Genomic DNA, 72,089 nt, shown 5'->3' on the forward strand with positions numbered 1-72,089 from the left:
CAAGAGTACTGGAGTGAGGTGCCATTGCCTTCTCCTATTGAAACTGACCTCCCGCCAAAAAAAAAAAAAAAAGAGTTCTTCTGCTGAGTTTATGCTTAATCTCTCTATGCAAAACTTTATTCCCTTTCTTGTCCCACATGTGTTCCCTTCAGGATTGAGGATTATCAAAGAAAAAAGTGAATTGAAACCTAGCAGGGGTCTCCCAACTACAAAAAGCCTTTCCATTTGTTTGCAGGAAAAGGCCTTAGTCTTCTAGGCCTGAGTAGATTCAAGCAGTTACTGACTAGGGAAGTGAGGGAATGCTGAAATAAAGGAGAAGCAGCCAAGAGACAATAGTTGAGTGATAAATCAGAGTCCTGATATATAGCAATCTGACATATATCTTTGAGTTGTTCTGCAGGAACTGAGACCCCTACTCAGGTGGAGGTCAAGCTGAGCACAAGCACACAGATCCAGAGGTAGGAACCAGAAGGCTGGTGATTAAGATTCCTGAATTATCACCCAGTTACCTCACCACCAGCCAGTCAGAAGAAAGTCACGCACCCTGCAGCCCTTCACCCCAAACGTTGCCTTTAAAAACACTGCCGTGAAAGCCAGCTGGGAGTTTGGATCTTTCGAGGGTTCAAGCCGCCTCTCCGCCTTGCTGGGCCCTGCAGTAAATGCTGTACCTGCCTTCATCACAACTTGGAGTTAGTAAGTTGGCTTTGCTATGCCATGAGCAAGCAGACCCAAGTTCAGCTCGGTAACACTGCCATTATTTTCCAATGCCCAGACCCACATAGGATGGATGGCTCCAGGCCTCTCTCCTAGGCTCTGACCAAAGCCAGCCTGTAATTTGCCTGCACTACCCTACTGTGACAGTGAATCGCTAAGAAGATGCTATGTTATGACAGGGGTGGATTCATGTCTCTCTGTTGAAAAGAGCCTCTGGGGGGATTCATGTCTCTTTGCTGAAAAGAGCCTCTGGGGAAATGCCTTGATTCCAAAGGCTGAGTCTGTTGGACGGTGGGCCTGTCCTTTCATCAAGAATCTCACAGCAGAAGGAACATAGAGCTTTCAGAGAAGGAGACCGGGGGTGGCGTCTGTCTCCAATGCCTGCCCCAGTACAAGCTGGGAGCCCAGGAGCTCTGTGTAAGGCTGTGCTGATGTCCCTTGTAACTTTCCTATCATGAGGGTCAGAGGTCAGGGGTCAAGACCCTTTGGCTGGAGGAGGAAGAGAAAATGGCCTGAACTTAGGCTTTGCTAAATTGTAACTTGTATGTATAGCTTTCCCCTTCTCTCTGCTCTGGAGTCTCTCAGACATCCAGTTAAAACTCCCTTAGGTGAGGTAGGGCGATGACTCCCTGGTTCATAGCGCATAGTTGGTTAATAAATGTTGCTGGAACTGAATTGCATACAGCCACTAAGGTTGATGGGAGGGAAGGGGCTTTATGTGAGTTCAGTCTACAGGCAGGAGCCTGTAGGTGGGCACCACCCAGGATCAAGTGCCAGGAGTTGATGGGGGCCCCGCCCTTCCAGGTGTGCCTGCTGCTGAAACCTGGCAGCCACCCTGGGTTTCTCCCTGTTCCCACTCCCACCTTACTCTGTCTACTCTGCCTTGTAAACTCAATTGAATCTGCTCAGCCTTTTCTGTTGTCCTCTTCTTGGCAACCCTATTTCCAGCCCAGACTACTGTAACACCATACCTGAAACCCCCGCTTCCAACTGATAGCACAAAATGCATCAAAGTGATATTACTGAAACCAGAATGGGAGCTCCTCCTCCCTGCTTAAACTCTACTATGTGTACCCCCTGCGCTTCCTTGGTGGCTTGCCTGCCAATGCAGGAGATGTGGGTTTGATCCCCAGGTCAGGAAGATCCCCTGGAGAAGGAAATGACAACCCAGTCCAGTATTCTGGCCTGGGAAATGCCACGGACAGAGGAGCCTGGTGGGCTACAGTCTATGGGTCATGAAAGAGCTGGACACAGCAACTAAACAACAGCGGGCATCCCCATTGCCTACAAGATAAAGCTCAAATTCTTCCAAAAATGACATGTAATTCTTCAAAAATCTCCATGCTCCTGCTTTCTTCTTTCTTATACACGCCCCACCCCACCCCCACTCTGGGCACTGGGCAGACTTAACTGTCCACTAGTGGGGAATGCCAAGCACTCTTTCTTATCTTCCAGGGCTTTGTATATGTGTATGCTTCCTCAAGGTGGAAATTAGCATAGACACACACACATAGACACACACATACACACACACACACACACACACACACACACACCCTATTTCCTCCTGCTTAGTCTGGTTCATTTCTGGCTCTCCCTCAAGCCTCATATTAGACTCCGCTGCTACTGGGACCTGGCGCTTGCCTCTGTCCCCTCCCCGCCCCACCAGTGTGGGCCTGGGTGCCCGCTCTGTGCTCCCAGGCCTTCACAGAACACTCGCACGTCAACTCCTTGCCTTCGTGATCCCAGCGTTTGCTCCCCTGCACTCTCCTCGCTACTTCAGGATCTGGCCCTGCCTAGTTCACTGCTGTATCTCCAGGCCCTGGCCCAGCGCTTGCACGTGGCAGGCATGTAGCCATAACCACTGTAACATTTGAGGGTGCCTTCTGGCATAAATGCGGTTAATCCTCACATGGTTAAGTAGCACCCAGAATCCATCCCCACCTGTTTCCTGTCCTTAGAAGCGGAAAGCTAAAGCCTCACCTCCCAGACTCACTTCTCCAGGAGTGGTGGGTGCTCACTGGGAAACCCTCACATGGGATTTGGAGGGTGGAAGGGAACCAGAGACCGCCTTCCTGCTGCTTTGGCTGCTCCCTTCTGGCAAGGAGGGTCACACAGATGGGCATCATTTCTGGCAGCATGTCCAGTGTGCGGTCCCCACTCCTAGCGGCAGCAGTGGAGCTGCTGCCTGCTCCCGGGATCACAGCCAAGTCAGTGTATCCTGAACTGAGAACTCAGGTTGCCAGTGGCAACCTCCATTTGCCCACCTTCCTCTCCTGCCCGGGACTAGGGAGCAGATCTCCAGAGACTCAGCCTTACCTCCTCCCCTCCTCCATCCAACCATCCCATAAGCATCTAGCCCCGTCCGTCTCGTCACTCTGTTCAAAACACCTCGAGTGGTTCCTATTTCCTGCAGTGAACTCCGGCTGATATGACTGTTGTCATCCATATTTTACAGATGGGAAGACCGAGGCATGGGAAAGCAAAGTGGTCTTCCCAGAGCTACACAGCCAATGAGTAGTAGGGCCAAGCTCGAAACCGATATTCCTGAGCTCCGAGCTGTTAGCCCACCAGGCTCTTCTGCCCATGGTATTCTCCAGGCAAGAATACTGGAGTAGGTTGTCATTTCCTTCTCCATGGGAACTTCTTGACCCAGATGGAACCTGCGTCTACTGCTTTGGCAGGTGGATTCTTTACCACTGAGGCATCAGGAAAGCCCTCCTGCCAGCATACCCTCTCCTGTTAGGCAGCTAAGAGTATAGAGGAAGCCAAAGGATTGTCCTGTGAGGAGAAAAGTAAATCAAAGCAGTTGGTTGATACTTAAATACTAATTCCTTTAGTATTTAAAGGACACCAGTCTTGCTGACGACATGTGTGGGCAGCCAGTGGGCTAGCCCCTCTCCCTGGACAGATCTTCCTCTGGAGTCTTCACTCATTTATTCATTCATTCTTTTATAGATTCAACAAATAAGTGCTATCATAATCAGATCTCCCATGCCTCACAGAGATGCTCCAGGGGGAAACAAGTCTTCTATGTTTCGTTGTTGGCTAGTCCCCTTTCAACATCCCCTCTTTCCACAGGTGGACACCAATTTCTTAGCAATGACTCCAAGCGTGCTAGTTGCCTGTGAGACGTGGGGAGTGCTGCTGGATCACCTATGCCTGTAATGAGGACTTATTCCTAGAGATCTGAGATAACTCGGATGTTGATTCTCCACAGCCACAGGTCTGCCAGCAGAAGTTCAGCCAAAAGGTAGGAAGGGAGGGGAGGGAGCCTAACAATGGGTGTAGAACACAGATGGTTTTTCATTCACTTCTCTGAGGCTGTGAATAGGCTTCACAGGATCTCCTGTGTTTGTCCCTTTATCAGACCTGGGCTTGGAAAATGTTGCTGGTAATTCACTTGAGCTCCTGAAGGCCACCTTCTGGGTTTTTAGGGTCCTCATCACACTGTATTGTAAGCACTGGTTTTCTGTGGTTGCCCTCATCAGACAGAGACTGTGTTCCTAGTCTAACCCAGGGCCTTGTACATGGTCTGCGTCTCACACTTGCTTGCCAGTCGTTTCTACCTTGGTGCCAACACAGGTCTCTCTGGATGCTTTCCTCCAGGAGAAATGTTGCTTTCTCTTTCTCTACCCAGCTCAAATCGAAAGGGCTCAACAACTTTGCATGTTATCCCCTCTATCTCAAGGAGCTCACAGTCTGGTTCAGGTTTAGAAAAGCAAACTGACGTGTGCCATGCAGTGCAGTGCCAGGAAAAACTATGACAGACTTTGAAATGGGCACAGGCTCACTGGATGTTCTTTCAGTGGAACGCTCTGAGTTGTCTAGGATTCCAGGCTGTCTGATCCTCTAGGGGACTAACTGCACGTTTGATTGTCTTTTTGCTGGGCCGGCTTATAACTCTGCAGTGATGGAAATTAACTTGTAGAGGGCTGATGATGGTGCACATGCTTCCTGTCTGATGTGCGATACAAACTGTTTCTGTTCAAGGCAATGCAAATGAGTTTTGTCCAGTAGAGAGTTTGTTGTTGTTCAGTCAGAGTCATGTCTGTATCTTTGTGACCCCATGGACTGTAGCACGCCTCTTCCCTCCACTGTCTCCAAGAGTTTGCTCAAATTCCTGTCCGTTGAGTCAGTGATGCTATCCAACCACCTCATCCTCAGTCGCCCTCCCCTCCTTTTGCCTTCAGTCTTTCCCAACATCAGGGAGTTGGCTCTTTGCATCAGGTGGCCAAAGTATTGGAGTTTCAGCATCAGACCTTCTAGTGAATATTCAGGGTTGATTTCCTTGCAGTCCAAGGGACCCTCAGGAGAGATAAGTCTCTGTGAGTCCAGTTCTCATTTAAAAGTTGTAAGATCTTACTGATTCTTTCCTTAATTAATGAGTTATATAAACATGTTAATTTTATTATTTCTCTATGAGAGGCTTGATTTTACCACTTTGAAAATTATGTTTCAGTGGTCACTGTTTGTGACAGAGGCAGTGAAAATAGGTACTGAGTATTTATTCTGTGTCAGGTTTTATAGTTATTGTATTTAATTCTCATAGCAGCCCTATAAGGTAAGTTCTCTTTATTAGCTCCATTTTATAGATATAGAAACTGAAGCCTAGAGGTTAAGTAACTTGCTTAAAGACCAAGAGATAATCAGTGGTCTGTCTGTACTTTGAACCCAGAGACCTGGGATTTGACACTAAGATTCATGTTCTAACTGCACTGTAGACAGAAAGACACTCAAAAACAAATTGGGGCAGCCACTGTGGAAAGCAATATGGAGGTTTCTCAGAAAAACAAAAATAGAGCTACCATATGACCCAGCAATTCCACTCCTGGCTAGATGTCTGAAAAAAAAAAGTACTAATTTGAAAAGATACATGCATCCCAGGGTATATAATAATAGCATTATTTGCAATGTTAAGATATGGTAACTTCCCAGGCAGTCTAGTGGCTGAGACTTTGAGTTTCCACTGCAGGGGGTGAGATTTCGATCCCTAATCAGGGAACTAAGATCCTACATGCCATATGGAGTGGCCAAAAAACTAAAAAAAGAAAGGATACGGAAGCAACCTAAGTGTCTATCAACAGATGAACAGATAAAGAAGTGGGTATACATACGTATACACACACACACACACACACACACACACACACACACAGAGTGGAATACTCATGGGTGGTCCTGCTGTCAGTCACTAAGTCCTGTCTGGCTCTTTGCAACCCCACAGTCTATAGCCTGACAGGCTCCTCTGTCCATGGGATTATCCAAGCAAGAATACTGGAGTGGGTTGCCAATTCTTCCTCCAGGGGATCTTCTGGACCCAGGGATTGAACCTACATGTCTGGCATTGGCAGGTGGATTCTATACCACTGAGCCACCTGGGAAGCCCACAGGGGAACACTATTCAGTCATAAAAAAGGATGAAAACTTCCCATCTGCAGCAACATGGATGGACTTGGAGGGTGTTACACTAAGTGAATTAAGTCAAAGACACACTATATGTTACCATTTGTATGTGGAATCTTAAAATTACAGTAAACCTGTGATTAAAACAAAGAAGCAGACTCACAGACATAGAGAACAATCTAGTCCCGCTACCAGTGGGGAGGGAGGGGCAATATAGGGGCAGGAGGAAAAAATGTGTTATCAAGAAGGGATTCTATGAAATCACATGTGTGAAACTTTTGAAGATTGTAATGCATTCATCTCCTCCTGAGAGAGCACCGAAATCGCAACTAGCTGTTGAAGAACCATCAAAAGGAGGATGGCTGGAACCCACTCCCAAAGACAACGAAGAGACAGTAGGAGGGGTGCAGGCATGATAAAATCCAATCCTAGACCTGTCAGACGGGCGACCCACAAACTGGAGAACAGTAATACCGAAGTAAGTCTCCCACTGTTGTGACAGTTCCTAGCCTCATATCAGGCTTCCCAGCTTGGGGATCCAGCAAAGGGACTGGGAATCCCCCGGGAATCTGACTTTGAAGGCCAGTGAGATATGATTACAGAACTTCCACAGGACTAGGGGAAACAGAAGACTCTTGGGGGACACAGACACAGCCTTGCGGACACTGGGACCCAGGGGAAAGGAGCAGTGGCCCCACAGTAGACTAAGCCAGACCTGCCTGTGAATGTCTGAGGGTCTTCTGCAGAGGTGTTGGTCAAGAGTGGCCTGCCGCAGGGGCAGGGGTCCTAGCGGCATCTGTCCTGGGAGACACCAGTTGGCCTAAGTCCCCTTAGAGGTCGCCAGCAGCCCTGCAACAGAGCCTGCGGACTCCAGGACTGGGTTGCCTCAGGACAAGCAACGGGGAGGGAGCTCAGCCCCACTCTTCAGCAGACAATTGGATTAAAGACTTACTGAGCATGGCTCTGCCGACCCAGATTTCCCCATAGCAAGTCCCTCCCATCAGACACCTTGCACAAGCCTCTTATCCTCATCCATCAGAGGGCAGACAGAAGAAGCAAGAACTACAATGCCACAGCCTCCAGAACGAAAACCACAATCACACAAGGCTAACCAAAATGATCACATGGATGACTTGTCGTGGCAAAGGGGCCTGTGTAACTCAATGAAGCTATGACAAAACGTGGCCCACTGGAAAAGGGAATGACAGATCACTCTAGTATTCTTGCCTCAAGAATGCCATGAACAGTATGAAAAGGCAAAAAGATATGCCACTGGAAGTTGAGCCCCTCGCCCCCAGGTCAGTAGGCATCCAGTATGCTACTGGGCAAGAGCAGAGAAACAGCTCCAGAAATAGAGCTGTGCCAAAGTAGAGACAAGGCTCAGCTGTGGATGTGTCTGACAGTAAAGTCAAGTCTGATGTTATAAAGAACAATATTGCATAGAAACCTGAAATGTTAGGTCCATGAGTCACGGTAAATTGGAGGTGGTCAAGCAGAAGATGGCAAGAGTGAACATCAACATTTTAGGAATCAGTGAACTAACATGGATGGGAATGGGCAAATTTAATTCAGATGAGCATTATATCTACTACTGTGGGCAAGGATCCCTTAGAAGAAATGGAGTAACACTCATAGTCAACAAAAGAGTCCAAAATGCAGTACTTGGGTGCAGCCACAAAAACAACAGAATGATCTGTTCATTTCCAAGGCAAACCATTCAAAGTCACACTAATCCAAGTCTGTGCCCCAACCACTAATGCCAAAGAGTATGAAGACAAACTTCTAGACCGTCTAGAACTAACACTCAAAAGAGGTGTCCTTTTTAAAATAGGGAACTGGAATGCAAAAGTAGAAATGCAGGAGACACCTGGAGTAACAGGCAAGTTTTGCCTTGGAGTACAAAATGAAGCAGGGCAAAGGCTAACAGAGCTTTGTCAAGAGAACATGCTGGTCATAGCCAACACCCTCTTCCAGTAACACAAGAAACAACTCTGCACATGGACATCACCAGACGGTCAATAATGAAATCAGATTGTACAGAGTTTCTCCATCTTTTATATTCTTTGCAGCCAAAGACGGAGAAACTCTATACAGTCAGGAAAAATAAGACCTGGTGCTGACTGTGGCTCAGATTGGGAGCTTCCTTTGCAAAATTCAGGCTTAAATTGAAGAAAGTAGGGAAAACCACTAGGCCATTCAGGTTTGGCCTAAATCAAATCCCTTATGATTATACACTGGAGGAGGTGAATAAATTCGAGGGGCTAGATCTGGTAGACAGAGTGCCTGAAGAACTATGGATGAAGGTTCATAGCATTGTAGAGGAGGCAGTGACCAAAACTATCCCAAAGAAAAAGAAATGCAAGAAGGCAAAGTGGTTGTCTGAGGAGGCCTTAAGGATAGTTAAGAAGACACGTGAAAGGCAAAGGAGAAAGGGGGAAATATACCCAAATGAATGCAGAGTTCCAGAGTATAGCAATGAGAGATAAAAAAGCATTCTTGTGTGAACAATGCAAAAAAATAGAGGAAAACAATTGAATGGGAAAGACTAGAGATCTCTTCAAGAAAATTGGGGACACCAAGGGAATATTTCATACAAGGATGGGCACAATAAAGGAGAGAGACAGCAAGGACCTAACAGAAGTAGAAGAGATTAAGAAAAGGTGGCAAGAATACACAGAAGAACTATACATAAAAGGTCATAATGACTTGGATAACCATGATGGTGAGGTCACACACCTAGAGCCAGACATCCTGGAGTGTGAAGTCAAGTGGGCCTTAGGAAGCATTACTACAAACAAAGCTAATGGAGGTGATGGAATTCCCGCTCAGCTATTTCAAATCCTAAACGATGATGCTATTAAAATGCTGCACTGAATACTTCAGCAAATTTGGAAAACTCAGCAGTGGCCACAGGACTGGAAAAGGTCAGTTTTCATTCCAGACCCAAAAAGGGGCAATGCCAAAGAATGTTCTAACTACTGTAAATTGTGTTCATTTCACATGCTCACAAGGTAATAGTCAAAATCCTTCAAGCTAGGCTTCAACAGGAACTGAGAACTTACAGATGTACCAGTTGGATTTAGAAAAGGCAGAGGAACCAGAGATCAAACTGCCAATATCCACTGGATCATAGAGAAAGCAAGGAATTCCAGAAAAATGTCTACTTCTGCTTCATTGACTATGCTAAGGCCTTTGACTGTGTGGATCACAACAAACTGTGGAAAATTCTTAAAGGAATGGAAATACCAGACCACCTTACCTGCCTCCTGAGAAACCCCTATGCAGGTCAAGAAGCAACAGTCAGAACCAGACATGGAACAACAGAATGGTTCAAAATTGAGACAGGAGTTTGCCAACTTTGTCACCCTACTTATTTAACTTCTATGCAAAGTATATCATGCAAAATGCTGGGCTGGATGAATCACAAGCTGAAATCAAGACTGCCGGGAAAAACGGCAACAACCTCAGATATACAGATGACATACCACTATAATGGCAGAAAGCAAAGAGGAACTGAAGAGCCTCTTGATGAGGGTGAAAGAGGAGAGTGAAAAAGCTGACTTAAAACTCAACATTCAAAAAACTCCGGTCCCATTACTTCATGGCGAATAGATGGGGAAAAAGTGGAAACAGTGACAAATTTTATTTTCCTGGGCTCCAGAATCACTGTGAATGCTGACTGTAGCCATGAAATTAAGACACTTGCTTCTTTGAAGGAAAGCTGTGACAAACCTAGACAGCATATTAAAAATCAGAGACATTACTTTGCCAACAAAGGTCCGTCTAGTCAAAGCTATGGTTTTTCCAGTGTCATGTATGGATGTGAGAGTTGGACACATCTGAGCACTGAAGGAAGCTAAGCACTGAAGAACTGATGCTTTTTAATTGTGGCGCTGAAGACTCTTTAGAGTTCCTTGGACTGCAAGGAGATCAAATCAGTCCATCCTAAAGGAAATCAACCCTGAATATTCATTGAAAGGACTGATGCTGAAGCTTCAGCTTTGGCCACCTGATGCAAAGAGCTGACTCACTGGAAAAGACCCTGATGCTGGGAAAGATTGAAGACAGGAGAAGCGGTTGACAGGAGGATGAGACTGTTGGATGGCATTATTGACACAATGAATTTGAGCAAACTCTAGGAGATAGTGAAGGACAGGGAAGCCTGGCATGCAGCAGTCTGTGGGGTCGCTAGTAGATACATGCCTTTGCAACTGAACAACAACACACTACAGAATTTAAAGAATCCTTCATTCAGTTAAAAAAAAAAAAAAACAGATCAGCAGGACAACAAAAAACGATCTGGGGACTCAGATAAGGCCCCCTGTAAAAGCAGGGATCAACCAAGTTTCAAAAGTCAGATAGGAGTCGGTGCTGAGGAGAAAGGAGGGAGGGGCTTCTGCTGTTGCTGCTAAGTCGCTTCAGTCGTGCCCGACTCTGCGTGACCCCGTAGACGGCAGCCCACCAGGCTCCCCCATCCCTGGGATTCTCCAGGCAAGAACACCGGAGTGGGTTGCCATTTCCCTCTCCAATGCATGAAAGTGAAAAGTGAAAGTGAAGTCGCTCAGTCGTGCCTGACTCTTAGCGACCCCATGGACTGCAGCCCACCAGGCTCCTCCATCCATGGGATTTTCCAGGCAAGAGTGCTGGACTGGGGTGCCATTGCCTTCTCCGGAGGGGCTTCTAGGCATTAGCATTTAGGAAGGCAGGGGTCTGAAACAAGGTCTTAGTTAAAGAACTAAGTAATTCAGTTGGGCTGGGGAGCAGGGTGTGGGCTGAGGACTGATCTGATGCAGAAGCTAATTAAGAAGGGCCCTATGGGTCCTGCTAAGGACTTTGGACTTTATTCTCAAATTACAGGATTTAAAGCAGAGTGAGTGATCAATGAGTTTTATCTTTATTGCTTTGAGGTTATAAAGGCAGCTGAAAATCTGGCCTTTTTAGAAGTCTTTTAGCAGCAGTGTTGAGACTGGATTGAAAGTGGAGAGAACTGATAGGGAGGCTGTTAAAAATGAAGCCTATGGCAGGGAAGAGGGCACTGTAAGGAGAAACAGTAAGTAAAGTATAAATATTTGGGCAACCATAGAGGGATGTGGGGGTGGGAACGGGGAGAGGTGTGGAAGGGGCTGGGGCACAGGTAGTTTAAGCTCACAGCTCTGTCTGCTGCAAGCCTGTTTATGCTCATTTTTTAAAGTTAACTGATTTATTTGGCTGTATCAGGTCTTAATTGTGGCACACGAGATGTTCATTGCATCATGGGGGATCTTTCCTTGTGGGGCAAGGACTCCCAAGGGTTGTTTTTTTCTTTTGGTTTAGTTGCTCCATGCATGTGGCATGTTAGTTCCCCAGCCAGGGATCAAACCTATCCCTGCATCTCCTGCATTGCAAGGTGGTCCTTGTTTATGCTCATTCTTAGCATCTGAGAAACAAGATAGCACTGGGAACTTACAAGGTTGTTACCAAAAAGTCTCTAAAGTTCCCATGCTGAAAAGTATATATAAATAAGGCCTAACACAGAAGAGACCCCGGTTTCATTCCTGGGTCAGGAAGATGCCCTGGAGGAGGCTCAGGATGCCCACTCCAGCATTCCTGGGCTTCCCTGGTGGCTCTGACGGTAAAGAATCTGCCTGCAATGGAGGAGACCTGGGTTCGATCCATGGGTTGGGAAGATCCCTGGAAGAGGGCACGGCAACCCACTCCAGTATTCTTGCCTGGAGAATCCGATGGACAAAGGAGCCTGGTGGACTACAGTCCATGGGGTCACAAAGGGTCGGACACGACTGAACGAGTAAGCATAGCATAACATGAAAGCACCCAGGTGGCACTAGTGATAAAGAACCCACTTGCCAATGCAAGAGATCCAAGAGACATGGGTTTGATCTCTGGTGGGAGAGATCTCCTGGAGAAGGAAATAGCAACCCACTCCAGTCAGTGTTCTTGCCCGAAGAACCCCATGGACAGATGAGCCTGGGGAGATCATGAGTTGCAAAGAGTCAGACACGACTGCAGTGACTTAGCAGGCACACATTTTTGTTTTGGTTTCAAAGGAAAAAAAAATAAGATAGGGAAAGATAGACCACAATGACAAGAACTATTACAAACCTTCTCTTGATAACTATGGATGTACAGATTGTCAGCATACCAGGTGATTTTTAATCACCTCCTGGCTACTTAATGGCTGCTAGCCACTTCCTCTTGGGACCTGGCCAGAGTAAGCTCCGGAAATGCAAACTTTTAATTCTGGAATCAGTAAAGCACATTAGGAAAGGAAATCTCACAAGTAAAGAAATCACATTATGAATTCCAAGGCCAAGGAAAATGACTGTAAGTCAGATTGTGAACTCACTGGGGTCAGGACCATTGGTGCAGAGTCCAAGTGACTGGTCTCTATTCATCCTTCAAGATTACCCAGGATACAACCTTTTTCATTCTTGTGTTTCCAAACTTCCATGCAGTACAACCTTCAGCTCCAGCGGCTGAGCTGTATGCAGGGGCTGGGGAGAGTGGTAAAACCCAGTTAAAGGGTATTTTTCACTTATACCCACTGGTGATACAGTGGTAAAGAATCTACCACCTGCCAATGCAGTAGATGCAGGAGACAGTGGTTCAATCCCTGGGTCGGGAAGATCCCCTGGAGTAGGAAATGGCAACCCACTCCTGCATTCTTGCCTGGGAAATCCTATGGACAGAGGAGCTTGGCAAGCTACAGTTAATGGGGTCACAAAGAGTGGGACATGACTCAGTGACTGAGCACACACACAACACACACCCTAGGATATTGCCTGAATCAGATGATATACTGGAAAGGCCTTTGCGTACTCCAGTGACTGTTCTGGTTGATGACAACTGACACTGTTTAATTTTTAAAACTACTATGAGCTCAACTAACACTACCGTTCATTCAACTGTATGCAGTGTACATTCACAATCCTCACAATAATTATGTTTAATTTACCAAAGAGGCTTAGACAAATTAACTTGCTCAAGGGTATATACTTTTTTGTCCTCATTAGGCCCTCCTGAGATTGGGTTAGAGACTTCTCCATGTGATGTCCTGTCACAGCACTTACTATGCAGTCTTCCCTCTGGAACAGAAGCTGTGGGTGCCAGGAACCCTGATCATTATTATCCCTTCTATCTAGAAACCAGACAGGCACATAGATAGCACTCCAAAAATACTATTTAGGTGAATGAATTAATGAAGGTTTTATCTTATATCCATATTCCTGTTTTCCTTTTAACTTGCTCTTCACTGTCTGTTTTCCCTTACTACAAAGTAGCATGTAAAGACATTATTACGTTCATGGCTGGATTCTCAAAACTTTGAACAATGCTTGGGAACTAGTAGTTCAGTTAAGTCGCTCAGTCGTGTCCGACTCTGCGACCCCATGGACCGAAGCACACCAGGCCTCCCTGTCCATCACCAACTCCTGGAGTTTGCTCAAACTCATGTCCATTGAGTCGGTGATGCCATCCAACCATCTCATCCCCTGTCATCCCCTTCTCCTCCCACCTTCAATCTTTCCCAGCATCAGGGTCTTTTCCAACTAGTCAGTTCTTCACATCACGTGGCCAAAGTATTGGAATTTTAGCTTCAGCATCAGTCCTTCCAATGAATATTCAGGACTGATTTCCTTTAGGATGGACTGATTTGGTCTTGCAGTCCGGGGAACTATCGAGTCTTCTCCCACACCACAGTTCAAAAGCATCACTTCTTCAGCGCTCGGCTTTCTGTCTAGGTTTGTCATAGTTTTCCTTCCAAAGAGCAATCGTCTTTTAATTTCATGGCTGCAGTCACTACCTGCAGTGATTTTAGGGCCCAAGGAAATAAAGTCTGTCACTGTTTCCATTGTTTCCCCATCTATTTGCCATGAAGTGATGGGACCAGATGCCATGATCTTAGTTTTCTGAATCTTGAATTTTAAGCCAGTTTTTTCACTCTCCTCTTTCACTTTCATCAAGAGGCTCTTTAGTTCTTCTTTGCTTTCTGCCATAAGGGTGGTGTCATCTGCATATCTGAGGTTATTGATATTTCTTCCGGCAATCTTGGTTTCAGCTTGTGCTTCATCCAGCCTGGCATTTCACATGACATACGCTGCATATAAGTTAAATAAGCAGGGTAACAATATACAGCCTTGATGTACTCATTTCTCAATTTGGAACCAGTCAATTTTCCCATGTCCTGTTCTAACTGTTGCTTCTTGACCTGCATATAGATTTCTCAGGAGGCAGGTCAGGTGATCTGGTATTCTCATCTCTTTAAGAATTTTCCAGTTTGTTGTGATCCACACAGTTAAAGGCTTTTGTGTAGTCAATAAAAGCAGCAAAACTTTGCAATATGTTGTACCAATTTATTCAGCCACCAACTGATGACAATTTATTATTTAAATCATGTTATCAATGTAGTAGGGAAAAATTCAAAGCTCATCAATCTTTCAGTTTACATTAAGAACATTTACATTTAAGAACTAGGTAGAGAGGACTTCAATCATGACTGGCTTCTCATTATATTTCTGCTGTTTTTATTAATCAGGTGCCTTTTCCTTGTAGGGGCAGTGAACAAAGACCAAGGGCTTTGGGATTCAAACCTGCCTACTTAAAGAGCACCACTCTCATGCGGTGTTAGTTTCCACTCATTACCAAAGAGGAACCATTACATTTGTAAGAGTAAAAGGAGGATAGGTCTAAAAGGAGTTTGATCATTTAGCTAATAGTCTTACCTTTAAGAGTCACTCCCAAACTATCCTCTGTGAGGCTCCACCCACTTTGGGAATTAGAACAGCTCAATTTTCCCCCAAGTACTACATATCTTTGATATATATATATTTTAAATAGGTGCTTACATTTATTAAGCCCTTGCCTAATACAAGCTGTCACATATCAACTAAACTTTATTACAGCCCTGGGGCAACAAATGGCATTAATTATTAACACCTTTACAGAAGAAAACACCTGATGCTTAGGTTTGAGGTCACATAGCCTTTGTTTGAACCCTGGCAGTCTATACTGTTAAACATACCAGTAGGCTGTGATTTCTTTGCTAGCTATTCCAGTGTCTTCTAGCAAGTCACAGTAAAAAGCCAGCAGAAAGTAAATCAGTGCTGTATAGCCAAGAAGAGATATTCTACTGAATGACTGTCACAACGGCCCAGACTAAGTGGGGAAAGGATGACTGAAATCTGAAATCCTAAAGCTAAAACACATTTCAGGAATGATGTATTTGAAACCGCCTTAGATGCTTCTAATCTGAAGCAACTTGGCTTAATTGCTCACATTCGGGTAAGCCAGGCAAGCTTGGGCCATGACTTCCTCACAAGTTTTCATAGTAGCCGAAGTCTGTCATTAACCTCTTTCTTCAAGTACCTGATCTGATTATTAAAACAAGCCATGTTGCAAAGGTAGACATACACTGTTCACCTTTTCTCATCTTTCCAACAACAAGGGGGCGGGACGAGTGACGCACACCTGATAATTAAATATATATACTATGAACCATTTCCTAGGGAAGATGTCAAACCTGGACATTGAGGTTTTTCATATAAACCAATTCTGAATTTATCAATCTGAAATTCAATACAATAAAACAAGAATAAGATTATTCATTAGTGTGGTTAAACCAGGGATAAAAATACCTCCCTGAATTTTCTAGTTTTAGCATCATCCTTTTCTGAGTACTTTCTGTAGAAATTATTTTGAATAGGTCAAGATGATTTCAGTTCTCAAAAATGACTATAATGTGACAATATGGTCTTGTTGCCATGGTCATCTGCAACTGTCCAGTCTACCAGTTTCTTAAACAATTTTTCAGCTTTGAACTGAGACTATTTCAGAGCATACTCTTGACCAGTCCCCAGCCTCTTTGGGCACAATAATCTAGAGAGCTATATGTTTCATGACTTAGCAGAGTGTGGGACAGAGGGAAGCAAGGATAGGCAGGTACTCTATTTTCCCAAAGCAGCCACTGAAACTCTGTCAACTGAAATAAAACTTAAGAGGTCTAGTCAGGCCTCACATGGAGCAAGGGACAACAGACTGCCCAGTCAAAAAGCTCAGCTGCATCCAGTGTTGAAAACAGCACTGCAACACGAGAGGATTAGCTGATTGTTAGCAAGGACTAGATGGCAGAGTAGGCCTATATCGGGCTTTAGTGTTGGCTCTGTTACCAAAACTGATCCTGAATAAATCCCTTAAGCCTGTGTCTTCAGTGGGAAAAAGTCAGAGTTGGATTGGGTGGTAAAAGGTTTTGTTTAGTCCAGCTTTGAGCCAGTTTTTAACCTTTTGCTTCTGAATACAGCAACTTGAGAACCCTTCCTCCTAATAAATGGTGATCATTCTGCACCAAAATTTCATCACTTCACTAACAAGTTTCAGTTAGTGGAAAAAAACTAGGCAGCGTCTTATGTATGGATGTTGCTTAACAACTGGGATGGGGGAAAATAATCTTATACTCCTGGTTTACTCCCCCACCCCACATTTTTTACTTACTCAGGATGATCCTCACTTTTATAGAAAGGGAAAGAGGCATACAGAGGTTAGGTCTGTGGAAAATGGCCGAGCCCAAACTGGAGCCAAGCCTGTCAACAATCACAGCAGGCTTCTCCCCTAAAATTCCTCCTCCATCTGCCATGATACCTGAGCACAGAAAGGGAGTTTTCATTGTGTCCTTAAGATTAAGATTTGCTCTGCTTTCAAAATGCTTTCAGAGAAGTAGTTTTAAAAAATTTCTCTCCTGCTTGCCTGGGAGAAGACGTTAAGGAGAAAAATCAAAATAAGCCATATATACAAATTCCAATGCACATGTGCTGAATTATTTAACATTAGCAAGGGCCAGATTGAATCTTGATAATGAAAATGAAGACACACAATATTTTCCTCAAGAAAATAAACATTTGGAAGAAGAAACATTTCTTAAAAAAAAAAAGAAAGAAAAGTTTTATTTTAAAAAGCCAGCCTGTTAAATAAGGTTTTATGTCTATGCTTTCACACTGTCAACCGCAATATTTTTAAATGCATTGAATATAATTCATTGAATGTCTAACATTATCTTCCTGCTGCAATTTAAAAGATACTAGGTTAAAAAAAAATTTACAGTTTTCATTCTGGTTTGTCCCCCTCCCTATCTATATACTAAACCCATTTCTTTACATTTCAGATTAATTGAAAAAGGGTCACAAAATCTTTAGGGTTGTGTGAGGAATAAGAATATGTCCGATAATTCTAAGCAAAACCTAATTTCCTTTAAGGCCTTATCAGAAAAAGAAAAGGAGTTATGTGTTGATAAGCCAAAATAGCAACTTCTCTCCCTATCTTATCCCTATTGGTTTCTGTGGGCCACATTTCTATGGTTCTCTTTAATTAGCAAACACTACACAGACTGAGTGTCTCACACTCAGTGCTAAGCTAGATATGGATATAAATGAAACCACTAGGAATCAAAGGGATAAAATTCCAGGAAAACAGCAACCAAAAAGGATTCCAAGTCTCACAGTTTAACTGATGTTTTGGAAAAGTTTAAGATGAATTCAGCTGCTGTATGAAATAGCTTTCTACATTTAATTTAGTGAGGAGGCACTAATACATAGTTGTGTATTTTAATACTAATTTTTACATTGAAAAAAATAGTATGTAATCTCAAAAAGGGCAATTATCTATGACTACACAAAATGTATCTTTGGAAAGGGGAACAAAAATAGTAATTTAATGAAATCAACTCTCAAGCACTTGACTTCTAATAAGCAACCCAAGAAAAGATACTGGAGGGTTGATGATGAGTAAGTACAATGCATCCTGAAAAGCCAAGATGTTTTCAAAGCTTCATGCCTTAAATTTCCTAAATACATATCTAGCAGGCACATATGCCAAGCAACTACTGATGCTAGGAAAATATTTTAGTCAGGGTTTTATAAAACCACCAACTTCCAAATCTTCTAGTGACAATATGAAACAAAATGTATTTAAAATTTTAGATTTGCCTCAAAGCAGTTATTTTTATTTGTAACGGAACACTGAAAATGGATGAGTTAAGCAGAACAGTTTTAATAGTTAAGGCTCCCTAAAGACTAAAACTTAAGGCACGTATTATAATCTTCATGACACTGTTAAATGCAAAGATTTAAACAAAGAAACAAACACAGAAACTGACTTCCTTTTCTCATTCTTTTTCAACCACTCCCTTCCCAAGGCTAGGCATTTTTAATCCAGGCTACTGGTAAGGAGTGAAACAAAAATTCCATCAATAAACCCCTGGTATGATTCCCACAGAAATGTCCAGTATTTGCATTGAGCACCACTGGTAGATCACAGGCCAATAGAATATTTTGGGTCATGAGCTGCACCATTTACCCTTCAGTCCCACAGGTTCAAACTGGACTCTCCGCCTCTCTGAGGTCTCCTTCTGTGGCTTTTTGTTCTGGAGATTCTGCTGCATCGGTGACTTCTTTTGGCTTCTCAGCAACATCTACATTGGTCTCCTCGTCTTTACTTTCCTTTTTCTGCTGCTTCTCAGCTTTCTGTTCTTTTTCAAGAAGTCGGTAATTGATGCCCATGCCAATGAAAAGATAGATGCCTGCGACAATAAGGATTATGCCACATGCCCAGTATGTGTATTTATAGTCTCCATATATGTCATTGAGACGACCTGAGGAATGTAAAAAAAAAAAAGTTATGAGGGCAAACAATTATACCTTTTCCCAAATAAAGTTTAAGGATCCATTCAAAGAGCCCATAAATGCCAAATTAGTGTAAAAAGAAACTGCTCAAAATTATTTGATCTTTTGTCTATGATGTCACACTGATTTGGGGTGTCCCCGCACATTGTTATCTTTAGCAACTTGAAAATTATTAAATCGTGGTAATTTTGAATTGCAAAGTCCTTGAGGTCACCTGGGGCTCTCTAGTGGATCAGACAGTAAAGAATCTATGTGCAATGCAGGAAACCTGTATTTGATCCCTGGGTCAAGAAGATCCCCTGGAGAAGGGAATAGCAACCCACCCTAGTATTCTTGCCTGGAGAATCCCATGAACAGAGAAGCTTAGCAGGTTACAGTCCAAAGAGTTGGATACGGCTGAGTGACTAACACTTGAGATCACGTAAAATCAGTTCTCTCAATATACAATGGAAAAATTTGCTCAAAAGAGGTTTGTTTAAGAGTCTTGCCCAAGGCCACAGGCCAATGCACTTTTTCTGACATCAGCATTTACCAAAGAGCATTCCTGGGGACACTCATCCTCTGCTAAAACATTAACTAACAGCAATACTTTCCACCATTCTAACCTCACACCAGGAAGATTCTATCATCATTTCCACTGTATAACATAAAAGCTGAAGTACAGAAACTTTAAAGAAGGTCACAAAGTTTTAAGTGAAACAGGTTGGCTTTAACTCCAGCGAGTCTGACTCTGAGGCATGCACCCATAACCTCTGTGCTTCAGGCTACCTCCCTCATGTTTCCATAGTCAAGTAGATTTGGAAATGACACACCATAGTCTTTTCTATTCATATTTTTATGAGGTCTGATATTAAAGAAACTTATTTAAAGAAACTTTGGAAAACTCTACACATATAAGGGATATAATAACCAATTCAAATATGATTCCATATGGTTTTCCAAGGAGGGCATCACTCACCCAGCAATACTTAGTTTCTGTATATCAATACAGCCCTGGGTCTGCTAAGCCCTGAGTTAAGAGTAAGTAAAGGAGATAACGTCCATAGTTCAGCAGAGAAGAGAAATGTTAATCCAATAACCACACAGACTGTGACAAGTGCTACAGAAATGTTTGAAGGCAGAAAATAGGAGGTTTGGGCCAGTAAGAAGGGTCAGGAAGGCTTTTCTTTTCCTGGTAAATATTTATTAAATGGGAAAAAAAAGTTTATTTAAAAAAAATGCTTGGGTGTCCCTGGTGGTCCAGTGGTTGAGACTCTGCACTCCGCGTGCAGGGGGGATGGGTTCGATCCCTGATCAGGGAACCAGATCCCACATGCCGCAACTAACTGCATGCTACCAATTAAGAGCTCACATGTTGCAACTAAGCCCGTGCCACAACTAAGACCCAGTGCAGACAAATAAAGAAATAAATATTTTAAAAAAAAAAAAAATGCTGGGGGTTGGTTAAAACTCTATTAAGGAGAGGGCTTCCCTGGTGGCTTTTGCTGGTGAAAAATCCACCTTCCAATGCAGGAGACATGGGTTTGATCCCTGCATCGGGAACATCCCCTGGAGGAGAAAATGGCAACCCATCCCAGTATTCTTGCCTGGGAAATCCCATGGACAGAGGAGCCTCACAGGGTACAGTTCTATAATAAGCAGGCATTAAAAATATTTTTTCTCTTTAAGGAAATTGACTGAAATGTAATCAGTGCAAAGAGGTTCCAAAAGGTCATTTATGGCACTGCACACATTTTCTTTGAAAGAATATGTGCTTTTATCTGTTCCCCCAAATAGCAAATTAGCTACCAGCAATGGTTTCTGTGTGGTAGGATAACAGGTTATTATTTTATTGCTTGCCGTTTTCTGTTAAAGCCTTAAAACATGCTAACAAAAGTTTACCCCAGTGTGAAACTCAGTACCAGGAAGGTTTTTATCTTAAAAAAAAAAATTTATTTGACTGCACCAGGTCTTAGTTGTGGCACACAGGATCTTTAGTTGGGGCATGCAAACTCTTAGCTGTAGCATGTGGGATCTAGTTCCCCAACCAGGGATTAAACCCAGGACCCCTGCACTGGGAGCAGAGAGACTTAGTCACTGGACCACCATGAAGTCCCAGGAAGGCTTTTCTTAAAGTGTAAACTTAACCAAGACTTACAGGATAAGAGTTAATCTGGGAGAAAGGGGATGGGAAAAGGATCTGGGCAGAGAACAGCTGGTGCAAAGGCAGGTGGTAGGAGGAAGCACCACGTGAGAGGGGAAGCCCAGAGGGCAAACTGGGTGGTAGGAAATGAAGCTGGAGAAGGTGGGCCAGGCCATGCAGGAACCAGGAGCCACAGTAGGGAATTTGATCTTCACCCTAAGAATGCAGGAAGCAACTGGAGTGTCCTAAGAGACTGGAGAACAGCTTGAGCAAATATGGGTAAAGTTAGAAGACTACAAGACGATATGGACAAGAGCAGTAGTTCTGATGGAGGAAAAATGGGCAGATTAGATATTTAGGAAGCAAAAATGGACAGGATTTAGAGTCTCCTTAGGTATAGGGAGGGCTTCCCTAGTGGCTCAGACGGTAAAGTGTCTGCCTACAATGTGGGAGACCTGGGTTTGATCCCTGGGTTGGGAAGATCCTCTGGAGAAGGAAATGGCAACCCACTCCAGTACTCTTGCCTGGAAAATCCCATGGACGGAGAAGCCTGGTGGACTACAGTCCATGGGGTCGTCAAGAGTCAGACACTCACTGAGCGACTTCACTTAGGAATAGGGAGGAGAGAGGGTAGAAAAGTTTTGATGGGTCAGTAATGGGTCTTCTATTATGTATCCTTCCTGACTTTATACTGTACAATCTGAAAAGCATGAGTTATATCCAGAAGTCAAAATTATTGTTGTTTTGTATTAATGATAATTTTTAAATGTAAACTGGTTAGCATTCTTGAGAGAATAATACATCAGGTTTTATAGTCACTCACGAGCTGTGTGATCCTGGGCAAGCAAGTAATTTCACTTTCAGAAGCCTCTATTTCTTAGTTTATAAAATGAGGACAGTAATAGTCTGACATCAGACTTGTAATATATGACAGAATATAGAAAATGATTAGTAGCAGAGTTCCTGGTATACTGTGAGCCCTCACCTACTGTACCTATGGCACCTACTGTTATTATTATTTTAATAAATATGTATTTGAAGTCATTTTTATTCTTCTTTCAATTTCATGATTCACCTTAATTCAAGTATTTGAGCCATTATGATATGATAAACACCGTGTCAGCCCTGAGGATACAGAAATGAGGACTATCAGGCAGCCCACTGACTTCTGCTTCCCATCACCTTCCCAATCTTCTCTGCCTGTTTTATGTTAACAGAACCATAGAAATTGGGAGACATACTGTACCTAAAACTGGTGGCCCCAGGAGGACAGGGCAGCACTCCACAATGGTCACCAACCCCACAGCACTGGAGAATCTCTGGGGTCCAACAAGGTCCATCAGTGTTTCAAACAGTACTGAGCTGAGCCACCCAAAAGCAAATCCAAAGAATCCTGCATAGATACAGAGCTCTATATAGGTAGAGGATAAAGGTGCTGCCAGATGACACAGTCCATTTGCAATAATAGATGCAGCAAAAAAATACTGAACTCGAGGTCTTATCCACTTTGTGTTGGCTACAAGTCCCATAGAAGGTCTGGCTACCATGTCAACAAAGGCCAGAATGGAAAGGAGGAAGGCAGCCTTCTCACTAGAGTAATGCTTACTCTTGCCATAATTGCTAAGAAAGACCAGTGGTGTAAATAATCCAAAAAACATGAGCACGTTTCCAGACAGATATAACAAAAAGCCTCTGTGCTTGAATAGGCTTATGTCCAGGAATGTATTAAGTGTTTGGAAGGTTGATTTTTTCTCTTCTTTGGGGTTTCCTCCAATGAGATCTGTATTTGCATCACTTGCCCCCTTGTTTATCTCATATTTTCCAGCTTCCTGAAGGGATCCTTTAGACTTCCCTTTCTCTACAGTGGTTGGCTTTGGCCCTATTGGTCTCATCAGAGCTCCAGCCACACAGCAGTTTAATAGTAAGCCCCCGAGAATTAGGAAGCTTCCCCTCCAGCCATAGATCATAAAGAAAGCCTGGTTGAGGGGGGCCAGGGTAGAGAGGAACACAGGGCTGCCTGCCATGGCTAGTCCATTTGCCAGCGGTCGTCTCTTATAGAAATATTTGCCAATCATGGTCAAAGCCGGATTTAAGTTGAAGGCAAGCCCAAGACCTGGGGAGAAGAGAAAAAAGAATCATATATTACAATAAATGTCAGAGACATATTTTGCATTACTTAACCAGACAAAGAAATTACAATAAGAGGTATATAATTCAAAAAGATACAAATAAAATGGAAAGATATTCTGTGCTCATGGACTGGAAGAATCAACATTGTCAAAATCTCCTTATTACCTAAAGCAACCTACATGTTCAGTGCAATCCCTATCAAAATCCCAAGGACATTTTCCACAGAAATAGAACAAAAACATTCTAAAATATATATGAAACCTCAAGAGACCCACTGTTCATCACAGCATTATTCTTCGTCTGGGGATCTTCCCCACCCAGGGATCAAACATGCGTCTCCTTTATCTCCTGCACTGCAAGCAGATTCTTGACAGCTGAACCACTGGGGAAGCCCAATTGATAAATATATGCAACTGAATACTACTCAGCCATAAAAAAGAACACAAAAAATTTGCTATTTTCAACAACATGGGTGGACTCGGAGGGCATTATGCTGTGAAATAAGTCAGACAGAATAAGGCAAATACAGCATGTTACCAGTTATACATGGAATCTAAACAATACAAACTAGCAAAGATAACAAGAAAAAAACAGACTCATAGAGAACAACCTGGATGTTGTACCAGATAATTCCTGCTTTATGTTTAATACTCTCTGGTGCTCCAATAGATGTCTATTGCCTGGTAAGAGGACTAGGTAATACAATAGTAACCAGTGACCACTCTTGCAACAAACTGCGGAACACATTTTATCTACAACCATTGACTATTCTTAGGACAAGAGATACAATGATTTCTTTCAATTCATTCATTTATTCAACAATGCATACCTACTGTATGACAGTAATTCTTTAAAAATTAGACTTTCTATTGCTCTTAAATTTACAGCTTGTCAAAATGATAATCAGCTAATTTCTGTGAGGGACTTTCATTCAAAAGATCTGAAAGACCAATGTAGGTGAATACCAAATAACCAGCAATATATCAATACTTGAAAATGAATCAACTCACCTCCAATGACTCCAACAGAAAAGTAAAGTTCCTGCACAGTGTTACAGAAGGAAGCAGCAATCAAGCCACTGCCTGATAAGATGCCACCAACAATCATGACTGGACGACTGCCATATTTATTCACTAGGACACTGCTGATAGGACCTAAAAGATAACCAAATGTTCAGTAGTACACAGGCACTGATCATTGCATTAAATGACAAGTCCTCCAAAATTAGCAGATACACAAAGGCAATGATAAGAATATTGCTACCTATAATTATTTCATAGCCTTATAGGTATGTGTGCTGGAAAATAAAGATGGTAAAAGAATCATTAACTCTGTACCTTCTCTGACTTGAAACACTGGATGGAATTTTACTAAAATATAAGACTCTAGTCTATCCTTAATCTTTCTCTTATAAGGCAGAATAGGCTGAAAACACTTTGATAACATGTTCATAGGCTTCTTGATATATCAAGGATATGATCAACACATATTAGGTAAGTTTGGTCTATATTTTTGGACAGGCAGTCTGATGAGACAATGTGGTTTGTGTCATATTTTTAAAAAGCAAAGGCAAAACTAATTATTTTTTCTAAGTTCAGTAGTTTTGTGATTAGGACATCTAAATTTAAAACAAAACTGTTCCTAATTACACCTATATATCTCAGGTACTGAACTGAATGGAATGCCTGTCAACCTGGTTCTGTGCTTATATTTTGTGGTATCAAAACTATGAAAAAATGTTCGTACAAGATTTAGTCAGATAATGGTCAAAACATCATCAGGTCTAACAATGCAAACAAGATTAAATTTTCTCAGCTAAAGATGAACGTGAACGTGAAGTCGATCAGTCGTGTCCGACTCTTTGCGATCCCATGGACTGTAGCCTACCAGGCTCCTCTGTCCATGGGATTTTCCAGGCAATAGTATTGGAGTGGATTGCCATTTCCTTCTCCAAGGGATCTTCCCAACCCAGGGATCGAACCTGGGTCTCCTGCATTGTCGACAAACACTTTATGCATACCAAAAAATCAGTTTTTCTTTAACATGAGAGAAGAAACCAAATAAATGTGTAGTGTTATAAGGATCACAAAAAGATTTTGTGCATTTCAGGTATTTTTCAAATACAAAAAAATCAAATGGCCTCTCTCTACTTGAAACTGTAATTCCCTCTTTTAAGTCTTAATTATGTGTCTTATCCAAAGCAAACAATGTTTCAAAAGCTGTTACACAACTTTTAAGTAGACTAACAATATTTGTTGATTACAAACTTGAATGACATTTCACATTCACTGTTTCATTTATTTACAAGAATACTTACATCCCTACTTCGTGGCTCTGGACATGACAACTTTGTTTACATGACACCTGGTTAAGGCAGATGACTGCAAAAAGAAAGGGTCACTGCAAGGGTCATCAGGGAAGGGGACACAAGGAGAACTGATATTTGAACTTGCAACATCACAAAGCTAGCAAGAACCAAGTTTCAAAACTATCCCGTTTTTTCTCCATTACATAGTGTTTCTGGAACTATGGTTTCAGAGTTACAAAGCAGAAGACATACAAATTCAAATTTTTCTTCCATTAGCACAGTAAATTCTTACATTATTCTATCTTAGCTCCCTAGAAGATAGTCTATTTTTAAAAACAGAATACACATATTCTGAATATCGTATGTATATACCATATGTATGGGGCTTCCTTGGTGGCTCAGACGGTAAAGCGTCTGCCTGCAATGCGGGAGACCCGAGTTCGATCCCTGGGTCGGGAAGACCCCTTGGAGAAGGAAATGGCAACCCACTCCAGTATTCTTGCCTGGAGAATTCCATGGATGGAGGAGCCTGGTGGGCTACAGTCCACGGAGTTGCAAAGAGTCGGACACGACTGAGCGACTTCACTTTCTTTTCCCTATACCATATGTATATGTGTGTACGTTCAGTCGTGTTTGACTCTGTGGGACCCCATGGACTGTAGCCTGCCAGACTCCTCTGTGGGATTTCCCAGGCAAGAATACTGGAGTGGGTTGTCATTTCCTTCTCCAGGGGATCTTCCCAACCCAGGGATCAAACCCAGTCTCTTGCATTTCATGCATTGGCAGGTGGATTCTTTACCACTGTGCCACCTAGGAAGCCCTATATATGTATACATACATACAATAAACACACAAGAAGTAATTAAAGCTTTTGATATCCTAGTATTTCAGAGGACCAATTCTCTTTAAAAGGCTGGGTCAAGAGATGGTTGCAAGAGAGACTTCAGCCTCAACCAGGGATGTGTCTAAAGACGTTTTCATCAAACTTCTAAGACACTTCATGAAAATATTAGGCTACAGCTGGTTTGGAAGTAATTTGAATTTACAGTTTATATATGATGAAAGAATTAAACATTGAAAAAATATTAGTCATTAAAGAGATTTTTGTATAGTCAGAGTTACAAAGCCCACAGACTGCCACATTGTTGATGCTGTGAAGTAAAAGTAAAATGCTGTAAAGTTTGAAGTATTTTAAGTTAGGAATGTTAAGATGACATTACTGTGGAACTAAAAATATGTAAATTCATACTTTCATGTTAAAAAAGGGGGGAAAAAAAAAACCCAGCAATCCAAGAGTAGGTAACTAAGATCCTCTCCTTTAAAAATATAATTTAACAAGAACCAGTATGTATCTGTGAACCAAAGCACACAAAAAAGAAATTAAGAAGAGAAAAGGAAGGAAGGAGGAAGGCAGGCAGGCATGAACCCTAAACCACGCCTAAAGCAAAATGATTAGGGTTGAGGGAGTGGCCCAAATGCACACGTTAAAGGTTAAGGCAGTTTCACCTAGGAGCCAAACAAAACAAAATAACCATTTGGTAAAAATTATGCCACAGGGTTCTTGATATGCAATTCGTCTTTCAGAGTTATTTCAGGAAGGATGACCCCAATTAGCTATCATTAAAAATAGAGAAGGGTACAGTTTATAGGCCTGTTATAACACAAATTCAAAGAAATGTGCTAGTTATCTCTGGGTGAGAACAAAAGAAGAAACTGTTCTCCCAAAAGAAAAGTGTCATGTGCAATCAGCACTACTGACATCACTTACTTCTGATGCAAAATGCAAACAGCTTTCAAGCTTTTGCTCTCAGAATTACATGTGAACCTGTTGTTTGTAGTCAGCTTAAAAATACTCTGAACACCTGAAGTAACTAGATAATAGCAATTTCTTCAAGCCATCAGAGTCAAAATCTGATTAGAAATCCTAGCAGATGGAGTTCAGAGCCTCCAAAATGAATGGTTCTCAGAAGCTAGAAAATGTCCAAAATCCCTTTTAATTTCTCTGGACTCATGAAAAACAAGTAATATAATTTAGAACTTCTGGTCTCTTTAAAAGTACTTAATTTTAGGTATTTTTCCTGTAGGCCCAGTGATTAAGACTTCCCCTTCCAGGGGGTGTGAGTTCAATCCCTGGACAGGGAGCAAAGATTCCACATGCTTTGTGGCCAAAAAACAGAAGCAATGTTTTAAGAAATTCAACAGACTTTTAAAAAGGCCCACATCAAAAAAAATCTTAAAAAAAAAAAAAAGTACTTATAACAGACAATACAGGCATGCGTTCAAAATTTAAAAAGCACAAAGAAACATTCGGTGGAAAAAAAAATAAATCTTCCATCTCCATTCCCACTTTATCTCCCCTTAAGGCAGCCAGCTTACCCTTTTTCTGTGCAATGAGATTAAGCACTGAACTGAATTATGACTTCAAATACTTATTCCTGTTTCATGAGTTGTTTACATTATTGTCTCATCAGGATTACAGACTTCTCAAGGGCAGTCTGTAAGATCAGTGTCCTCTATAACTTAGACCTAGCCTAGTGAGGAATATGTGTGTACAGCTTGATAAATATGGGTTTAAAAATACATATGTATATTGGTTGAATCTGCCACCAGTTTAGAAGCCTAAGGCTAAGGTTTTACAGATGAAATACAGAATCTCTTTAAAGGCCTTATGTGAAAATAATTTGAGGTACTAGTGAAAGTCGCTCAGTCATGTCTGACTCTTTGCAACCCTGTGGACTAATACAGTCCATAGAATTCTCCAGGCCCGAATACTGGAGTGGGTAGCCTTTCCCTTCTCTCCAGGGAATCTTCCCAACCCAGGGATCAAACCCAGGTCTCCCGCATTGCAGGTGGATTTTTTACCAGCTGAGCCACAAGGGAAGCCCCAACAATACTGGAGTGGTTAGCCTAGCCTTGGAGAAGGCAATGGCACCCCACTCCAGTACTCTTGCCTGGAAAATCCCATGGACGGAGGAGCCTGGTGGGCTGCAGTCCATGGGGTCACGAAGAGCGGGACAAACGACTTCACTTTCACTTTTCACTTTCATGCATTGGAGAAGGAAATGGCAACCCACTCCAGTGTTCTCGCCTGGAGAATCCCAGGGACGGAGGAGCCTGGTGGGCTGCCATCTATGGGGTTGCACAGAGTCGGACATGACTGAAGCGACTTAGCAGCAGCAGCAGCAGCAGCAGCAGCCTAGCCCTTCTCCAGTGGATCTTTCCGACCCAGGAATCAACTGGGGTCTCCTGCATTGCAGGTGGATTCTTTACCAACTGAGCTATTAGGGAAGTTCCTCTGAGGTACTAAATTATCATTAAATAAAAAGTGAAAGGTTGGCTACATAATCAACATGTGAACTGTCAATCCCAGTAAATAAATATACTTAACTTTAGAATCTCTGCTAACTAAGCAACTACTTATTTTATTATTATGAGAGGTTTTGACTTTTATATGTTAAACTGTGATTTGATGTTCCAAGGCAAACAAATAACCCCAGTTATTTTAAATGATGCTAAGGTAAGCAAGTTACTCTCCACATTTCCTTCACTCCTTTACAACATGTCGAAGAAAACAGAAGGGTAAAAAATGATAAAACTTAAGTTAAGATGCAGCTGAAATGCTTCAGAACTAATTACATCACAAGGAACAAAACAAGGAGGGGATTTTTATCCAGTTCTTTAATTCTAACACCATGAAAAGATTTTACATGAGACTTTGAACTATGATATTCAAGTTAGCCTGATTTACTTTAATCCTCCCAACATCAATTAAAAAGAATCTTTATTTACATTTATATCAAGAATCTAGTGGAAGCAATAAGCAAAATCAGTTGTGCACATGTAATTTTTCTAAGAGCTTTAAGTGCAATGACCTAACAATTTCTTATTTCTGTTTGTGGAATACTATAGTGTAACAAGCAAAGCAAGAGTTGTCATTGTTAATTAAAATAAAAAATGTGATTATTTTAAACACAAAGCTTTAAGGAATATCATTTCAAACCTAGTGAATAAGACATTTCTTAAAAAGTTACCTAAAACAGTTGCTTAGTGAAAATCAAAACAACAGGCCTTAGTGGGTACTCACCTCCACCGTACATGACAGCCAACATGATGGAAGATATCCATGACACTTCACTGGTGGTGGCATTAAATATACCTTCAATTTCTTTGAAGAACACAGTAATAGATTTGGGAAACGCATAAGAGAAGCCGATGGAAATGAAAGCTCCAACTACCACTGCCCACCCCCAGCCTCCATCTGGGGGGGTGTATCCAACTGGACCTCCAACTGCTGGTGGCATTGTAAATGTTGATAAATTCCAAAATGCAGTTCAAATCCAAGTTATCTACACAATACAAAATTTAAATGCAATGTCAGCAATAGAGCACTCCCATCTAGTACTCCCAACAGCAAAGTATACTTTACACCTAGCTCTCAAGTAACAGAACTATTTTTCAATACTCTATGAAAGTTCTAGGTTTTAATACAGGCTTTGTAAGCTTTTCCCCTTTCTTGTGTATTCTTAAATACTTACTTTCTCTTATTAATATGCTGACTTAAAAGTAATAGGAAGTAGGCACCTGACTTACTAGATACATAGCAATTTGCAAAATACAAGATCATTCTGAACACATAAGAATTGCATTTAATGAGCTGGAAAATAATTTCAAAAAGTTTCCTTTTATCTATCCAATTTCTTTGGTTAAATTCCTAAACAACACACAAGTTGAACTATAAAGTCAAAAGATAGTAGTTTCAAATAAAAGATTATCCCTTTTTCTTGAAGCTACCCAATACTAGTATTTAGCAAGGTTTAGACTGTTAGATTTTGAATAGTTTTGGAAAAGATGGGAGTGGCTGTTCGACAGTAGGCTTACCTGTTTTCTCATGAAGGTCTCTTTTAATTTATTTAAAGCCAGCTTCCACCCTATGTTTAACTCATCCTACAACAGTATGTGAGTATGTCCACTTCAAATTATCTTCACTCAGACTGTATTACTACAATAAATATAGGTCACAGATGACAAGCTCACTCTTGGCTGCAGCATTCGTTAGTCTAAAACACAAATCCCTAACTTCACACTGTAGGAGCAGTATATTGGTTATCTCCTAAATACTGTTCTTTCCAATCCATCTGAACACTTCCAATCTGATTTAAGACACTGGACATTGTAGGGTAAGGAAGAAGACAGTCCCAAAGGAAGGTTTCTGTAAAGGCAAGGATATCGGTTTCGCCACTTCTACAACATTGCACTAAAGGTTCTAAGCCAGCTTGTGCAGGCAAGAGAAAGGAATTACAGGCATAAAGACTAGAAAGGAAGAAGTAAACCTGTCTTCATTCACAGATGAAAAATTTTCTATTTGCACAATGCTAAGGAATAAAAAAAGTATTAGAACTAAAAATGAACTTAATTAGATAGATCTCAGGATATAAGACCAATAAATTGAAATCAACTCGTTAAACCAATTTTGAGTTTTCCTTTCATCTAATTGGGCTTCCCTTGTGGCTCAGCTGGTAAAGAATCCACCTGCAATGTGGGAGAGCTGGGTAGGGAGACATCCCCTGGAGAAGGGAAAGGCTACCCACTTCAGTATTCTGGCCTGGAGAATTCCACGGACTAAGTCCAAGGGGTCGCAAAGAGTTGCACATGACTGAGCGACTTCATCTAATTATGAAAAAAAAGCACTTGAATTTTTTCAATCAAAGAAGCACTAAAAAGATTAATTTGCCTCAGAATGTTTACACACAGAGACACCCACACACAGACCGCAGAGTCACTTAACACATCAAGCTCTGACTCGAACAGCTAATTCGTGCTGGACGTGATTAAACTTTGAGCTTAGCTGCCAGCTATGATTTGTCCCAGTTAGTTATAGCAGTTACAATTTTTAGTCACTAAGACTTGCCTCATCAAGTTAATAATATCTTATTCCATTGTGTAAAAATTAAGATTTAAAACTTGAAGCTTTAAAAAGATTCATTAGGAATAAGTATAAGAAATAAGAGTAACCAAATTTTGAAAGAAAGAACATTTCAAAACCCAGACATGGATTCAACAGTTCTGCCACCACCCAAAACATGGTTGTCCTTGCTAACTTAAAAATTCTGACAGTACATAATAGAAAGTGTGTAATATCATCTAAACAAACTGTTTTCTTCCAAACTGACCAAACTTGAGCTATAAACAAAAGGGTTCATTCAAAAAGTAAAATATGTGAGCAGGCCTCCTTGTACAGCATTCAGAGCCCCAGTGAGAAGAGGGAATGCGCAAGTCCAGAGGCTAAAAGAGATTAAAGTTTTATATTTTAATCCTTACAGTGTGCACAGTAGCCTTCCTATTAGCATAGCTATTAGTTTATGACTCTCCAGTAGTTGCCTGATAGTGATAGAAAGATTTTTTTTTAAGTGATAAGATAATGAGAAAGTTCTTCATCAATTGACTTGGAAAGTACAGGAAACAGTAAATAATCCTAACTTTTCTTAGCAATGATGGTGGTGACAAGAACCACCTTCTAGATTTTCCGATTTCTCTCCTTTTTTCGTAACTCTCAGGAATTGTGCAAGTAAACATTTGGAAATTCAAAGCTGAGCTTCCTACCCCTCATGCTCTGCCCCTACTCTAGAAGAGTTACAAAAGCCCCTGCAAATAGTATTATGTTCTCTACACTTTTTCCATCAACATTTAAAACAAAGCCATTGTCATTTCCTAAAATGATAATGGCCTGTATGTGAACTTAAAAGAGCAGAAAGTACCTAAAACCAATTATTGAAAAGAATGTTACTAAGTGTAGACCAGTTTTACATATCAAACTCACATACAAACATTCACACCCAGAAAGGTTGATTAACTGAAGCTATTGATGCTGAAGTAGCCAATCTACTGCTCTCCCAGTCCAGCTTCATGGCTTTCAGAACCACTAGCCCCAAGGTAGATGGCAAGATTCAAGGTCTAGGAAACCTCCTTTGCCTTTTCTATTTTGAAATAGAATACAATGAAGAAAACCAAAACAAACTTTTTAAAAAAAACTACAAACAAGCAGAAGGCACCAAAGAAAATGAGACAGGAGGGAAGGAGACAGGGCATAAGCTTTTTTCCGCCCCCTGCAAGATCTTAGTTCCCTGGCCAGGAAAGCATCAAGCCCTACCCACTGGACTGCCAGAGAATTCCCAGGATACAACTTTTAAAAGAAGGTCATAGCTGTTCAGGACAAAAACTGGTTAGAACAGATCAGGTCAAGATGGTGTTAGTTTCAACTTCATGGACCTTGAGCATCCTTACAGATTCATTGTTACATATTAGCATACACATGAACACACCCATACGTGCTATGACAGTTCTAAGGTCAACCATTAAAGACCAAAGAGTCGGTGGTGGCCCAATCTCTGCTCCTTCCCCACAAAAAAATGGAATCCTCCTCCCCCATAGTGAAACTAGCCAGCCCATAAAAACTAACACCCCATCCCCTGGGGCCACTCTCACATTCTGATACAGCCCACACTTATGGAGTGTTATCTCCCAGGGCTGCTCTTGCCTTTTGAGATGGACCACATTCTATCTATGGGGTGTGTGTCTCCCAGGGCATCTCACCTTCTGAGATGGCACATACTTTGTCTATGAAGTGTTTATCTCCTTAATGGGCTTCCCTGATAGCTCAGTTGATAAAGAATCTGGCGAGATTCTTTACCAGGAGACCCTGGTTCAATCCCTGGGATGGGAAGATCCCCTGGAGAAGGGAAAGGCTACCCACTCCAGTATTCTGGCCTGGGAAATTCCATGGACTATATAGTCCATGGGGTCGCAAAGTGTTGGACACTACTGAGCAGCTTTCACTTCATCTTAAATAAAACTGTTTTCCCACTTAGTTCTGGGCAGAGCCTCTTGCCTACCCGCTTGTATCCTTCCAAGCATCCTATACTTAAATCTATTTCTTGTCAATTGCTTTGCCTCTTGCTGAATTCCTTCTGCACTGAGACATAAAAGAACCTGAGTTTCATTGTGTCCTGACACCAAGTGTGTGGTTTCAGCTGAGAGACTGTGGCTTTGTTCAGTTCAGTTGCTCAGTTGTGTCCGACTCTTTGTGATCCCATGGACTGCAGCACACCAGGCCTCCCTGTCCATCACCAATTCTTGGAGCGTACTCAAACTCATGCCCATTGAGTTGGTGATGCCATCCAACCATCTGTCGCCCCTTCTCCTCCTGCCTTCAATCTTTCCCAGCATCAGGGTCTTTTCAAACGAGTCAGCTCTTTGCATCAGGTGGCCAAAGTATTGGAGTTTCAGCTTCAACATCAGTCCTTCCAATGAATATTCAGGACTGATTTCCTTTAGGTTGGACTGGTTGGGTCTCCTTGGAGTCCAAGGGACTCTCAAGAGTTTTCTCCAACACCACAGTTCAAAAGCATCAATTCTTCGGCACTCAGCTTTCTTTATAGTTCTAAACCAGAGTTTGTGTGTTCAAGTCCCATCTGAGAGGTATGTATGTGTTCAAGGTGTGCAGTTTCAAAAGGATAAATACTACTGTAACTGGTTAGGCCAACACTCAGCAGTTTTGAAATGCGTGATTTTTGATCAAATGGCATATAAAGAACTTAATCTCCCTTATCATTCAAGGTAAACCCAATCAATATTATAAGAAATTATACATAACACCCTTGAAGAGAAATGAACTATTTCCTAACCAGAATACTTCAGTATACATGAAAATTGATTCTAAATCTTGTTTTTAGTTTAACACATATTTATAATTCCCAAAATGTCAACATTCGTAACTATTTACGGATTTAAAAATCATTTACATGATCAGATCATCCTACAAATAAGGTTTTTGATCTAAAGCAATTTTATGCAGATATGTTGTTGGAAAAGAGTTTAATGGTCAGCTTCTTCAGATGATTGTGCATATTCTCTGATATGTTACCCAAAGTTGAAAGTGATGCCTCTTTGAGACCTCCCCTGACTTCCCAAGTGCAGGTTCAAACAGTTGCTAATCAGGAAAGGGAGAAAATGAAGAAACCAGGATCAGTCAAGAAACAGTTCAGTTCAGTTGCTCAGTGTGTCCAACTCTTTTCAACCCCATGGACTGCAGCATGCCAGCCTTCTCTGTCCATTACCAATTTCCGGAGCTAGCTCAATCTTACGTCCATTGAGTCCATGATGCCATCCAACCATCTCATCCTCGTCCCCTTCTCCTCCTGCCTTCAATCTTTCCCAGCATCAGGGTCTTTTCCAGTGAGTCAGTTCTTCACATCAGGTGGCTAAAGTATTGGAGTTTCAGTTTCAACATCAGTCCTTCCATGGAACACCCAGGAATGATCTCCTTTAGGATGGACTGGTTGGATCTCCTTGCAGTGCAAGACACTCTTCAAGAGTCTTCTCCAACACCACAGTTCAAAAGCATCAGTTCTTTGGAAACAACAGTGTTTAATATTAATACTCTACAGTAGCTCTTTGATATTGCTAAAGTGACCCCATTTTACCAAAGTGAATCTGAATTTTCTTTTATCTTCTTTTAGAAATGAGGATAAAAGCTTTATAAGTAGTATAGAAAACTGATGAAGCTGATCATATCTGCAAATGGTCAAACATGCAAACTTAAAGGGAATGAATATATTTACGTGTGTATATTTATAGTATGTAGATACTGACTTCAAAAAGAAAAACATGAAGTTCATTTAGCTATTAAATATACCATCCAAGATGAAAAGTAATCTATAGTAGCAGATTAAACCCTCTTGTCTATAACAATTTCCTGTGTGCCATGCTGTATTTCTTGCGCATTTCACTCTTGCCACTATCCAAATACAAACTGTGGTATAACTTTATGAACTATACCATCCCAAAGAACAAGGGTTAGTTTTTATTAGTGCAATAAAAAAAACATACTTTGTTAATCAAGATTCTTTCAAAGGCAGGATTTTAGGGTCATTAGATCCCAAGAGGATCAACTGTCAATATGCTAAATCATCAAATTTCATCTGATTGTTATTGCAATTAAGACTTGCAAAATTATGAATCACAGGACTGTATAATCATTTAAAAGTTATATTAGGATACCCACCACGTATACCTTTCATATAATAAAATCTGAGTGCCCCCAGTGAAAAGCAGTAAACAAGACAGGCATGGTCCCTGCCGTTGTAGAGATTAGATTCCAAGGAAGAAAGAAAACAAACAGGTAAACACATTAAGTAAACTAAATAAATATGTTCTGCAGCTGCTGCTAAGTCGCTTCAGTAGTGTCTGACTCTGTGCAACCCCATAGACGGCAGCCCACCAGGCTCCTCTGCCCATGGGATTTTCCAGGCAAGAATACTGGAGTGGGTTGCCATTTCCTTCTCCAATGCATGAAAGTGGAAAGTGAAAGTGAAGTCGCTCAGTCATGTCCGACTCTTCAGCCCCATGGACTGCAGCCTACCAGGCTCCTCCGTCCATGGGATTTTCCAGGCAAGAGTACTGGAGTGGGGTGCCATTGCCTTCTCTGAAATATGTTCTAAGTATACATAAAACTTTACAATGGTTGGAGGTTGGGAAGGGGAGATAACATCCTCTTTCCACATCCTTGTTTGACTTATTCCAACTAACATACATTGCTTTATAATAAAGAAAACAGAAAGCAGCAAAGTTTTAAAAGATGACAAAGTTATATGTGCTTATATGACTAGAAACATTAAATGTACCTGTCATTCTATCATCCTCATGTAGTGAAAAGTGAAAGTTGCTCAGTCGTGTCCAACTCTTTGCAATCCCATTATAGTTCATGGAATTCTCCAGGCCAGAATACTGAGTGGGTAGCCTTTCCTTTCTCCAGGGCATCTTCCCAACCCAGGGACTGAACTCAGGTCTCTCACATTGCAGGCAGATTCTTTACCAGCTGAGCCACCAGGGAAGCCCTGGTGTAAGCCCTCGTGTAAGTTAGTTACATGCAATGTAAATTCTAAACTTCTTTCTAGGATAGTCATGCATAAGCATAAAAATAAACGTGAGACTGCATTTCATGCTTTATGGCCTGCTTTTCCTATTCAATATCTGAAGCATTTTTTGATACGTGCCTAGTTCTGTAACTTTTTTGGCTGCACTGTGCAGCATGCGAGGTCTTAGTTCCCTGATTAGAGACTGAACCCATGCTCTTGCAATGGAAGCATGGAGTCCTAACCATTGGGCTGCCAGGGAATTCCCTCTAACATTTTTTTTAAATAGTGTTATTCTATTCTGTGGATGTACCACACTTTTAAAAAATCACCTATTGTTGAACACATAGATTGTTACATGGAATTTCTACAAAATTCTAAGGTTTTTAATTCATATTGTAAAAAATAAAAGGAGCCTATTTTTCACTTTCATTGTATTTTGTGGCAAAAGCATTTTAAACTATGAATCACACTAATATTCAGAACTCTGAGAACAGTATCTCAAAAATGGTAAGGTTTACTTTAGACAGACAATAACATTTTTCTCTCCAATATAAAAGTCTGTGGATTAATTTAGGGCTGAGCATGAATTAAAATCTTTGGGTAAAGGTGGACATCTACTCAAAGAAGTAGCAAATTCACTTTTTAAAAAATATTATTTTTGGCTGTGCCCTGTCTTCAGATGCTTGCAGGCTTGCTTTCTCTAGTTGCAGGCACTCTCCAGTTGCAGAGCGAGGGTTCGAGGGCTTCTCATTTCGGTGCTTCTCTTGTTGCAGGTCATGGGCTCCAGAGTATGGTCTCAGTAGTTGCGGTGCACAGGCTGAGCTGCCCCACGCACAGCATGTGGGATCTTCCTGGACCAGGAATCAAACTTGTGTCCCCTGCGCTGGCAGGCAAATTCTTAACCAACGGATCACCGGGGAAGTCCGACAAATTCATTTTTTACTTTTCACTGCAAATTCCTAACTTGCAGAACATTATCCCACCTCATTGTGGTTGGGCATCTGGGCTACCCTCAAATGTCACCACAGAGAAGCTAAAGTACTATATGTCTGTAATATAAGTATTTTAGAAAATAGCAGCATAATTAAATAAACAAAAAACCATGAGATCAAGTTAATTTAAATACGCTAACACTGGGGCTTACATATGGGGTTAAGGAGGCAAATAAAGATGTCCAAAGATTAGAAATTAACTTCTTTGGGGGAATACCCTGGCGGTCAAGTAGTGAGGATGCTGCGCTTTCACTGCTTTAACTGCTGTGGCAGTTATTTGCTCATTAAAAAACAAAAAAGAACTCATGGATATTTCAAAGCTTTAAGTTAATAAAATCAATTTCTCATTAAGACACAATTAAAATTGATAGTCACAAGAGGCACCAATGCTTTAGGATACCTTAAAGATCAATTCAGAAACAAAAGCAAAGACAGGAGTATAATTGTGTTCCAAATCCACATATTGATGTGACAGAAGCATTTAGTAATTTTCAAAAATGAAATTATTTTTCATTAACAATACCATAATTATAAGTTTATTTAATGCTAAAATTCTATTTCAGTCCACTAATATCATTACTGTTTTTCTGAATATACCTTGCCACATGAAATTAATGGCCTCTATGACATCTTATCTCAATGCTTCTTGGCTGCTGCTGCTGCTAAGTCAATCAGTCATGTCAGACTCTGTGTGACCCCACAGACGGCAGCCCACCAGGCTCCTCTGTCCCTGGGATTCTCCAGGCAAGAATACTGGAGTGGGTGGCCATAGCATGCTGGAAAAAACTAATAGAATAATTCCCATATTTGTTTCTTTCTTTGTAAGTAACTATTTCCCTCATTAGCTTAAGTGTGTGCTTCTAGATCTTCAAGACAGAAGCTATTGTTTCAACTTATAAAAAAGCTAAGGAACTCTCTGGCAGTCCAGTGGTTAGGATTCCATGCTTTTCAGTGCCAGGGGACAGGGTTTGGTTCCTAGTCAGAGAACTAAGCTGGGTGCAAAGCAAAACAAACAAAAACAAAACAAAACAAAAAATACCAACTAATCTCTCCACCAGGATCAAATGATGTTAGGATTCAAAGAACGTGACTTTCCCAGTTTTTGACGGTGGGGGAAAAATATGAAACAAAGAACCCTCCAGTGATGTTATGCTTTCTGTGTTAAGAAACACAGGCAGAAAGGTATTTTGCTTCAGCACATAGAGCTTACCTGATCAGTCTCACTTTCTTGAGTTATTACTACAGCAGATTTTCTCTTCTTTTTTTTTTTTTAAACATTTTTTTTTAAATTTTTATTTATTTATTTGGCTGCTCTGGGTCTTAGTTGTAGCATGTGGGATCTAGCTCCCCGACCAGGGATCGAACCTGGGCCCCCTGCACTGGGAGCTCAGAGTCCTAGCCACTGGACCACCAGGGAATTCCCAGATTTTCTCTTCTTTAATGCTTCATTTTCACTTGATTCCAGCAGATTAAGAAAGTTGGAGGCTGTTTCCTCCAAAGGCAGGTTTTGCTTGGCAGAATTTCAGGCTATATTTTGGAATACCTTTATATGTTGTTTTCTACAAATACATATGCAACAAATCAATATCTAAGTGGGCCATTTCAGTTTATTATATGACCTACCTTGTTCCAAAATCTTCTAAAGACTGAATTAAAATTATAATTAGACATACTGTCAAAACAGTGTCATTTATGTTACACTTTGAATACAAATGAATATTTGAATACAACTGATGGTATTTCTGTTAGACTCTACTTCACTACCAGTATTCTGAAGCTTACTCGGGAAAATTACAAATTATTAACAGATAAACAGCAAAGAAAGCTTTTCCTTTTCTTGCAAAAGGCTGAGTTGAACTTCTCACTCACAGTGATAATTAACACTATATTAGTTTCACATTATACATATTTGTTTAGTAAATATCCTTTGAATTGAGTCTGAACTTCATTACTATGCTACCTTTGACCCTTATTATCTCAAAGAACCAAGTTTAATTTTCTTACTTGTCTTATTAGTACTGTCAAACTACATAAGAGTATTAAAACTGAGTACTCTTTGGCATTAAAGCATTATCCACCATTCTCAAATGTTGTTTACAAAGCTTTTTAAGACTAGACACTAAAGATGTATCAAAAAAGTTAGCATTATTACCTCAAAATATACTATAATTAAACTTAAATAGCCTTTTTAATTGCTGACAATTAAAAAGATAATAATAAGTTCCTTTATTAGAAATACCTAATTTTCAAGTGAGTGTTTTATTTTCCCAGAAACAGGTAATTGTTAGGCCATTTCTCTGCCCTCTGCTACATCAAGTAGACGTACCTCTAGGAGATGGAGACAGTAATTTTAAAAATATGCTTCCTGAATACAAGGGAAAATTATTCTGTCTCAATTTGTGAAAGTCATTTTGTTCTCCCTTAGCATAGCTGTTGTTGTTTAAGTCATGTCTGACTCTTTGTGACCCCATGGACAGCAGCATGCCAGCCTTCCTTGTCCTCCACGATCTCCAGGAATATGATCAATCTCATGTCCATTGAGTCAGTGATGCCATCCAGTCATCTCATCCTGTCATCCCCTTCTCTTCTTGCCCTCAATCTTTCCCAGCATCAGGGTCTTTTCCATGTGTCGGCTCTTCACATCAGGTGCCTAAGTATTGGAGCTTCAGCTCCAATTGGAATTCATATGCCAATGAATATTCAGGACTGATTTCTTTTAGATTGACTAGCTTGATCTCCTTGCAGTCTAAGGGACTCTCAAGAGTCTTCTCCAGCACAACAATTCAAAAGCATCAATTCTTTGGCACTCAGCCTTCTTTGGGCAAAGTGATGTCTCTGCTTTTTGATACACTGTCTAGGTTGGTCAGAGCTTTTCTTCCAAGAAGCAAGCATCTTTTAATTTCATAGCTGCAGTCCCCCTTTGATCCCTCTCATTTGTGAGGTCAGGATTTATGATTTAGTACACAGAAGTCAGTAGCCAAAAAATTTACTTAACTGACACCATGAGTTGTGTGCTGTGTTGCATCACAGGTTCTGGCTAACTTCATTCTCACATCAAAAGTACAGGAGTTAGGAGCAGGAGTTCTTGGCTTTTTTGGTGCCACAAATTAAATTCTAAATTTTACATAGAGGTCAATGAAAAGTTTTTCCCCAACCAAGTTCATAGCCTCCTTGAATTCCATCCAACATGGAGTATCAACCTGCATATCTCAGGTTAAAACCTCTGATTGGGGAATAGAAGAGAAAGTTAATAAAGTAAAAAGCTTTGGCTCTCAAAAGCTCAATACGACAATTTACAAAAGCTCTGTTATTATCCAAAACAATACACTAAAACAGTGTCATCAGGTCTTCATTCATTTAATAATCTTCAGAAGATTTATATAAGAAGAGCAAAATCAGAGGGAAGAACTATTTTTCAATGAATGATCAAATATGAAGCTTACACTGCCTATATATTTTGAGGAATTTCTCCTTTATATGAAGGCTAAATCACTGTAATCAAATCAGATTCAATGTTATGAGTAGTTGTAATCAGCAATAGGGCAGTGTGGACAACCAGAGGGGCTAGATCCCACTGTTTCTGCATAAATGGTCAGTAGCACTCTTCAGTGACTCAGCCCATGCAACCAATAACACTTGTGGATGTGAACTCATATAGTTATTGTGCATAATGTACCCCTAGAAGAGAAATCACCATTTCAATAGGATTCTAACTGCTCTTTTAATCACTTCTCTGTAAGACACCACAGCTCACAAGTCACCTATTCTAGTCTTTCTGCCATAAATCCATTATGAAATAGATCCTACAACCAAAAAGAAAGAGGGGAAGCAGAAGGGGAAGAGGCATAAGGAGAGGAGAAGGAGGAGGAGGAGAAGAAATTACAGAGGGAAAAAGAATGGAGAAAAATTTGTCAGGGCAAATTAAAAGATGAACAACATACAACTTAAAAGGTCACGGTACTAATCTAATAATGACAACAGCCTAAACTAGGGGTGGGGTGGGATGGGAAAAAGTGGACGTAAGAGATAACCAAGGGACGAAGGGGTTGGCACTTAAATGCATTTGGTAGGGAAGGAACGCACTAGAGAAGTATTAAAATGACTCAGATTTTAAGCCTGGCTACCTGGAGTAATCAATCCCTGTCCTCAAGGAATTTAAAACCTGTAATCTGGTTACAGCTAGAGGTTTAGATTTGGTAGTAAGTGATTCTACCAGAAATTCCTTCAAACCTATGGTAACAGATAAGCTCTGCAAGAAAGAACAAAGACCAAAAGAATCCCTGCCAATTTAATAAAAGAAATTCTAAATGTTCCTAATACTAAAAGCCATTTGAAACATTAAGGACAAGTACTAAAAAACATTCTAATAAAATATGTACTGGCTTTCAAAGAGAATGTATCTTGGTACATTTAAATACATTTCTCCAAAAAGACAGTGTTGCAATCATATGATATATGATATGATATTGTGCTTCCCGCGTAGCTCAGTCGGTAAAGAATCTCCCTGCTAATACAGGAGACCTGGGTTCAAGTCCTGGGTCGGGAAGATCCCCCGAAGAAGGAAATGGCAACCCACTCCAGTACTCTTGCCTGGAAAATCCATGGATGGAGGACCCTAGTAGGCTACAGTCCACGGGGTCACAAAAAGTCGGACACGACTGAGCGACTTCACTCTCACTCATGATATTATATTAAGCACATAAATTTTTAACTTGCCCTTCCTATTCAAACTAACTCTTTTTTGTAGAGGTATTCTAGCTACTCAGTTAAGACAAAGGGACTTCCCTGTGGTCCAGTGGTTAAGAATCTACCTTGCAATGCAGGGGACATGGATTTGATCCCTGGTCAGAGAATAAAGATCCTACATGCCTCAGAGCAACTGAGCCTGCATGCCACAACTAGAAAGCCCAAGTGCCACAACTAAGACTCAACACAGCCAAATAAATAAATAAATATATATATTTCTTTTAATTAAGAAGTAATGTTAGAATTAAACTGCCATTTGCAAACCAATGAAATAACAGAACTAGGCCATCAAGATAGCAGTATGAAGGACAAACATCATATGCCCCCCAATGGAAATACACACCATCACCTATGAATTATATTTGCCCTTTCCACCGCACCATACCTCCTCTCAGAAATCAAACCTCAATCTAGCTACCAGTTTACAGAAAATACAATAGAATATGTTAAACTAGGACATGTTAAATCTATACCAGCGGGACACATTCAACAAAATCCAGAATGAGGGAAACTGCATAAAAATGACATGGTACCTTCAACAAATAACTTAAGAAGAAAATAAGAAAAAAGGGAGGACATACCAACAAAAAGTAATGTGTGAAAAAAAAAAGTAATGTGTGACCTTATTTGGATCTCAAATCAAACTGATCAATTATTTTGAAACAGTTAAGGAAAATGTGAATACTGCTTGGTTATTTGGTGATGTTAATATTTAAAGGCAGAACAATGGTTATGGTTGTTTCTTTAAAGCATCATCTTGTTTTTTTTTTTTTAAGGAAGAGTTACTTTAAATGTTTTTTAATTTATTTTTTGTTGTGCTGAGTCTTCAATGCTCCACGGTTTTCTCTAGTTGTGGCAAGCAGAGGCTACTGTCTAGCTGGGTGCTCGGGCTTCTCATTGTGGGGGCTTCTCTTGTTGCAGAGCACCTGGTCTAGAGCCTAACTGCTTCAGTAGTTGCGGCTCCCAGACTCTAGAGCACAGGCTCAACAGTTGTGGTACAAGAACTTAACTGCTCTGTGGCACGTGGGATCTTCCGAGATCAGGGATCAAACCTGTGTCTCCTGCATTGGCAGGCAAATTCATCACGGAGCCACCAGGGAAGCCCAAGAGTTATATCTTCTAGGGATATACTTAAATATTTACATATTATTATACTGAAATATTTACTGTATCTGTTTTGCTTCACAATAATCTAAAAAGGGGCAGAGAGAAGTAGGTAGGAGTACAGATGAAACATTAATGGCTGTTTGAAACTTCAATTGGGTTTTGAAAGTTGCCATAATAAACTGTATAGAAGGGGAAAAAATCACTATCAATAACTGCAAAAAGACATTTCCAATCTTTACAAGCTGAACAGCCCTGGGCTAGTCACATAACCTCTTAATGTCCACATTGGGTAGATGGAGAAAAAAAAACCTCTTATTTGTTCAAGCTAGAAACCTGGGAAATATTTTTAACTTCTCTGGCTTTCCTAGTCTCCAACATATGGTCTATCATTGAATCCTGTTTCCCTCTCTCTTCCATCTTCCCCCTACTGTCCATCTTGTCCATCACTGTGATCTCACAAAATTCCAAAAGCCTCCAACCTGTTCTCCACTTTGTTATCAGAGTGTTATTTCTAAAATTCAATCTGATCGTGCCATTCCCAACCCCATTTATAACCATTGAACTTGATTCATTTAGCTTCAAGAGCACTTCCTTAAATCTTTTTACTTAGTCCCTTTTCTACTCCTTAAAATGACTAATTAAGGCCTTTCATTATCTGATATTGCCCATCTCTCCAACTCCTATCTTTCCATGTTCTCTGTGCTCTATTTTTATGCTTTAGCAAAACTCTTTTTTAAGTTTTTCTAATGTACCCTGTATTCTGACTGCAGCTTCAGTACTCAGATCTGGAATGCTCTTTTCACTATTACTCTCTGGCTTTAGCTAACTCCTATTCATCCTTCAAGTCTCAAGTTAAACAGCATTTCCTCAGAGAGGACTACCTTTGCTTCTATACTAAGCTGGGAGTTGTCTCACACCTACATAATACAGTATTTGTTCCCATAGGAACCTCTACTTCCTCTATTACGTACTCAATAATTGTTCATAAAGAGTACATGTTCTGGTATTTATGTCAATATATATTATGTTTTCCAGTTAGACTATAAACTCCAGGAATGATAGGGCTAGAACTCATTTCCCCAACAGGGATCAAACCTGGGCCTCCTGTATTGGGAGTACAGTCTTTTTTTTTTCTTTTTAACTTTTATTTATTTGGCTGTACCAGGTCTTAGTTGTGGCATGATAACTCATAGTTGCAGAATGTGGGATCTAGTTCCCTGACCAAGGATTGAACCGGGGCCCCCTGCATTGGGAGCATGGAGTCTTAACTACTGGACCACCAGGGAAGTTCCAGGGCTAGAACTTGTTCTTGCTGAATCCTAGGTGTCTCTGAATCCTAGTGGCTGGTAGCCAACAAATCAGGTCCCATCTTCCTAATCCTCTTCTCTAACAAAATGCCATGTAGACATCTGCAGGGACCTAAATCCTTCATAGGAAGGCATATTATGAAGTGGATGGAAAACACAGTGAGAATGAAGGTATAAGTTGGGAAGTTACTAATTATTCAAAATAACCTTTTTGGCATAAGATAATTCATATCTAGGGCTTCCCTGGTAGCTCAGATGGTAAAGAATCTGCCTGAAATGCAGAAGACTGGGGTCTAATCCCTGGGTCGAGAAGGTCCCCTGGAGAATTCCACAGAGATGCCTGGTGGGCTACAGTCCATGGGGTTGCAAAGAGTCAGACACGACTGAGTGATTCTCTCTCTCACACACACACATTTCATACCAATATTTATAATTTTTAAAGAAAGTTCAGGAGTGCTGAACTCATTAAATGGGAGTCAAAAGTTACATAATTCTCACCTAACCATTAAAGTTTTCAGAACTAAGATCAGAAGTCACTTAACCTCCCTAACAGTTTCCTAATCTATAAAATAAGGAAAACTGACTAGCTGGTCAGTAAGATCTTTTCCACAGTTATATGAATTAACATTTAAAAGGCCAAAAGATACGTAAACTATTTAAACACTGATCAGTTGGTTCATCCTATGGTAACATGAATCTTTTTCCTTTTTAATCTGTTTAGGTATGTTATAGCCTATTATGTCAAGCTTACAACTAAACCTTTAAACCTATTCAGCTATAAAAATTTCCCCAGACCATTAACTTGCATTTTTAACAAGGGTCAATGCAGTCCAATGAAAGAACAGCATCCAATCCTGAATTAATTACTAAAGTTCAACTTGTGTTTAAATAATACCCAATACCTGTTTTAAGGGCTAAATGTCTTAAACTATATATTTTCTCTATGGCAACCTAAAGGCAAAATTGTACCCTAAGGCATAAAACTTGGTCTTAAGGATATTTTTATTGCCTAACTAAAAAACTACACTAAAATACATATTCTCTGCATCACCTCACTGGGCTGGTAACAGCCATCAAAATTGCTTATTAATGGCTAATTCCTACTTACGCTCTAAAAAACTCACAATTCAGAGTTCACTGTGTCATATTCCCCTAGTAACTATACCCACATTTATCAGGGCACTGAGGTGTCCACATTTTATTTCAAAACCAGAATAATTTTTGGAAAAACAAGTTTCAAAACTAGTTATGACAGAGCAGATGCGAAGTATAGCACACTAGGAATATGACTCAAGTAGTACTTTTTTAGGGGTTAAGATTAATTACAAACTAATTTTGGCAACTGCCTGTCGCATTTGAGTCGTGACAAAGAAATGAAATGTTAAAACGCACGTGGGGACAAAGTATGTATCTGGAACAAAAAGCGAGCATCATACCAAGTGTAACGCTATGCTTCAGACTCCTCTCCTCAGGGCCGCCTTAAAGTCCCAGAGTGAGGGCGCTGCGGCGGACGTTCCGCAGCCACAGGTTGAATGACAAAGAGTTCCCGTCAGCACCACTCCGGGAGTCTGCCAGTTGCAATGTTCCCTCGGCTAAGTCCCCTCAAACCCTGCAGTCACGTCTTGGCTACGGGGACTGCAGCTCCCCAGAGCCACTGCCGCAAGTCACCAGGTGGGACAAGGATTGGCTGGCCGAAGAGGTTGGGGCGGGCGTGCCACGAGTCCAAAATAACTCCCGCCCTGAATCCCTACCCTCGGAGAACGCGGCCAGCAGCTTGAAGGCACCACGTGAGTCAACCTCACGTCGTCCCTTGCCTAGATCAAAAGCATCTCCTCAAGAGTCTACTTAAGACTAGAGGGGAAGCGACTTTCCCAAGGTCACCGGCACCACGACCCAACTCCTCGGCCAGGCCGCTGGCCCGCACCTGACAACGGGGCTACAGTTCTGCTGAGGCGCTGTCCCCAGCGCTTCAAGGTCTCCTTCAGCAACACTGCGCTCCGAGGCCACGTGGCTGCTGCGGTCCTAAGCCCACGCCCGGCCGTCGCCCCTCCCTCAGAGACCAAGCCCTCCACTCCCCCACGCCTCCCTCCAAACACGCGGAGGAAGCAAGGGCACCGCAGGGTCCCCGCCAAGCACGCAACCGGCCGTTACCAACTAACCGTTATGCGCGGCTCGCGGCGCCTAGCGTGAGCGTGACGCGGCGGCGCGGCTGGAGTTTTCGCTGGGCCCACGGTACAGGTCGCGTCCTTTGCCGGCTGCCTAGTTCGCTCGTCCGGGCACCCACGCGACCGGGTAGTCACGTAGCAGCGCGCCAGCACTTTGTCGGGCCCGGCCCGCGAGGCTGCCTTATAACCCGGGGCCGGAGCATGCGCACAGGGGTGGAGTTGGCCCTCACGGCCACCGCCCCCTCCCCCCTACACTTACACCCGAACCGCGACTCGCGCCTCCACAGCTCTCAGGCGCGCGCCCGCTCACTCGCTTTCTCTCGCTCGCGCGCGCTGCCGCCCCCCTCCCCGCCACGTGACCCGCGGCCCGGCAAGACCCGCGCGCGGCTCCCCCGCTATGCGGCAGGGACCTTGTAGCCGCGCTCCTCTGCGGAGTCTCCCCTTCGGCCCGCCGTCGGAGGACCTCGGGGTGATCTACTCGCATCTGGGGCACCAACGTCGATCTCACCCTTAGTCTCTGGTGGAGAAAAGCGGAAAACCGCCAAGGATGGATTGGGCGAGCTGCCTGGGGCCTGACTCAGGTGTGGGGGGCGACGGTGCGCGGAGAAGCTGGGAAATGACTGGAAGTGAGGGACTGGGCGGGGTTTGAATGGATGCGGGTGCATCTCGGACCCGGGAAGAGGCCGAAAGCCGGCACTTTAGAGCGCGGGCTGCGGCCTCGCTACTTGAGATCAGTGACCTCGGGGAAGTCACTCAAATCCTCAGGGCCTGCTTCCTGCTCTCTGAAATGGAAACAGTAATACAGGCCACCTCAGAAGGGCTTTTGGTGATTTTGATGAGAGAATTTATGGAACTTTTTTACATTTGATGAATGGTGGGTATGGACACAGAAGTCGGGAGAAAGAGCTGGTCAGACGGTGGCGACACTGGTCCCAAGAGAGGATCTGTGTGTCAGAAAGATGAAGAAATGAGACTGCAGAGAGGCCAAATCTTTATGGACGCTGAGGGTTTGTGACAAAATATAATTATAGCTAACGGTTCTGAAGGGCCGATTATATGCTTAGCAGTTCACCTGAACTATCCTCAGGACCCTATGATGTTGAAGTGATCAATCTGAAGAAACATGGAGTGCCTCTGATGTCCGAGACTTTTGAGAAGTACCGAGAATGTATGGGTCAAGGCGCCTGACTTCAAGATTTAGGGGGGAGGTCGAGTCAGATGGAGACAAACCAACAGTGACCAGCACTGGAAGCCTGCGCTCCTCTCCTCCCCTGACCCCTCGCTTACTTAATTCTCTTTACAATCCCGAGTGGTCAGCTTTTTGTTTTGCAAATGAAGAACCTAGATTGTAATGGAATGGGCCCTGAGGGATAAGATTCTGAAAGTTTCCAAATACTTTCTCCCTCTCACCCACTCCGCCTCTGTTTCATGCAAGGAAAAGTTTTCAGTAACAGTTCACCACGTTAGAAAACAGCATGGAATCTAAAGCCAAGTGCCACTTATGAGCAATAATTGTTTTTTTTACCTTTGATAAGTACAGAGAAGGAAGGCTCTTCAGGTCCTTCAGTTGGTCAGGACTTCAGCAGCACTTCAGGACTGTGACGGGTATAATAAGCAGCATTCAGGGTAGATGGTAGGAGAGTTAGGAAGACAGACTAGGACTGGTTCAGATATGAACTGTCAGGACCTGAACAGTGGAATGTAGGAGGAGCATAGTGTGGTAGATTCACAATATGGACCCAGGATCAGATCTGAATTCCAGCTTGAATACTTGGCACTTACCACGTCTTTGTCCTTAGGTAAAATCATAACCCCCACCACCCCACCACCCCCACTCTGAGCCTCATTCATTCTCTGCTTTGTAAAACAGGGACAGTACCTTCCTCATAAGGTTGTTATAATAATAAAATTAATATTTACTTTAGTGTCTGGCATATAGTAAGAACTACATAAATGTATAGCTAGGGGAAACTGTGAAATTGAATGCTGAAGATTAACTCTAAAGGTCCCTCACTTGGTCCTAACAATGTAGTCACAGGATCATACTTAGTGATAGATTGTACTTTTGTATTCCTTTTCTTGAAGATGTCCACCAAAAATATATATACCACAAGCCCCATAAAATCTGGATCTGCCCCTAGTAGGCTTTGAAATGTTGTGAAAAGAATACAGGCTTTGGAATCAAAAGACTTGTTCCCAAAACTTATCCCTGTTACTTTGGGCAATTAATTCACTGACCTATTCTGGGCCTGTTTTTTTTAACCAGGTAATTTGAAGATGGTATCCATCAATCTGAATTGTTGTGATAGTCAGGTAAGATAGTATTTGCAAAAGTGATTGGTGGAACTTGGAAAGCACCCTATAAATGTTTATGAATTAATATTATAATTTTTCCACAAAGTTTATAAGAGGCAAAGATAAAAAGCAACTCCATTGACATATATACACTACCATGTGTAAAACAGATAGTGGGAAGCTGCTATATAACACAGCAAGCTCAGCTTGGTGCTCTGTGATGACCTAGAGGCGCAGGATGGGGGGAGAGGGAGGGAGGTTCTAGAGGGAGAGAGAGATATGTATACTTACAGCTGACTCACATTGTTGAACAGCAGAAACTAACACAACAGTGTAAAGCAATTATCCTCCAATTTAAAAAAAAAGCAATTCCAAGATTCTTAGCTGAAAAAGTGAAAACTGAGGTGGGTGAGCTGGCAAAAGTGATGAAATGATACAGGTAAAATTCTTGCTGTTCTGCCAGGTTTTCTTCCTGATTAATCCACGAGACATTGAAGAGGTAAACTAGTAAGATCAGAAATTTAGAGCTGAGAGGAGGTTTAAGATCATTTAGCATAACTCCCTAATTTTACAGAAAAGGAAATTAAGGTCCAGGGAAGCTAAAAGACTTTTCCGAGGCCACCCATCTAATAAATGGCATGATCAGAAGAACCAGATATCTAGGCTCAAAGTTATTGTACCAAGGAATTTTTAAGATAAAAGCATTTCATCACAGGGTCTTGCAAAATCAGAGAAGGAAGGTATGGTGCTCTCTAGTGGCTTTTGACTATCACAAAATTTTCCAGGTAGACTTTTCTATCTTAAATGTTGATGGACTGTTTGCAAGCTTGTTAATAAGTGAGCAAAACCTCTGAAGATTTCAAGGTAAGAGTTATAACTTCACAAATTAGTAATAGAATGAGAAAACGCAAATTTTGAAGGTTCAAAACAACTAGTTACTATTCAGACTGAGAAAGCTACTCAATTTTTTTATCTGGAAAAGGAGAAGAATAAAATTACCGTGTTTTTTCTGGAATTCAGCTGCATACTTCACTTCCATTCCCTCAGTTATTCCATCATTTCTGTGAGATAGGAAATAACAGGAAAGCATTCTTTTAAAACACAAGAATACTTAATAGATTAAAAACGTTCCCCCATTTAAAATTTATAGTATTTCGATTGGGAATATAGGAAGAGAAATTTATAGAACTATCCAAATGGGGAATAAGAATATTCCTTTTTGACCTGTTTATCCTCTTAATTCAATTTGATTTCAGCCAAATTGGGTGAGGCTCTTTTTTCCAAAGTCCTTTTCCCATATCGTCATCCCATTCAGTGGTCTGATGTGACTTGTCTCCTTCTTCTTGCCTCTGCCAGCACAGGCTGATTTGGGCTGATGTACCTCATAATCTCCATCACTGATTATAATCTCTCCTAGCAAGCATTTGTTTTAGGCATGGTCCTGCGTATTTACCAGCCCTATCTACTTTCTTGATCTTGGCTGACCCTGAGCTTGCTCTTTCCTTCTTTTTTCCTCTCTCCTTCTGTCCCTTCTTCTATCCTCTCTCCCTCCCTCCCTTCCCTCTTCTAGGCAGGTAAGCTGAGAGTAGGGGAATAATAATACCAATTAATGATATTGGTGATGATAGCTAAGATTTAGGGGATATTTGTTATATGCCAGGCATTGATTGATCTAAGCGCTTTACTCATATTAACTCATTTACTCCTCATAAAAATGCTATGGACTGGGTACTATTATAATCCCCATTTTACAGACCCGGTGGCTCAGATGGTAAAGAATCTGCCTGCAATGCAAGAAACCCAGGTTCGATCCTGGGGTTGGAAAGATGTCCTGGAGAAGGAAATAGCAATCCATGCCAATATTCTTGCCTGGAAAATCCCATGGACAGAGGAGCCTGGCAGGCTATAGTCTGTGGATTCGCAAAGAGTTGGATACGACTGAGTGATTAACACTTTCAAAGTTACAGAGGTAACAGATACAGAGAGGTTAAGTAACCCAAAGTCACACAATTAACATTGTCTGGAGTTAACAGAAAATAGTTATTATTTGGTTCTCAGTATACCCATCTGCTAATGCAGGAGAGAAATAGATGCAGTTTCAACCCCTGCGTTGGGAAGATCCCCTGGAGGAGGGCACAGCAACCCACTCTGCTATTCTTGCCTGGAGAATCCCATGGACCTAGGAGCCTAGCAGGTTAAGGTTCATAAGGTTGCAAAGAGTCAGACATGACTGAAGCGACTTAGCCTAGGCTATAAATACATGAGTTGAAATGGTCATTTGCTACTTATTAATACCATAGAAGACTAATCAATAGACTTTGAAGGTCATCTTAGGAAGACCATGTTCTAAGTTGCTTCTACCTCAGCTAAACAATCATTACCAAAAATCTGTTGGCCATAAAAGCTGCCTTTGAAGCTAGAAAGTTCAAAGAGAACCAACCCCTGCTTATCTGAATCTGGAATAGTTGTGAATCTCTGGGCAGCTAAATTGGGGGTGGAGATGTTGGGATATCGTTTTGAACAGCTAAATTTTAAGATCACCTGTATTCCAGAAAGTTCTAGGTGTCCTGGCACGTACATTCCATGCTGTGAGATCCTTCAGTGAGAGTACTTGGACTCTTCTTATAGCCCTCATCCAACAGCAGCAGCAGGCAGTTGGAACTCCTGAACATCTGTACCTCAGACCTAGTGTGAGTCAGGAGAGGGTTGCATGAAGGAGAGGGAAGCCTCTTAGGTCATAATGATCAGCTTTATGTATCCACTTGGCTGGGGAGCCAGGCCTGGTTGTTCTAACTGAACCTTGATACTGCTGCACTGGTGAACAAGATGAGGCTTGAATAAAGCACAGAAATCAATCTGTGGTGACCTCTGAGAACCCTGAATCTTCCGCAGTGCCCTGCACCATACAGTACCTCTGACACCTGTGCCCAGGTGAAGTCCGGGGGCTACCAACACTACTTCTGAGCTGTGTATTAATAAAGTGAAGTCTCTCCGCACCCAGTTTAGATGTCATGCCTATCGTATTTTACCCCGACAGGCCTATTTTTTGAGGTTGTAGAATAAGGCCATACTCCTTTGTTTAGGGTATAAAGGTTTTCCTAAATAAGGTAAATGATTTCCATCATCAGTTGCTCAAAGAAGAAGAGAATTCGCACACAGGAAAACCTGGGGGAAAAAAAAAAAAGGAAAACCTGGAACATAGAACAGGTGAGGTGGCACTCCTGGATTTACCTTCTTAGGGTTTGGACTTACAGGAGTTAAGAAATGTTGAGGATCCACCTCACTGATGCTGGGGAAATGGCCTCTGCCATGGAGCTTCCTAGTATTAATCAGGCAAAGAGGTTTTCCTGGAGACCCCAAAATGAAGGTAAATATTCATGTTTTGTTAGTCTGCTTATTGAAACATCACTGTACTTACCCTTGAACTTCAGTCATGTTTCATCTAAATCGGATTCAAATCGAAAAGCCCTCAAGAACTAAGAAAAGGTAATCAGCTCACTGTAAGATAGTAAAGACTTTCCTGGGTAACTCATTTGGTGAAGACTGCCTGCAATGCATGAGATCTGGGTTCCATCCTTTAGGTTGGGAAGATCCCCTGGCGAAGGAAATGGCTACCCACTCCAGTATTCTTGCCTGGGAAATCCCATGGACAGAGGGGCCTGGCAGGCTACAGTCCATGGGGTCTCAAGAGTTGGACACAACTGAAGCAGCTAAACCACCACTGCCACCACCAAGATAGTGAAAAATGGTGAGCAGCATGGAGAAAGGGTTCATATCCATCTAGACATCCGAGTTCATGTTTTTCGAATGAAACATTTTCCCATATAGCACTAACAGTACAAGTTTACCTGACATTTCTACATAACGTTATTTAGTAATTCAAAGAAAATAGAATTCTTTAAATTCCAAACTATTTTTAATAATAAGTGGAAAACAAAATTTTGTGTGTGGAGGGGGTTAGAAAGTAAGTAATGGGTAGGCAGATGGGGAATAGGGCAAACAAATATTGCAGCAGGATAGTCTGTTCCAGCCTGGTCTCTGCTGAAGTATTTAAGAAGCAGGCAAAAGGGGGAGTGTTCCTTCCATGCCCCAAGATCCTCCCCATGGTGTCAGTGATGACTTAAGAAAGATCTTCAAGGAAAATCTTAGAACAAAAGTTTTCATGACAAAGGTTTGACAGTCCCTTCCCTATGAGAAGAATCTCCTTCCATTATGATCTTTGGCAGATCAGGATTCGAGTTTAAGAGACCCTGTGGATTGCCTTATAACTTCATCCACAGCTTTCTCCTATCCCAGGTCCATGGTTCCATTTTGGTCACCATGGCCACAGTAACTGAAATGGTCTGTTTCGTTCTTTGCAGTGGACAGCCTTCAGCCCTGTAGTCCAAACCAACTGCTTAAAGATGAGTTATTTTCTCCCCAGTGTCTCAAACTCATGGTCTCAGGCTGAGGATTTTAATTTTATCTTGCTTTTAGAGAGCCCCCTTTAAGTCTTCATAAACATAATGCCTCTTACTGTTTACCACTTCTAATCTAGTAGCAAAAAAGAAACTGGAATATCTTGTAGTGGAATATCCTTTGTTCCATGATACCTACCTGCAGGATAGCTGGTCTACTAAGTGTCCCCAAACCAGAAGTACACTCTTTCCAAGCTCAGAGTATGCCATTCTACTGCAGCTGTTTTGTTTTGTTTTTCCACCACTCCGTCATTGTTTTGTCTCAGGGATGCTTGCCATAACCACATCACCAGGAACCAGGATCTGAAGAAGTTACAATAATGAGTTTTTTGCTCCTGTTTCCAATTGTGTCCCCTCTGGTTTGCTAGTCATTTCATTGACCAGCCCAGATGAGACATATGCGTGAAATACAGCCCAAATATGCTTTAGCCATAACATGGGAATATATAATGCAGACTATGTTGATTACCAGGCTCACTTATGGAATCTGGTGGGTTAAGTGAGGTAAAGGACTCTGGGACTTACTGGAAGAGTTCTTATTGGCTGCAACTAAGCTTAACAAAGACCTTCCACCAATAACCTAGGAAAATCTTATCCTATTCCCCCAAACTTACATGTATGTTATTACACTATTCTTATGCTTTGTCAGAAAGTGAGTAATTTTATAGTAATAATTACTATAAGGCTGAGATGTAAACCTTAGTCTAATTCATAGCTTTGTGCTCTTAAGTGCTGGACTATTTCATTTATCTAAAGTTTTGAGGTCATAGGGAGGGATGGCGATGAGGAAGGTAAGAGGCAGGAAGGGACTAGATGGCTGTTTTATAGTCCCAACCCTGAGCCTTAGCCATTGTACATGCTGTTTCTTCATGGAAAGCGCTTCCGCCACGTAGCAGGTGAGCTGTATACAGAGTAACATGGAGATGAAAGAAAAGCAGATAAACTAACAAGGGAGTTTTTAGTTTTAGTATTTCTATTATATAACTCAAACCTCGATGTAATCCAGCTTAGCTGCCCCACTAATTAATGTGAATTAATAAGTCTCATAATTATATTTATTCACCAGGTTCTTTCTACATAATTATTGTTTACACTTTAATAAATTGCTTAGGAAGGCCACCTCCAAATCCAAATTAAGTGTAATGTTTCGTTTCCTATTTTCTTCCCAGGGGAACATGATTATCTTGGAAAAAGCTTTGACTTGATAATTAGGTTCCGTATCTTGCTCTCCCTCCTCTGGAAGACTTAGATCTCTGCTCTCTCTTTAAAACATTACGTATTTATAGGCTTTGCCTATCCAACGGAAGGACTCTTCTAGGCTGTAAGTGGCTCTCCTGAAATTTTAAGGACTTCAAACAAAAATGCATGCAGTCTTTATACTTTAAAATTCAAGCATTCCAAACTTCTAATGTGTTATCTATGATTAAGAATGCAAAAGTCGCAGGATTCAGGAAATATCTTGAGAGTATTAGATAGCCATATGAACATTTTGTGATGTAATTTATACATTTTTTTTAATATAGAAAGCTTTTCCTCAGGTCAGCAAAGCAAATTAAGTTTCAAAGCTGAGGGGAGGAAAGGAAAGGTTATGTTTTAAGGCAGATTAAGAAAGCCTGTGGCTTCCCTTGTGGCTCAGTAGTAAAGAATCCGCCTGCCAGTGCAAGAGATATGAGTTCAATGTTGGGCTGGGAAGATCCCAAAAAGTGAATTTTTTATTCTTATATTCAAATTATTTATGGAGTTTTGATTCAGTTAAGTTTTATGACATGAGAATTGTCAAAAAGCAATATGTTATTACTGTATAATTTATTTCTGTTTATTTTAAATATCAGTAATCTCTGTTTTAAGCTTATTTGGGAAAGAATAGGCTATGAACTTTTCTCAGCCTTTGATGCAGAACTCAAGCTGAACTGGCAAAGGACATTACCTCAAGGAAATGATTTTTTCTTAAACAATTTAATTTTCTTTTCTCCTTCATAGTGTATCTCTATAAACTTCTTCCAACAGGGACTGTTCCTTCTCTTGGTATCACACAGATTGCTTTATATAAACCTATATGTATATGGCTAATACAGATTGGTTGATATTTCAAAGTGGTGTCAGATGGTAAAAGCAGCTAACATTTATACAACACAGCCTCTGTGCCAGGTACTGTTGTTAGCGTATTATGTAGAGTTGCTTAATGTAAAACTACTTTTATCTGATTGTCTTTATGGTATACAAATGAGTTTCATTCTGAGAGCGAGTTTGTAAATCCAGTTTGTTAGCCTAGGTCCTCAACTAATGCAATCAATTCAACCATATAGTACTGTATTGTAATGCATTTATAATACTTTCCACACAAATAATACATAAAAGACAAACAAAAAATAAAACATTTAAAAATCTTACAATACCTTGAAAAGTACAGTACTATCAGCTATATCCCTGCTGCTTTTATGCTTGCTTCCAAACATCCCGGGCTTGAAATAAAGATACTGTGCATGTGTATGAAGTCGCTTCAGTCGTTTCTGACTCTTTGAAACCCTATGGACTGTAGCCCACCAGGCTCCTCTGTCCATTGGGATTCTCTAGGCAGGAATACTGGAGAGGGTTGCCATGCCTTCCTCCAGGGGATCTTCCCAACTTGGGGATCGAACCCACATCTCTTATGTCTCTTGCATTGGCAAGCAGGTTATTTACCACTCGTTTCACCTGGGAAGCCCGAAAGATACTGTACTACGGTACTACTGTACTCTATGCAGTACTGTACGGCAAAGTACACAAAAGCACACCACTTGTAGAGGATGTCCACCTGTGACAATGACAATGTAAGCCAGACACGTGAACTAATTTGCATCATTTTGGACATGTGAACATTTTGGACAGATTCACATCTGTGAAAATGCATGACTTAAAAGTTCATACATAGGAGTCTTACTGTATTTTTCCGGTAAAATGCTTTAAAATTTTGTGTTCCCATAAATTCCACAATTCAGCCTTCACTCCCTCAACAAGAATAACTAGAATTCCAATGTCTTCTCTTTATTATTTTGACTCCAATAAACTGTCACTTTTTAGATCCATGCTCGCCCTCAAGACTTGACCTGAGTATGCAGCTGGGCTTCCCTGTTGGCTCAGATGATAAAGAATCTGCCTGCAATGAAGGAGACCTGGATTTGGTCCGTAGGTTGGGAAGATCCCCTGGAGAAAGGAATGGTTACCCACTTAGTGGGTAACCCCACTGTCTGGGAAATCCCATGGACAGAGGGCCCTGGGCCCATGCGGTCAAAAAGAGTTGGACATGACTGAGTGATAGCACAATACAGTTGGTTATCCCGTATAAAGCGGCAAACAGAGCCTTAAGTAACTTTGTATTTGGTATAAATCCTTGATTAGCTTCACTATGTAAGAGATACTATGAAAATGTTTATTTGAATTTTGCTTGCTCTACCTTGGATAATTTTTTGGAAAAATACTGGCCAGGACAATAAATATATGCCGTATATATATGACAAAGTGAAAGTGACATCGCTCAGTCATCTCGGACTCTTGGCGACCCCATGGATTGTAGCCCATGGAATTTTCCAGGCAAGAGTACTGGAGTGAATTGACATTTCCTTCTCCAGGGGATCTTCCTGATCCAGGGATCAAACCCGAGTCTCCTGTGTTGCAGGCAGAGGCTTTACCGGCGCTAGAACACAGGCTCAATAGCTGTGTCTCTATGATACGTATATTATATATTGTTATTGACATTGATATTTCTCCCGGCAATCTTGATTCCAGCTTGTGCTTCACCCAGCCCAGCATTTCTCATGATGTACTCTGTGTATAAGTTAAATGAGCAGGGTGACAATATACAGCCTTGACATACTCCTTTTCCTATTTGGAACCAGTCTGTTGTTCCATGTCCAGTTCTAACTGTTGCTTCCTGACCTGCATACAGGTTTCTCAAGAGGCAGGTCAGGTGGTCTGGTATTCCCATCTCTTTCAGAATTTTCCACAGTGTATTGTGATCCAGACAGTCAAAGGCTTTGGCATAGTCAATAAAGCAGAAATAGACGTTTTTCTGGAACTCCCTTGCTTTTTCCATGATCCAGCGGATGTTGGCAATTTGATCTCTGGTTCCTCTGCCTTTTCTAAAACCAGCTTGAAGAGCTGGAAGTTCATGGTTCACATATTGCTGAAGCCTGGCTTGGAGAAGTTTGAGCATTACTTTACTAGCATGTGAGATGAGTGCAATTGTGTGGTAGTTTGAGCATTCTTTGGCATTGCCTTTCTTAGGGATTGGAATCAAAACTGACCTTTTCCAGTCCTGTGGCCACTGTTGAGTTTTCCAAATTTGCTGGCATATTGAGTGCAGCACTTTCACAGCATCATCCTTCAGGATTTGAAATAGCTCAACTGGAATTCCATCCATGGCATCTGGTCCCATCACTTTATGAGAAATAGATGGGGAAACAGTGGAAACAGTGTCAGACTTTATTTTGGGGGGCTCCAAAATCACTGAAGATGGTGATTGCAGCCATGAAATTAAAAGACACTGACTCCTTGGAAGGAAAGTTATGACCAACCTAGACAGTATATTGAAAAGCAGAGATATTAGTTTGCCAACAAAGGTCCGTCTAGTCAAGACTATGGTTTTTCCAGTAGTCATGTATGGTTGTGAGAGTTGGACTGTGAAGAAAGCTTACTGGAAAGAATTGATGCTTTTGAACTGTAGTGTTGGAGAAGACTCTTGAGAGTCCCTTGGACTGCAAGGAGATCCAACCAGTCCATCCTAAAGGAGATCAGTCCTGGGTGTTCATTGGAAGGACTGATGCTGAAGCTGAAACTCCAATACTTTGGCCACCTCATGCGAAGAGTTGACTCATTGGAAAAGACCCTGATGCTGGGAGGGATTGGGGGCAGGAGGAGAAGGGGACAACAGAGGATGAGATGGCTGGATGGCATCACCGACTTGATGGACATGAGTCTGAGTGAACTCCGGGAGTTGGTAATGGACAGGGAGGCCTGGCATGCTGTGATTCATGGGGTCGCAAAGAGTTGGACACAACTGAACTGAACTGAACTGATATATTTATATACATAAAAGTTCCCTATCACTTGTAATAAAGAGTAATAGGTTGGTTCAATTTAGAATCTAGCAAAATGACAATAGTTTTTTCCTTCAATTCAGAATGTCTTTGTTTTTCTTCTTAAAAAGCCATTTAGTTTTCATGCAGTTATGAAATTTCACCATTTAGCAGTGACAGGAAGTTTGATAAAACTGCCATTAGATAAACTTGGGACCTGACTTTTTAATAGTAGAGTTAATGCATCTTCTTCTAGATCACAAGAGGTGTTTTTTCCAATGAGTAGTAATTTCATAGATTTAGGTGGATGGAAGATAATCTAGCTTTGTTTACTTAGGAATGTTTAAAGCACTAGCCTAGAACCAATTATAAAAATGTTGTTCTTCTATTAACCAAAGCACTTTTTCTAGCTGTTCCACACTTCTGTTGTTTCTGAAGACGTTTACAGAAAGTTTGCTACCATTTAGACACATTCATTTTAGCAATACCGCTGCTATACTTACAGATTCCACAAAGCTTTAGTAATCCAAGTGCATGTTTAAGACATTCACTGTACTTAATTCATCCATTTATTCACTCCATATTTATTGAATTCCTACTAGGGAAGTCCCATAGTTTTTTTAATATATGCATATTATGGTAGCATAATGTAATATACTATTCTGCACTTCTCCTTTTTTCATTTAACAATTTCTAATTTATAAGATTTATTGTTCTTTGGGCACATTAAATTCAATGCAATATTATGACCAACACATTTCAATATTAAAGTTATAGTAAAAAGATAAGGAAGTAGAAATTACTTCCTGGTGTTCCAGTGGCTAAGAAACCACTTTGCAATGCAAGACATGGGTTCTATCCCTGGTCGGGGAACTAAGATCCCACATGCCGCAGAGCAGCCAAGCCCTCGCTCCACAACTACTAGAGAGTCCATGTATCACAATGCAAGATCTCACATGCCACAACTAAGACCCGACACAGCCCCCCAAAAAAGCTACAGAAAAGACCTTGAACTGATTTCCTTAAGTCAACAGGGTGCTGTTTATTACAGAATCAAAAAATTATTGCAAACTTCTACCTTTTCTAAAAAATAAATTATAAATATACATGTGAAACAACAGCCAAAAAAATTAAGAAGAAAGAGAATAAGAGTAGATATATGCTCAGGAAAGAACCTATATAGGCTCAGAAAAAGGTAAAAGGGCAATAAACGATGTAAAGATGTGCTTTGTGATTCTGTACATGGTGTTACGGGTTGTTCTTTGGAATGATAAACTATCAACAATAACCTGCTCAGCCAGTAAGTCAGAGTCCAGCTAAGGGGGTTCTGTGGGTTTCCATTGTTTCTAGCTTAGTGTTTTTTCCTGAGGCGTCTAAGAGAGCATCACATTTGTCAGGACCACTGAAAGCCTTTTGTTTTGTCTTTCAAAAAGTTCTAATGAAATGGCTAGATGGGAGCCGCTTCCAAGGTGTTTATATTTCTATTTACCTAGCCAATCCACTCACATAAAATGAGTCAAATTGTCAAATACCTGAATGTAATATTTCTGTTCTGCCATCATAATTTTGATCTAGTCTAGGAGGCTGTACATTTAAAAATTGAACACCTGCAATGTGTATTCTTCTAGTTGATCCAGTATTGGCTTCAGTTCAGTTCAGTTCAGTTCAGTTGCTCAGTCGTGTCCAACTCTTTGCGACCCCATGAATCGCAGCCCAGCAGGCCTCCCTGTCCATCACCAACTCCTGGAGTTCACTCAGACTCACATCCATCGAGTCAGTGATGCCATCCAGCCGTCTCATCCTCTGTCATCCCCTTCTCCTCCTGCCCCCAATCCCTCCCGGCATCAGGGTCTTTTCCAATGAGTCAACTCTTCGCATGAGGTGGCCAAAGTACTGGAGTTTCAGCTTTAGCATCATTCCTTCCAAAGAAATCCCAGGGCTGATCTCCTTCAAAATGGACTGGTTGGATCTCCTTGCAGTCCAAGGGACTCTCAAGAGTCTTCTCCAACACCACACTTCAAAAGCATCAATTCTTCAGCACTCAGCTTTCTTCACAGTCCAACTCTCACATCCATACATGACTACTGGAAAAACCATAGCCTTGACTAGACGGACCTTTGTTGGCAAAGTAATGTCTCTGCTTTTGAATATGCTGTCTAGGTTGGTCATAACTTTTCTTCCAAGGAGTCAGTGTCTTTTAATTTCATGGCTGCAATCACCATCTGCAGTGATTCTGGAGCCCCAAAAAATAAAGTCTGACACTGTTTCCACTGTTTCCCCATCTATTTCCCATGAAGTGATAAGACCAGATGCCATGATCTTCGTTTTCTGAATGTTGAGCTTTAAGCTAACTTTTTCACTCTCCGCTTTCACTTTGATCAAGAGGCTTTTTAGTTCCTCTTCACTTTCTGCCATAAGGGTGGTGTCATCTGCATATTTGAGGTTATTGATATTTCTCCCGGCAATCTTGATTCCAGCTTGTGCTTCTTCCAGCCCAGCTTACCAATGTTTAAAATTTATTACTGTTCAATGCAAAAAATTAATGAAGTCTTAATGTCTCCTTAAGAGTATTTCATTATTAAAATGTTAATGGAAAAGGTGCTTCAGGATAGGGTCTTGAAATTATTTACTGGTAGGTTTGGGATTTTAAAAGTGAAACATAATTATACAATTATTTGTGGATAGATAAAAGGAAAACTGTAAAAGACAGAACATTAATTGAAGCTTTGATCTGGGACCATAATTTTGGCGATTTTCGATCTTCAAAAACAACTGAGTCTTACGGTATACACACAATGGAATATTACCCAGTCATAAAGAAGAATGAAATAACGCCATTTGTGACAACACAGATAAACCTAGAGGGTCTTATGCCAAGTAAAACAAATCAGAAAAAGACAGATACTGTATGATTTCTTTTATATGTGGGACTTAAAAAAATAAACATAATAGAAACAGAGACATAAATTTAGAGAACAAATATGTGGTTCCCAGTGGGGAGGAGAGAAGTAGATGAGGGAGATTAAGAGGTACCAGCTTCCAGCTGCAAAATAAAATGAGTCATGGAGATGAAATGTACAGAGTGGGAAATATTGTCAATAATAATGTAGTATTTGTATATGATGACAGGTAGTAACTAGATTTATCATGTGACTATTTTGAAATGTACAGAAATATTGAATCACTATGTGGTAGAACAGGAACTAAGATAGTGTTTTAGGTCAATTATACTTCAAAAACGAACTCAGAAAAAGAGATCAGATTTACGGTTACCAGAGGCAGGGTGTTTGGAGAAGAGGAAGTTAGACAAAGGCAGTCAAAAGGAACAAACTTCCAATTATAAGTACTAGGGATGTAATGTACAAAATGGTAAATATAATTAACACTGCTTTATTTATATATGAAAGTTCTTATGAGAGTAATCCTAAGAGTTTCATCACAAAGAAATCATTTTTTTCCTATTTCTTTAATTTTGTATTTATATAAGATGATGGATGCTCACTAAATTTATTGGGATAATCATTTTATGGTGTATGTAAATCAAGTCATTATGCTGTAGGTTGTGACCAGTATCACAATATCATTTATATGTGAAATCTGAAAAATGATACAAATGAGCTTATTTGCAAAACAAATAGAGTCACAGACATAGAAAACAAATTTATGGTTACCAAAAGGGAAGGAGGGCAGGAAGGGATAAATTAGGATTTGGGGATTAATAGATACATACTAATATATATGTATAAGATAGATAAGCAACAAGAACCTACTGTATAGCTCAGGGAACTATGTTCAATATCTTGTAATAACCTATAATGGAAAAGAATCTGAAAAAGTATATATATATAGACATATACATATATAACTGAATCACTTTGCTGTACACCTGAAAGTAAAACATTGTAAATCAACTATACTTCAATAAAAAGTAAATACATTTTAAAAACCTGAATCTCCCTGCATCTGCAGGGCACCTTCTAAAATCTACCCCATCAAAAACAATGAGGCATTTGAGAACATCTCAAAAAGAAAAGTGGTGAGTGGGAAAATGGGCCAAAGACTAGAGTAGATATTTAACTGAAAAAAAGAAATGCAAGTGACCACAGCAAAATACAGAGAAGTATTGAATAATAACCAGATATGGATAGCGATAAGAATTTCTCTGAATTATAAAATCCAGGACTTTAATAAGAGCTTTTCACAAGGCATATTGGCAAAGATGTATTTAAGTTATAATTAGTTTCATAACTCTCAAAGGGAACTGGAAACCAACACTCTCATATGTTGCTAGTAGGAATAATACTAGTTATGAGAATTTATCTTTAGGAAATAATCAGGTTTTCTTGTACAAATTTGTTCAGTATGGTGTAATTTATAATAAAGACTATTCATAACCTAGATGTTGAATAAGTGAGTTAAACTGTGGTTTTTCTAGATGATGGATTACGAATGCAGCCATGAAAAACATTCATGCTTTAGAAAAATATGCAAAATATTTATGATATATTATTAAGGAATGCAGTTTTCAAAACACTAAGTACAAAGCTATCACGGTTTTCTTTTTAAGTAAATATGTGTACAAGTACAGGCACAAAAGTAATGTTAGAAAATTATAACTCAAAATGTTAAGAAAATCTTTCCTCAGTGATGGGATAATAGGGTGGCATTTATTTTCTTTATATCTTTAGTTGGATAATTTTTATCAATAGAGTTTTTAAGTCATGTCATGACTCTCAAAAAAAGGAATACATTCTGTATAGAGAGAGCTATTTTGTTTTAAGAATCTGTGGTAAGTGACTTCTTTTTTTAAATTTGAGATTGAGTAAACAAGGATGATAAACTGGGAGAGTTTGCCTGTCAGATCAAATCATGCACTATTCAAGCTGGAGGATGAGTTAGAAATAACCCAATTCCTTTCATTTCATAGATAAAAAAATAAAGCCTGAAGTTATCCTAGGGTACACAGATAGTATTTCTAATCCAAACAATAATTGGATTTTCTAATTCCTAGAATCTTTATCTTTATCTCATCTTTCTTCCTTTCTGCTTATTGCATAATGGCAGAAAAGTGAAGAGGAACTAAAAAGCCTCTTGATGAAAGTGAAAGAGGAGAGTGAAAAAGTTGGCTTAAAGCTCAACATTCAGAAAACTAAGATCATGGCATCTGGTCCCATCACTTCATGGGAAATAGATGGGGAAACAGTGTCAGACTTTATTTTGGGGGGCTCCAAAATCACTGCAGATGGTGATTGCAGCCATGAAATTAAAAGACGCTTACTCCTTGGAAGAAAAGTTATGACCAACCTAGACAGCATATTCAAAAGCAGAGACATTAATTACTTTGCCGACAAAGATCTGTCTAGTCAAGGCTATGGTTTTTCCAGTGGTCATGTATGGATGTGAGAGTTGGACTGTGAAGAAAGCTGAGTGCCGAAGAATTGATGCTTTTGAAGTGTGGTGTTGGAGAAGACTCTTGAGAGTCCCTTGGACTGCAAGGAGATCCAACCAGTCCATTCTAAAGGAGATCAGTCCTGAGTGTTCATTGGAAGGACTGATGCTAAAGCTGAAACTCCAATACTTTGGCCACCTGACTGGCTCACTGGAAAAGACCCTGATGCTGGGAGGGATTGGGGGCAGGAAGAGGAGGGGACGACAGAGGATGAGATGGCTGGATGGCATCACCAACTCGATGGACACGAGTTTGGGTAAACTCCAGAAGTTGGTGATGGACAGAGAGGCCTGATGTGCTGCGATTCATGGGGTCGCAAAGAGTCGGATACGACTGAGCGACTGAACTGAACTGAACAGTTGGCAACTGTGTTCTTTTAAGTTTGAGAAAAAAGATGGCAACATTTTAGGATTTTGCTATATCTTAAGAACATGGTAACATATTATTTTTTAATTGTTTTCTTCCTATTTTTGAATTATCGCTTCCCTCCCCCCACCCCCCAGAATTACTCATATACTGTACTTATCTTCAGAATAGTTCATCTGAAGTAAAATCTATAAATACAACTTCATGATACTGATTTAACTATCTCATATCCTCCCTTTTTACCCATCTACCTTCCTCAAGATCACAGACTGATTATAAAAGGTAACAACATATACTAAGAAGCCCTGATATACCCTCACTGCTCACTTTATCACACTCCTTTCAAAGCAAATCCATGATTCAAGTCGCTTCAAATTGGGTCTAATATCTGGTTATGAAAAGATTTCTGACACAAAATCATTTAAATGTGGCTTCCCAAAGGTAGAGCACGCAGCCTTGGTGCTCAGAGACTGCTGTCATTTAGATTAGAACAGATTATTGTCATCATTATGTAATCTTGTTCTTTTTTTTTTTCGTAATCTTGTTCTTTATAAAGAAAACAATTTGGCATTTATTTTACATTGGTTTTCATAGCTGCATGAGATAATTTGGGGAAGTAATCTGAACGACTATCTGACCCAGCATTTTTGGAAGCAAGTAAGAGTTTTCAGCACAAATACTTTATGGAAATCTCTACAGTAATATATATTTAAATGATCAGAATATCAGAAACTTTTAAATTTTTGGAGATTGTTAGTATGCAAACATATTTCATTTGCTGACATCTCAGTCAAATCAGGATCTTGCTGTTGAATCAAAGAAGCCTATAAAGGCTTTCCTCTGTTATCTCCCCAGTAAATAATAGGTTCTTTCTACTTTAATTTACCTGGGGAGGTATACACAATATGAAAAGACAAAGTCTTGGCCCTCTGTAGGTCTGTCTGGTCTACTAATGAATAATGTGGTGCTTACCTGAGACCTCCATGAGTTTAGTGCCTACTCTGTCTTCGAAAGGAGAGAGAATACATGGTCCTCTGGCTTATCCAAACTGGAGAAGACAGCAGCTGTATGTGACTTTGTATCTGACATGGTTCTGGCATCTGGACAGAATCTTTTTGGTAGTCTGTGCTTTGTCACTTTCTAGCAAGTACAGCAACTAGGCATCTGGGCCTAACACTTAACTACTCCATAGGATCCTAGACCTCCTTGAAGGTAGGAAAAAGGGGTTCCAATAGTCTCAGCATTTAGTTGTCAGTCTCAAATGGACCTTAGTGTTCAGTTAATGAACAGGCAGCATGCCAGGGAGAGATACATGAGCTTAGATCTCAGAGGGTTGTGTTCTCTGAAGCTGAAATCATAAACCAGAACATCTGATGTGTGTCTCATAACACAATGAAGGAGGGAGGCCTGCTGACGGAAATGTCACAGGCAGCTGCTTTTAGCACTTGGCTCTCACCAATGAAGCTCCTCTCTCCACCACTACACCCCACCCTCTTCCTGCATGAAAACCATTTAGGGCTCATTCTCATCCTGCATAGCAAGAAACAAGCTGCAAATTCATATCGGTTAAATCAATCTAGTCTGTGGCTGGTTGATGTGCCTGGTGGGTTATAAGAGTGACTGGCTCAACCACTGTTTTGAATCAGGAAAGGGAGACAATTTTATGCCTTGCCCTGAAAGGTAAGGAACATAGCCTATAATCCTAATTAACAGTGTCTTTTGAACATTGCTTAAATTGCTTTGTTCTCCTACCACTAGATAATAAAGCTATATAATAAAGCATTTAATCCTGAGTGACTTCCTAGCAGGGTTGTGAAGACAAGGTATTCCCTCCATCTGGAATTCTTCCCTCATTTGTCTGACACCAAATCCTTTTTATCCTTTGAGTTTAAGTTGAGACCTCAATTTCTTGAGGAGAGCTTGCCTAATCCTACTTTCTTACTGCTCAAAAGGAAGAAGCCCCCCAGTTTATCACTCCGTAGCACCTGGTTCTTCCCTTTTTATTTTTATTTATTTATTTTTTATTTTTTAAATTTTAAAATCTTTAATTCTTACATGCGTTCCCAAACATGAACCCCCCTCCCACCTCCCCTCCCCATAACATCTCTCTGGGTCATCCCCATGCACCAGCCCCAAGCATGCTGCATCCTGCGTCAGACATAGACTGGCGATTCAATTCTTACATGATAGTATACATGTTAGAATGTCATTCTCCCAAATCATCCCATCCTCTCCCTCTCCCTCTGAGTCCAAAAGTCCGTTATACACATCTGTGTCTCTTTCCCTGTCTTGCATACAGGGTCGTCATTGCCATCTTCCTAAATTCCATATATATGTGTTAGTATACTGTATTGGTGTTTTTCTTTCTGGCTTACTTCACTCTGGGTTCTTCCCTTTTTACAACCTGTGTCATGCTTAATGATAATAATTGTTCACTGTCTGTCTTCTCTATTAGATTTTAATTTCCATTAAAGTAGGAATCTTATCTGTCTTTTGAACCTGAATCTCCATGAAGCACTGTGCTTTGCACATATTTGGTGCTTAATAAACATTTGTTGGATGAATGATGAATCGCTTCTTATAATCACTTTTAGGTTCCTTTGTGAAAATCAGTGTTGAACTCTCTGCCTTCCTGACCAGGCAGGTGATACTAAGATTAGATGTTGAATCAGAGCCAAAAGGACTGTTATTTACTGTTCAGTTCCCCGTGCCCGACTACTGCTCGCCTTTTCATATCACCCCAATCTGAATTCATATCATCAGGGCTAATTATTTTGCACTCTCTAAGCAATCATTTTTATGAAGATTGCAGTCTGTGTTCATTTATAAGTGAAACCAAGAAACCTACCTGGCTTTTAGTGTGGTTTCCTAATATTTTGGTAAATTTAAAGAATCATTAAGCTCCTATAGAAAAGATTTCATGTGATCTATTAATAATTGCTTTGAGAATGAGTTTGCCAACTTCAAATAAATTCTTACCCGAACACCTGCTTGTTGACTGTAGATGTTTTGGAAATATTAACCTGAAGTTGAGTATCTAATTCTATCTAGAAACTTTTCAGAGTAGATTCAGGGTTGAAACAAGGAAAACCAACATGATATGCCACTTACTAATTCACTGATTTATTAATTCAGTAATTATTCATGAACAGTATAAGCCAGATACTATTCTAGATATTTGGGAATATCAGTAAATAAAACATTCTTGTCCTCAAGGAAATAGTGATAGGACTACTGTAGAATAGACTGCAGTGGCCAAATATTCCTGCGCTCCTCTGCTTTTCCCAGCCTTCCCTCAGCTAGGGTAGGGTCAGGTAATGGCTTCTGGCTCATATCCTGAAGGAAGTCTTATGTCACTTTCAGGCTGAGGAAGTTATAAGCCAATGTGCCTCCTCTGACCCTCTAACCCCCTCACAGTGACCTCAGGAGTTACATGTTCCACATGTACAGCTGAAAGATGGTAGCTCCTGAGTTATCTTGGTTAATTGAGTGAAGGTGTGGAATGGAACAATGCAATCTTCACTGCCTGCCAACCTGGGCTAGATGTAGGGCAAAGTGTGAGATATATAATTTTGCTCGTTAAGCCATTAAGAGTTCAGGGTTTGACTGCTAGGATAGCTAGCATTAACTACCCTGAGCGATACAACTTCTATTATTTATTCAACACCTTTTGTGTGCTAGTACGCAGTTCTAGGCTGTAAGAGTGATTTATCACTGTTACAGCCGTGACAATTACTTCCCTTGTCAAAAGGGAGGCATTTTTAATGCTCATCCTGAGCTATTACATTCATTCTCGTCAAGTCTGCTCTTTCTCTCTTTTTTTTTTTTTTTTTTTAACGATAACTCTTAGAATAATAGAAGCCTTGAAATTTTAGAGGGGAAAAAAAAGAGTGTTAGGCTTATTCTAGATGACTGAATTTGGAGTCCTTATCCTGATCTATAGCGGGCTAAGTAGATTATTTAATCTGCCTTGTTTTTCCCATCAATGAATCTTGATGTTAATATTTTGCTCCTAATATCACAAGGTTATTAAGATGACTACAATGAGCTAACTGTATAAACTGTGGAACATTTATACAAATACAACATGGCCATCCTCATCAAATTTAAGACACCACCAATTGTAGAGCACATCATTATTTTATAAACTGCTAACAAAGGAAAGAATGCCACAAGTTAATCAATGGGGCAATGCTTTCTATTCATGTGGCCCTTATTAAAGACCTTATTAAGTTTCTTTGAGCATGTATTTTTATCGTATATTACACTAGTGCATTTTTCAACTGTTCATGGAGATCTCATGGCAAGAACACTGGAGTGGTTTGCCATTCCCTCTTCCAGTGGGCCGCATCTTGTCAGAACTCTCCACTATGACTTGTCTGTCTTGGAGTGCCCTGCACCACATGGCTCATAGCTTCACTGAGTTATGCAAGCCCCTTCGCCAGGACAAGGCATGAGAGTTGTACCATAAAGAAGGCTGAGTGCCGAAAAATTGATACTTTTGAATTGTGGTGCTAGCAAAGACGCTTGAAAGTAACTTGGACTGCATGATCAAGCCATTCAATCCTAAAGGAAATGAACCCCAAATATTCATTGAAAAGACTGATGCTGAAGCTGGAACTCCAATACTTTGGCCATCTGATGTGAAGAGATGACTCATTGGAAAAGACCCTGATGCTGGGAAAGATTAAAGGCAAAAGGAGAAAGGGGGTGGCAGAGAATGGATGAGATGGTTAGATTGCATCACCGACTCAAGGGACATGAATATGAGCAAATTTCAGGAGACAGTGAAGGACAGGGAAGCCTGGCATGCTGCAGTCCTTGGGGGTCACAAATGGCTGGACGCAACTTAGGGACTGACAATAAGAAACACTAGCGCATCAATAAAAGGGAAACTAATGGATGTTACAGCAGTTCAGTCTTCACATTCAGAGTCTGTCTTCTGCAGTGTTCCTTAAGCAGGGTTCCACCATTTTTTTCTGTAATTTTCTTCCAAGCTCCTGATATCCAATCTACAAGTTTTGATGCTGGTATTTTCTTGATCTTACCAAAAGGTGTTAAGGGAAGGTTTTCAGACAACAATTAGGATTCATATTTCTTGTGTAAACGGTGCTTAAATGGTTTTGTTTTATTGTTGTGTGTGTGTGTTGTTTTTTTTTTTTTACTAAAATGTCCATGGATTTTATTTATCCTGTCCTGCCATCAGGAATAACAACCAAGTTTGTGCATGAGCGGACAATAGCAACTACATGCTGCCTCCTCCTCCTCTTCCTCCTGCTGAGAGGTAAAAAAAAAAAAAACTGAAAAAGACCAATTGTCTCAATTTAAGAAGTGTTAAAATGTGAAAATAGATGTACCTTGAAAGAGATAAAGGTTTTTTTACAAAGCTCTGCTACCCAGGAATTCACATCAGTCTTTGATCGCCATCCCATCGTTAACATTCCAGGCCAGGCCATCACAATCTTAAATTTAGGACAATGCAATAAGAACAGTCTGGAGTGTAGGGGAAAGGGAACTGGCTTTGGTGTCTGAAGACCTGAGTCTGACTCTCAGCCCTGTGGTTTTTCAGATGAGCTCCTTTGGGGTTCAAGTCACTATTCTTTGGGGAAACACCTAATTCAGAAGGTTTTGGAGGGTTAATGTATGCAAAAATACTTTAACTGTAAAATATATATACAGAGGAAAAAGAACTAATGGTTGTGGAGTGCCAGGAACAGTGCTGGTTGCTTTGCTTGCGTTATCTCATTTGATCTATGTAAATGCTAGTGTTAGTTGCTCAGTCGTGTCCGACTCTGCAATCCCATGGACTCTAGCCTTCCAGGCTCCTCTGTCCATGGAATTCTCCAGGCAAGAATTCTGGAATGGGTTGCCATTTCCTTCTCCAGAAGGAATATAGTTTCTTGATAAATATCTTAGTATCTTGCTAAGGTATCTTGATCATCTTGCTATCTAATCCACTTAATGCTGTAATAAGCCTTTTCCCTAAAATACCTCTTTTCTTGCCTCCTGGCTTAAAGCAGAAATCATATATTCTAGTGTTTGGAACATGAACAAGTTGATGACTATGAGCCAGTCACAGAGCTGCAGCCTCTTACTTGCTCTTCTTGCCTTGCAACCAGAAACACTTGAAGGGAGAGACCCTTGAGCTACTGCCTTCTTGGTCACTCTGTCACCAAAGCTAGCCCCTGAGGACCATACAGAAAGTTTTAACTTATGGTAAAAGTCTAAAATGAATCTAAGACTCAGGGTGTTAATCTGAGCAAGAACTAGACAACGTGAACAGAACAGGTGTGCAGAAAGTTGGCATCCAAAAAAATCATAGAAAACAGAGACCCCATTGAAAAGAATATAGTTTGGGGGACTGTAATTCTATTCATGGGTGGGGAAATTACCAGCAAGAAATCTAGTTCTGGGGATTAGAGGTATAAGGCAGGAACCTCCTTAAAACTCAATTACCTTTGAGACTGAATCTTTAGTGACTAAGTTTTCTCATGCTCTTCTAGCAGGAAGAATCTGTGTTCTTGAGTGAAGCTTTAACTGCAAGTTAGGGTTATAGATTCAAGCTCAAAGGCTAGAGCATTAAGAAGTTAAGAGCTAAGCACATTGTTACACGAAGTATATGAAATGCTATCTCAAAATATAAATAGGTGTGAGTAAGGTGGAGTGGGGTGGGGTTTAAAGCAATAAACTTTATTATATTTCAAATGCCCACAGAATAGCTTTGTGAAGCCTCAGAGTAAAGACCCACAAAAATTGGGGGTCTTGAAGACTCATCTAAAGGACAGCATCTTAGGAAACATTTTCCAATAGCAGTGCTAAAATGTTTAATTTATAAAGTGAAAGTGAAGTCACTCAGTCATGTCTGACTATTTGTGACCCCATGGACTGTAGCCTACCAGACTTCTCCGTCCATGGGATTTTCCAGGCAAGAGTCCTGGAGTGGGTTGGCATTTCCTTCTCCAGTGTAAACACTGATTAGTTTATGTATATTCACACTGATTCTACGTTAAGATTTTAAGCTTGAAGGCAGTAATAACATCTTACTTTTTAAAATATTCTACGTGTGCAATACCTAGCATAATGCTATATAGTGCTAAGAAAACTTATAAATGTCACCCTTTTCCATTTGAATCTGGCAGAGATTATATCTTGCATGATCTCTATAAAAGTGAGAAACTGGATTACTTTTTGGCATTCAGCACATAATTTTCTGAGAATACAGCCACTCCAGAAAATCTATCTTATTTGCAGAACTATTGCAAAATCTGACGCTTCTCTTCACTTCACTGGTATGCCCTTGTAATTGCCAAATGTGGCTTTGCCTCATGGAAATTCTATGGATTGCCAGCCCTTGCAGCTGTTGACTCTTGACGTCTAATTCTCCTATAACATTAAATCAAACAGCATTTCTTAGTGACCTAATAAGAACAAGCACTGAGCTAGTTTCCATCAAAGGCAAAGGTACACATTATCCCTGCCCTCAAGTAGTTTTTATAAAAACAAACATGAATATTTAAATAGTGTAAAGACAACTGATAGGAATAGGAAAAAGGATAGCAAAGGCAATGATACAGAAAAAAGTGAATTTACTGGAGGACAAAACATCTTTTTTACTTCCTTTATCTAGAAAGCCAGGATCCCAGTGTTAGAGCTGTCTATGTGCTATTTTTCTTCATGCCACTATTTTGAGGTGCACTTGTAGAAGACATATGATGTCCTTGTCCTATACATGGACCATGGGCCCTTCCTGGACTTTAGGCTCTCATCTCTTGACCTGAGGTTATTTAATGGCACTCATAGAAAGCCTGCTTTGGGAAATGTTCACCTCTTCTCTTTACTTCTAATTCTCTATATTAGACTTTATACTCTTGTTGATTTTGTTTTTAAGTTTTT

The 72,089-nt window shown here is 40.8% G+C and overlaps 1 protein-coding gene across 8 annotated transcripts; it reads right to left on the reverse strand.

The window, feature by feature from the left end:
- Positions 1–14,447: 14,447 nt before the first annotated feature.
- On the reverse strand, positions 14,448–48,219 carry SLC16A1 (solute carrier family 16 member 1). 8 transcript variants are annotated; one of them, XM_060412883.1, is made up of 6 exons: positions 46,570–46,734; positions 34,144–34,750; positions 29,430–29,691; positions 24,048–24,191; positions 22,154–23,020; positions 14,448–18,754 (listed from the first exon to the last, which is right to left on the reverse strand). In XM_060412883.1, exons 3-6 carry the CDS (start codon positions 29,644–29,646, stop codon positions 18,477–18,479), a joined length of 1,506 nt encoding a protein of 501 aa, XP_060268866.1. In that variant the 5' UTR covers positions 29,647–29,691; positions 34,144–34,750; positions 46,570–46,734; the 3' UTR covers positions 14,448–18,476. The 8 variants fall into 8 exon arrangements, with proteins under 8 accessions (XP_060268866.1, XP_060268856.1, XP_042108576.1 ...); XM_060412873.1 differs by having other exon boundaries at positions 30,224–34,750; XM_042252642.1 differs by lacking the exons at positions 34,144–34,750; positions 46,570–46,734 and adding an exon at positions 48,101–48,219.
- Positions 48,220–72,089: the final 23,870 nt, after the last annotated feature.

This window comes from Ovis aries, chromosome 1 (genome assembly GCF_016772045.2).
Source record: "Ovis aries strain OAR_USU_Benz2616 breed Rambouillet chromosome 1, ARS-UI_Ramb_v3.0, whole genome shotgun sequence".
Classification (NCBI taxonomy): Eukaryota; Metazoa; Chordata; class Mammalia; order Artiodactyla; family Bovidae; genus Ovis; species Ovis aries.

Excerpts from the sequence above, each read along its gene's own strand:
- SLC16A1 (XM_042252642.1), bottom strand. The coding sequence starts at position 29,646 with ATGCCACCAGCAGTTGGAGGTCCAGTTGGATACACCCCCCCAGATGGA. Across the intron at positions 24,192-29,429 it reads GGCTGTCATGTACGGTGGAG|GTCCTATCAGCAGTGTCCTA; the intron begins GTGAGTACCCAC and ends GTTATCTTTTAG. Across the intron at positions 23,021-24,047 it reads TTCTGTTGGAGTCATTGGAG|GTCTTGGGCTTGCCTTCAAC; the intron begins GTGAGTTGATTC and ends TCTTCTCCCCAG.